The sequence below is a fragment of the Lampris incognitus genome, chromosome 14, assembly GCF_029633865.1.
Source record: "Lampris incognitus isolate fLamInc1 chromosome 14, fLamInc1.hap2, whole genome shotgun sequence".
NCBI classification, from domain to species: Eukaryota; Metazoa; Chordata; class Actinopteri; order Lampriformes; family Lampridae; genus Lampris; species Lampris incognitus.
Window position 1 is genome coordinate 38963294 of NC_079224.1, and position 71608 is coordinate 39034901.

At 45.3% G+C, this 71608-nt stretch overlaps 3 protein-coding genes across 4 annotated transcripts; 2 read left to right on the forward strand and 1 right to left on the reverse strand.

The window, feature by feature from the left end:
* Positions 1 to 7208: 7208 nt before the first annotated feature.
* Positions 7209 to 19831, reverse strand: mau2 (MAU2 sister chromatid cohesion factor). The gene is made up of 19 exons (XM_056293472.1): positions 19479 to 19831; positions 12156 to 12173; positions 11920 to 11985; positions 11646 to 11741; positions 11450 to 11544; positions 11305 to 11332; positions 11030 to 11185; positions 9839 to 9985; positions 9586 to 9676; positions 9399 to 9502; positions 9161 to 9238; positions 8941 to 9006; positions 8751 to 8834; positions 8614 to 8663; positions 8440 to 8517; positions 8213 to 8324; positions 8022 to 8112; positions 7755 to 7882; positions 7209 to 7646 (listed from the first exon to the last, which is right to left on the reverse strand). The coding sequence occupies exons 1-19, from the start codon at positions 19710 to 19712 to the stop codon at positions 7572 to 7574; spliced, it is 1797 nt and encodes a 598-aa protein (XP_056149447.1). The 5' UTR covers positions 19713 to 19831; the 3' UTR covers positions 7209 to 7571.
* Positions 19832 to 20423: 592 nt separating this feature from the next.
* Positions 20424 to 23929, forward strand: armc6 (armadillo repeat containing 6). The gene is made up of 8 exons (XM_056293433.1): positions 20424 to 20475; positions 20797 to 20933; positions 21279 to 21364; positions 21465 to 22041; positions 22190 to 22335; positions 22446 to 22577; positions 22735 to 22872; positions 22978 to 23929. Exons 2-8 carry the CDS (start codon positions 20813 to 20815, stop codon positions 23188 to 23190), a joined length of 1413 nt encoding a protein of 470 aa, XP_056149408.1. The 5' UTR covers positions 20424 to 20475; positions 20797 to 20812; the 3' UTR covers positions 23191 to 23929.
* Positions 23930 to 24711: 782 nt separating this feature from the next.
* Positions 24712 to 38946, forward strand: slc25a42 (solute carrier family 25 member 42). 2 transcript variants are annotated; one of them, XM_056292917.1, is made up of 9 exons: positions 24712 to 25018; positions 27675 to 27699; positions 28372 to 28526; positions 29467 to 29578; positions 29809 to 29834; positions 30089 to 30255; positions 30497 to 30613; positions 33433 to 33584; positions 33697 to 38946. In XM_056292917.1, exons 3-9 carry the CDS (start codon positions 28446 to 28448, stop codon positions 34020 to 34022), a joined length of 981 nt encoding a protein of 326 aa, XP_056148892.1. In that variant the 5' UTR covers positions 24712 to 25018; positions 27675 to 27699; positions 28372 to 28445; the 3' UTR covers positions 34023 to 38946. The 2 variants fall into 2 exon arrangements, with proteins under 2 accessions (XP_056148892.1, XP_056148891.1); XM_056292916.1 differs by lacking the exon at positions 27675 to 27699.
* The last annotated feature ends 32662 nt before the right edge of the window (positions 38947 to 71608 follow it).

The following is a 71608-nucleotide window of genomic DNA, read 5'->3' on the forward strand; positions in this document are numbered from 1 at the left end:
TCACTCAGTTTGTTCAAGAGTCGACTCACTGCAGTGGTAACACCCTTGATTTGGTTTTATCTAAAGGGATAGCTGTTTCTGATCTGAGTGTCTTGCCAGCCACATCTGCTGTGTCAGATAATTTTCTCATCAAATTTGAAGCATTATTGACTTGTCCTGTTAATGTCAGAACAGATGTAATTGCCACTCGCCACATTGGTCCGTCCACTGTAGCTGCATTTGGCCAGCAGCTGCCTGAAGTCTCGGCTCCTTTCACTGTAGAGACTCACTCTGTTGAAAGCTTCACTAGTGACTTAAATGTGGCCTCTCTCGTCTACTCAATTCAGTTGCACCTCTCATTAGCAGAGCTAGGCGACCACAGAGGCCTACACCCTGGTTTAATGATGAGAAACGTGCTCTTAAGTGGGCCTACAGGAGACTGGAACGTAAATGGCGAAAATCAAAATGGGAATTTTTTTTTACCTATCTTGTCATGAGTGTTTATTGAAATACAAGCGGGCTTTATCTGCTGCAAAAACAGCATATCTCTCCCGCTTAATCAATATTAATAAACATAACCCCAGTTTTCCATTTGACACTGTATCAAAACTTACTAAAAAGCAGCCGTCTATTAGCTGCTCACCATTCACGGTCCATGAGTTTCTAGACTTTTTCTGCAATAAGGTTGATAAGCTCATAAACAAAATTAGTTCTTCAACTCCAGCTACTCCTGCAGATTCTGTCTTACCAAAGTCATATCTATACAGTGAGTCCACTGATAGTCCCTGTTATTACAGCTTTTGAGACTATCTCTCTTGATACTTTGACTAAGCGCATGTCAGCTTCTAAACCAACTACCTGCCTACTTGACCCTTTGCCAGCAAACGTTTTTAAAGACCTCTGGCCTTTCCTGGGACCTACAATGCTGAACATTGTCAATTTATCACTTACTACTGGCACTGTTCCCTACAGTTTAAGACAGCTGTGGTCAAACCTCTACTTAAGGAACTGCACCTCGATCCACGGTCTCTTAATAACTATCGACCAGTCTCTAATCTTCCATTCTTTTCTAAAGTACTAGAGAGAGTTATGCATCACCAACTTTCAACCCATATAGAAGAAAACTACCTATATCAGACATGGGCAACTCATGGCCCGCGGGCTGCATTCGGCCCCTGTCCTCACTCAGTATGGCCTGTGGGTCAATTTCCAAATAGCAATAAACTGCTGTTTTCACAGGCGTTGGAAGCAAGCGGGCCATTTGACTGCCATTGAACCGGATCACAATTGTAATTATACTGTCCACTGATAGAGGGCGCTCACTCGAAACACAAGAGGCCTGTAGCCAAGCAACTGCTTGCACATGGTCTTGGTCTCGGCGGGCCTCTTCTGCAACGACACAAGACGAGGAGGGACATGAGCAACAAAAAAAGAAAACCTGACCTAAAGAACCGTGTCTTCCGTGCAAGATAGGAAACAGAACATGTTTTTACGGACTTCAAAGGTAAACCCTATGTGTTTAATGTGCCTGGAAACAGAATCAGCCATGAATGATTTCAACTTCGAGTCGCCACTACAATACCGTACACAAAGACAAATATGGCATGTACACCGGAGGTGCCAGAGCCGCCATCATCAGTGGCGCCATAAGTGGGTATAATGTTATGAAGATTCTAAGGGCGCCAGACTACAGGGGGCGCCACAACGGTGCTCAATTATTTATTTTTTTTAGAAATTTATTTCAAATTTTCCCCCTTATCCCACCCGATTACCCAATGGCATATGGCCAGATCTTGTCGAAGACCTCTCTGATTCGCTATCCACAGGAAGGCGAGATCCACAGGTTCAATCTGGGCTATGGCGGTATCACATTCCTTTTTGTTAAGAGCATTTTATTTGTAAATTTGTCAAACTAAGAAGATGGGTCCCTTATTGGAGAAGCTGTTGATGAGGGGATTGTTGGGCAAGCGGTAGCATGGGATGAAGGTAGAGGAAGGGGTTTAATGTTTAGAGAAGTCAGGAAAATAATAAAATAATAATTTGATTAATAAAAGAAATAAAGGGCGCTCAGCCATATTCTTTATAGGGGCTCAAAATCCCTGGCGGCGCCCCTGGCGATCATCACTGACCTCAAAGGAAAAATACACTGACAGCAAGAGCCTTTTTACCAAAGCCACATCTACAGAGGAGTCCTCTCTCAAGGCATCTTATGCCGTTTCCCTTGAGCTCGCTCAAGCAAAGAAGCCCTTAGCAGATGGCGAAACAGTGAAGCTATATGCAGTAGAGATGGACAAAGCTTTTGGAGATGATAACAGGGCTAAGAACTTTGAAAACAGTCTCTCTGTCCCATCACGAAGAATTTTTGACATTCAAAATCACGTCGAGGGAAAGCTAAAACGAGTCATGCATGACTGCAAGTACTTCTCCTTAGCGTTGGATGAGAGTACAGATGCGATGGATGTTAGCCAGCTTCTCATTTACACAAGAGCCATTGATGGTTCATTTGAAGTGCACGAGGAGTTGTTGAAATTGGTGTCTTTGTATGACACTACCAAGGGCAAGGATGTTTTCAGTGCCGTTAAAATTAAAAGTGTTGTAAGTGAGCATGGGGGCTTTGACAAGCTTTCAGCTATTGTTACCGAGGGCGCACCATCAATGTGAGGTAGACGCTCTGGATCCGCCAGGCTTCTCCAACAGAGCAGCACTGACTGTCTTTTCTTTGTGAGAATTTTTATCATAGGCTAAACTCTACTTCATTTTGATCTTACAGGAGGCCCTCTGTGCCAAGACAATGAACTTCAGCCATGTCATGGATTGAGTTACCAAGGTTACCAATCACATTCGAGGGGGGAACAGGTCTCTCAATCATAGGACGTTTGTAGCCTTTTTGGATGAAGTGAGTGCTGCTTCTGGGGATTTACAGATGCACACTGAGAGCAGGTGGATGAGCTGCGGGAAGTGCTTGGAGGTTTTTTGCCCGCGCACTGAAATCCCAGTGTTCTTGGAGGAAAGCATTCGATGTGATACAAGTGCTTACTGCAGTAAACTCAGGGATACAGATTTTCTCTGCGACATGGCCTTCCTTGCAGATATTACCTTGCATCTTAATCACCTTAATATGCAGTTGTAGGGAAGAGGCCAAACTGTGTCGGCTCTCTATGCACACATGAACGCATTTAAGCGTAAATTAGCCCTGTTCAAAGAAAACTTTCTATCTAACCATCCAAATCTGGCACTTTCCCGCTTGTGAAGAGATGCACAAAGATGTCCCCGAATGTGAGAAAACATTTCTCAAGTACAGAGCAGACATAGAAACACTGCAGCAGCAGTTCAAGGATGTTTTCAAGATTTCCACGCCATGCAGTCACGAACTGCGTTATTCACTGACCCCCTCTCTGCTGCTGTCAGTGATCAACCCCCAGAGTTGCCGCTTGAACTTTGCGAATTACAGCCCGACCCCTTCTTCCAAGCAAAGTACAATGAGAGAGGAATTTAATTTTGGAGACTACTACCCGAGTCCCGCTTTCCACTCCTCAGGGATTTTGCACTCTCAATGGCCAGCATGTTTGGGAGCACTTACATCTGCGAGAGCAGTTTCTCAACAATGAAGCACATAAAGTCAAAAGAGAGAAACAGGCTGACAGATCAAACTCTTTTCCAGTTCATGCAGATTGGATGCACAAACATTGACATTTTGTCTATTGTCTGCTTGCAGGAGAGGCCACAAGTATCTCATTAAGACAGAACTCTATACTAATCCACCTGTGGGTCAGTTTCAATGGCTTCATCAGTGTATGAATGTGTGTGTGAATGAGTGAATGTGAGTCATACATTGTAAAAAAAGCACTTTGAGCGGTCGGTAGACTAGAAAAGCACTATATACATTTTACCTGAGCTAAATGCATGTTTATTTGAAACATGTCATGGAATGGGAAGGCAGAGTAGAAATGCACTACAAACATAAATATTAGTTGTTGCACTTCGTGTGAATGTTAACTTGTGTACCATTATTGAATGATTTTTGAGACCCCATTGCACTGAAATAATAGTATATCGCTCAGGAATGTGGACGTTTTTGTTTCTGTGTTAAGCTCATTAAATAGAAATGCGAGTATAATAAACTTTGATTACCAGTATATATTTTATTCTTTTCATTAAATTAGTTGCTATAATTGGTTAATTGAGTGATGGGGTTACAGTAGCCCATTGGTGGAAGTGCACAGTTATAATTTGGCCCTCTGGTAGTGAGGACAAAGTTTTTGTGGTCCTCTCTTATTATCAAAGTTGCCCATCCCTGATCTATATGAACCTTTTCAATTGGCTTTCAGGGCCGGTCACTCCACTGAAAATGCTCTGACGATCTTCTACTTGCTATGGACTCTGATTCCACCTCTGTGCTTCTACTACTGGACCTTGTCATTCAAATGAACACTGTCAAATAAATCCAACCATTTTGCATATACTGTACTGTACATTGTACGTATACCGGTACACTCTGTCATGTCCATCTACCTCAGGCATGTATGCAAGTAACCTGCTAACATTTAATTCTGATATAGTCTCTGCACCATTGCACTTTATCACTTCTTATTTCGCCTGTATATACTCAATCCTTGTGTATATATCTGAAGATTGTTGGTTGTTGTTCTGTGTTAATTACACCGAGAGAGCCATGAAACCAGAGTCAAATTTCATGTATGTGCAAACCTACATGGCCAATAAACTTGATTCTGACCTCAGTGCAGCCTTTGACACCATTGATTACTGTGTACTATTAGACAGAATAAATTTGTAATTTTTATGTCTTTGGCTTAGCACTCTTGGCTTAAATCCTACTTATCTGGAAGAACAGTGTGTCTGCTATAATAACATTAAAACGAAATTCTCTGATGTTAAATATGGTGTACCTCGGGGCTGTTCTTGGCCCTCTACTTTTCTCTCTTTATATTTCACCTCTTGGCTAAATTATACGCAGTCATGGAATAAACTTCCACTGCTATGCTGATGATACTCAGCTGTATGTGTCTGTAAGGGCTGATGATCATACTCAAATGACTAATTTAGAGGCCTGCTTGGCTGCTGTGGAAAAATTGGATGTGACTAAATTTCTTGCTTTTAAATTTGGATAATGATGCTGGTCATTAGCCCTGCTACACACAGACACCAATTTGATCAAGTAACAATAACAATTGACAACTCTGATTTCACAGAGTGGCTGCCAGAAAGCTTGTTTTGTTTGATCCCAGCCTTTCCTTTGATAAGCACATTAAAGAAATCACCAAGACTGCCCTTTTTCACTTGTGTAACATAGCTAAAATTCCTGTCTTTTCTCTCCATGGCTGATGCAGAGACTCTAATACATGCATTTGTTTCATCCAGAGTTGATTACTGTAATGCTGTTTTCAGGTCTGCCACATGCTAGTACTAAAAGTCTTCAGATGGTTCAGAATGCCGCTGCTAGAATCCTAACTAAATCTAGAAAATTTGACCATATTACAGCAATTCTTGCCTCCCTTCATTGGCTTCCTATCCATGTTAGATCAGACTTCAGGGTGCTTCTGCTGACTTATAAAATCCTAAATGGGCTTGCCCTATCTTATCTGTCGGATCCCCTTAAATCGTACATTTCATCTCAAAACTCTCCGCTCTCAAAATACAGGGCTCCTGTGTGTACCCAAAGTTAAAAAGATGTCAGCTGGTGGCCAGGCCTTTTCCTATCAGGCCCCGTTTTTGTGGAATAAACTGCCTGCTGCCGTCAGACAATCAGTCTTTTGAATCCAAACTTAAATCTGATCTTTTTGTCTTAACCTACAATTAGTTGCGCTTAAATTAAGCACTTCACGACTTGTGCGGCATGGCATGCCGGTTTCTGTCTCAATGAATTTACCAAGCACTATTCGGCTGACAAGATTATAGAGTATAGATAGACTATTGCCAACTGTTCTCTTCTCTCATGTATTTTCTCTCTCTCTGAATGATGTCTTCTCCTTTCTCTTCTCCTGTGTATGTGAATGGTGTGACCTGAATCTCCCTTGTGTGCACATGTAGTCTGTCTTCCTCCCAGGTCTCCATAGTGACGGTGGTTGCCACCTGGACACTGCTTGGCATCCTCCTCATCACATTTTTATCTGTCTTATAAATCCATATAATTTTGTTATTCTGTTTCAATGTTTTTGTTTGGATTTTCTCCCCCTTTTTCTCCCCAATTGTACTTGGCCAATTACCCTATTTTCCGAGCCATCCCGGTCACTGCGTCACACCCTCTGCCGACCCAGGGAGGGCTGCAGACTACTACATGCTTCCTCCAATACATGTGGAGTCACCAGCCGCTTCTTTTCACCTGACAGTGAGGCGTTTCACCAGGGGGATGTAGCACGTGGGAGGATCACGCTATTCCCCCCAGTTCCCCCTCCCCCCTAAACAGGCACCTCGACCGACCAGAGGAGGTGCTAGTGCAGCGACCACGACACATACCCACATCTGGCTTCCCACCCGCAGACACAGCCGTCTGTAGGGACGCCCGACCAAGCCGGAGGTAACACAGGAATTTGAACCGGCGATCCCCGTGTTGGTAGGCAACAGAATAGACCACCACGTTACTCAATGTTATATCCTTCTCTCACTCTGATGTATGACGAATGTTTTTTCCTTGTCTCTTCTCCCGTGTATGTGAATAGTGTGATGTGTGTCTCCCCTGTGTACATGGGTAGTCTGTCCTCCTGTCAGGTCTACATGGTGATGGTGGTCGAGTGGCTCGGGTCCTAGACTGTTCCAGTGGCATCTGGACACTACTTGGAATCTATCTCATCATATTCTTCATATATCTTATAATTCCATTATAATTCTGTTATCCTCTTTCAATGTTGTATTCTGTAAACTGTATTTTACTCTGTACACACAACATCCATTGCACATCTGTCCATCTTGGGAGAGAGATCCCTCCTCTGTTGCTCTCCCTGAGGTTTATTTTTTTTCTCCCTGCTGAAGGTTTTTTTTTTAGGGAATTGTTTTTTATCCGATACGAGGGTCTAAGGACAGGATGTTGTGTTGCTGTAAAGCCCACTGAGGCAAATTTGTTATCTGTGATATTGGGCTACACAAATAAAATGGACTTTGACTTTTGAGATAGGAAAGGGCAAAGACATCCAGCAATGTGCTTACTGGTTTTACTACTTTCAACCAAAACCAAAAATTCAGTGTCAAGTTAAAACTGGAGGCTCGGTGGTGGTGGTCTTGCAAGCTTAGAATGACCTTGCTATAGCGCCCTCATGGGGAATAGTAAAGCACAGATGTAGGGAGATGAGGTGAGAAGGGTGGTAAGCCAATTTAATTTCAGTTTCACCCACTTGGTTGAGTCAGACTAGCATAAACATCGCTAAAGTTATTGAATCCTGTTTAAGAAAATCTGCTACGCCCAATTTGGTTGCTCCAGCGCCATTATCGATAAAAAAGCAAGCACCAACTGTATCTGCTCAATAAACCTTGATGAATATGAGCTCACCCAACGTTACAGTCCTGCACCCCACTCAGTTAACAATTCCCTTAACCTGTTTCATGCTTTTCCTTCTTATCTTTTCCCTCTCTTTCTGTTCTCAGAGGAGACTACCCAGGCTGGTTGTAGGTCCATTTTGAGGCTGGAGCTGCACCGGGGGAAGGCCGTCTGTCCACTGAAATACAATACGTAATATTAATAACACAGTGTTTCACACTACAACCAGAGTAGATTAACTGGTCGAAGGTTAAAGGGTATACTGGCCGAGGTGTGCTGTGCTTACACTAATGAGGTTGTGTTCAGGGAGGCTGCAGGCAGCGATGTGGTCCTGCAGAAGTTGCTGGGAAAAGTTCTGGTGCATTTGGGCGGCCTCATGGGCCTCTATATTGTTACCACATGCCTTGCTCAGATCTGCAGGAACAACATTATTAGTGGTGAGAAACCCGCTGTCAGTCCCATGTTTATGATTTTGGATCTTAAGACAAAACTAGTACAACACCCCCCATTGACTTCAGTGTCTAGCAAGGCTGAGTGCCAAATGTAGTCTTACCTTTGAGAAGGGCAGAGGACCAGAGCTGGACGGACATGTCTGGGATTTTGCTGGCCAGTTGCATGGCAGGAACCACCATATTGTTACTTTCCTGGAGGAAACATGGAGCCAAAGCATGGGTCGAAGTCTGAGAGGATCCCGAATTACTATGTGGTCAAACTGATATACTAACAGGCGAGTTGTGTCCTTACCCTGTGGTTACCCAGGACAAAGAAGATATGGCCCAGTAAAACGAGAGAACAGGCGGTCAGCCTATTCAAATCTTCTGCATTCGACATTTTCAGGGTCTCCCTGAGAAACCTTCTGTTGATAAAGATTCAAAAGCATGTCTCTACTTAATGTTATGCACACAAGCGCAGAACATCAATAATTAAATCTCGCTGAACAAATGTCAAAAATAAATGGCAGCTATCCTTACTTGGCCTCATTGTAACGTCCCTGGAAGAAAGAAGAGAGCCCTCTGATATAGAAAGCTGCGGCTCGCAGACAATGGGAGCTGAGGGAAGCAACATATATCATGTTCATAAAAGAACTTTACATGTGTTAAAAAGGTATGTTTTTATTGTGTCTTTTGGGGTAAAGGTCTAGTTACCTAACAGGAAAGTTTTGATCGGGGTTGATCCTCTCCAGAAGGCTATACAGCTGTTAGTGCAGAGGGAGAGTTAGAAGTCAAGCACGGAAACTAAAAATAATAAGATTATATCATCCGGGATGAAGTGGCTCTCTGACCTCATGCTGTCTGTTGCCTTCCCGGATGTATACACTTGCAAGGTTGGTCACAATAAAAGTCCAAAGCTCCTGGTGCGTTGTCATCTTTTTTTGGAGGGGGGAGACCAGAGTAACACATGCATTGCATTGAACAGCAGTTTTATCATCTTTAGTCTTTGGAAAGGACAGAAATAATGTGCATGTAACTCACTTGAAGAGCAGCGGTGAACTGTGCTTCAGCATTATCCATGCAGTTCACCGAGATGCAATAGAGTCCCTGCAGCAGAACAGAAATTGCAGTGGGGACTGATTTAATAATTCCATATTATTTGCCCCAAATCTGTCACATCTAATTGTTCATCTTTGTGCATTCCTGCACGTACATGTGTGTATGCGTAATTCGGCTGGGAAGGAGCGCTTCAAAGATTTACCAGTAGGGTGTGAAGCTGGGCAGCGTGGTTGGTGAACAACCTGGGGGACTGTTGGCAAAGCTGACATACCTGGGAAATCTTAACACATCCAGGAATTTTATTATTATAATCATCATCATCATCTCTACAATCAAATATCAGTGAAAAAAGCCCAAAGAGTAGACAGGGACATATAAAATCTATTTATTTCCATTTCCTTTGCAGTCAGAAACACGAGTGATTATGGCTGGTTACTCACCTCTTGCAAGGCTGTGGCCTTGTGCCCTGTGACGAGGCGGCACATGATTATATGCTCCAGCAGAATGACTTGGAAAGTGGACAGGATGGTACTGCTGTCCAGCACTTGAACAGAGAACGACACATTATACTTGACTCAAAAACAAACAGACTGGAAACAAGCAGTGATGGGATTCAAACAAACTTACTTTTCAGCTTCTCCAACTGCATGAGTGCTTTGTCTGTGTATTTCTGCGCTTTCTCCAAGTAGCCTGCTTGCATGGAGTGCATCACAGTCACCTTGAGGATAAGAAATATATACAAACTGGATGACTTGTTTCTGTTACACTGGCAAATCCCATGTAGACCTCTTTTTTGGGGAGGGGGGGGGGTGTATTTTAAGTAAATAGGAACAATCTCTGAATGTGTGTGTGTGTGTGTGTGTGCGCACAGTGATCTTACCAGGTACACAAGCACACACATGTGTTCCTTGGGCAGCCAGTGAAAGAGATCAGCTGGGTTGCTGGGTAGGATCTCATCATCATGGAGAGTAGAGATGGTTTGGATACACTGCTGCAGCTGCTTCAGACATGGCTTCACACTTTTTACCTATTTGAAACATTAGGAGCACTGCATGAGCAAAATCAACACACAAATGAAAAACCTCATCAAAAATGTTGAGAAATTATTCAAACAAATGAATAAAAAAGAGATTAGTGCATTGGTTAGCTGATGGCGACCTTCTCTGAACGAGGGGGGGGGCTAAGAGTACATCTGCTGCCATCTTACAATCCTGTGAATCATACACATTGGAACTCTAGTTAATGCTCACGGCAATTTGCATATGAAACTGATTTTTTTTCCCTCCGCTTTCAGCCGTTATGTCACTGTAAAGTAAAGCCCAGCTCACTGACCTTTATAACAGGAAGGTGTTCAAAAAGGCTACTTCCCTTCTGGAGTGCCAAGGTCACCCCCTTCGGCCAGAGTTTGAGCTGTTACCCTCAGGTCGTCGGTTGAGGATGCCCTGTATTAGGACTAAGAGATACAGGGCTTCCTTTGTCCCCACTGCCACCCAGTTGTTAAATGGTAGATAGTATTCGTCTGTTGACTGCAGATCGCTTGTTTCCTTGCTCTGTATATTTGAACTCCCTTGGTTCTCCTTGCCCACTATGTCCTGTTGTCAATTCTGCCCTGGTGTTTGTATGTTTCGTTTTGTGTGAGAGTTTTCATTATACTGGCTGCAAACTAATTTCCCTGTAAGGGACAATAAAGATACTTTGACTTTGTATTGCTTATAAGGGTGGGGATATCTGCACTCAGTCGAGACTAAAGAGGTCACTTAGATGAGTGATGAAACGTTTCTCTCTCAATAAACGTTGTGTCCAGATGAACTGATTCAACTTTCTGTGATCGCCATGTAACACTGTTGAAATCTTTGACCGGGCAGGACTAACACTGGTGCAGCAGTAAACATGTTCCTATTCAAGCTAGGAAAATTAACTGCAACATACAACTCTGATACTCAACATTTTCCGTGTATTTCTCGACACTAGATCTGGGGGATTACCCAGTGCTAGGACCTTTTAAGCCTTACACCGGTCTGATAATTAGGACACCCGTACTGGAGCATCGCTCTTATGGATTCCGCTGTACCTGTCCGGCATCCAGGTAGTGTGTAACCTGCAGCACCAGGAAGAAGACCTTGAGAGACTCTTTCTGGATAGGGTTCCCCTGCCAATTCTCCACAATGGTCCCGCACAGTGTCAGCAAAGCATGAACCTCACTAAGCTTCTGCTCCATCAGCAGCAGCTGCAGAGCCACAGACATAAAAGCACACCTAGTGAGTGGCTGAAATGTGATTAAAAAAAAAACACAGTAGGCAAATAAGCAATGTGAGCTTTGTCCAGTTGAAAATGAGTTTTACTCACCAGTCCTTTACTTAATAAAAACAGAGCTCTGCAGGTGAGGAATGAAAACACCAAACTTTAATTATGACAACATGAGCATTACAAAGTTGAGGAAATATGTCATCTTTCACTTTAAGCGTGCTGTAACACAAAACTGATCCAATACCTGGTGTATTCTGATCCTACGACCCTAGCGTATTCTGCTCCCACCCCTAGGAGGTCACACGCAGAGACCAGATCTTTCTCTAGTGTGTGTAGTTGCTGAAAGAGAGACGGTTCCATGAATGAAGTGAAATTCAAACCGCTAGAATAAAAGGCAGCATGAGACTTGAATTAGTGTCCGACATTAGGTTTTTTTTTACCGCCAGCTGAAACAGTAGTCTGCAATGCCAGTAGGGAGTTTGCTGAGAGATCTGAATGGCCTTCCGCAGCAGTGGCTTTGCCGAGTCCACCAAGTCCTTTAAATAAAGTCACAGAGAAGTTAAGGTATGGCAGAGCAAAATAACAAGTGAAGGCAAAAGACAGTATTTATTTGCTGTAAGAGGAGAGGACGTTTCTAGAGCAGTCCATGACGCAAAAGTGTTTCTCATCAAAACTTAACCAAGCTAAGCTTATCGCACCCAAGACATCACCTACCTGTTGGCAGTAGAGTTCTGACAGAAGACTTGCTGCTTCAAATTTGACATCCTCAAATTGGGGTATCTGGTGTAATTCATGAAGGAAATCAATTATTCCATTACAATACGTTCATCATCAAGACAAATTCTGAATTTCATCTTGCTCCCACTGATTCTGAAGTTAACACGGGCTGTATATGCCCGTCCGGTGTCAATTTGCCAGCAGCCTGACTTCTGTGACCCAGAAAAGGATACTTGTTGAGAGATGAACCACTGTAGAGGAAAAGAAAAGTAAACATTAGTTTCAGCATCTTGTACAAGGTGGAATTTCATATTGTCATTGGCCTCATGGGGTGGTACTAGTTTATGTTGGCATCGTGAGCAATTTTGATTTTTATTTCCCTGTCATATTAGGGATTCAGATTTGGTCAAGTGTGTTTCCACATGCAGGGACGCCGTCTCAGTTTGGCTCACACGGATCAACAGCAGACAATACACAATTCACAATAACAGCGAAAAGGTTTGGGGAAAGGCAAGTACAATGGTAATAAGGCTTGTCAGGGATTAGGGAATACTTTCAATAAACAAGCACCATGAGGTTGCAGATTAATGGACTGACGTTTAGGTCAACCTAAATATTACATTAGAGCACACACACAAACACACTTTGCTACGGGTATGGAAACAGACACTGTAGCGACCGGGGAAGACGGTTGCTGGACTGACGACGGCTAGGCGCTGGGGAAGCACAAGGGATTATCGGACTGTTATGGTCATGTTCAGATCATGATTTTATTAATGTTGTGTTCATGTTTTGATTATTGTTGTATTGTTTTTTTGGCTGTTTGACTCGGACTCGGTAGACGACCATTTTACGGACTGACTGACTGTAGGACTCCTCTGTTCATCCTCTGTTCAGTTTCTTTTTGATGGACAATAAATTGATCTTGCCACTTTGCTACTGTAAGACCATGTCAGTGTACGCAATAATGCCCAACCAGCAGGGTGGTGCAGTGGTTAGCGCTGTCGCCTCACAGCAAGAAGGTCCTGGGTTCGATTCCCAGCTGGCCAGCCTGGGTCCTTTCTTTTTTTTATTTTTCCCTCTTTTTCTCCCCAATTGTACTTGGCCCATATCCCCACTCTTCCGAGCCGTCCCGGCTGCTGCTCCACCCCCCCTGCCCATCCGGGTAGGGCTGCAGACTACCACATGTTTTCTCTGATACTTGTGGAGTCGCCAGCCGCTTCTTTTCACCTGACAACGAGCAGTTTCACCAGGGGGACATAGCGCGTGGGCAGATCACGCTATTCCTGTTCCCCCTCCCCCCTGAACAGACGCCCCAACTGACCAGAGGAGGCACTAGTGGAGCAACCAGGACACATACCCACATCCAGCTTCCCACCCACAGACATGGCCAATTGTGTCTGTAGGGATGCCCGACCAAGCCGGAGGTAACACAGGGATTCGAACCGATGATCCCTGTGTTGGAAGGCAATGGAATAGACCGCTACGCTAGCCGGATGCCCCGCCAGGGTCCTTTCGGTGTGGAGAGTCCATGTTCTCCCCATGTCTGTGCGGGTTTCCACTATGAGCGCCGGTCTGCTCCCCCAGTCCAAAGACATGCAAGTCAGGTGAATCTGAGTGACTAAATTGCCCCTAGGTGTGAATGTGTGTCTGCCCTGCAATGGACTGGCGACCTGTCCAGGGTGTTTCCCCGCCTTCCGCCCAGTGAGCACTGGGATAGGCTCAAGCACCCCATGACCCTAATTAGGATAAGCAGCTTGAAAAATGAATGAATGAATGAATGACTGTAGGACCATGACTAAGACTGGTGTGTTCACTCGTGACCTCGTTATGGGAAGCCATTGTTTGGCAGCCATTGGGGAAGGGCAGGATAAAGGAGCACTCCTGGGGTTGTGCAGTGTATGGGACACAGGAGCTGCCATTCAAACTAAATCCTTGCCTCTTGCCTCCTCCTTTCCCGTCAATTCTGTTCGGCTCTGATGGTGTGTTTAAATTAAACAGCACTACCGGGGTCGTGCAGTGTTTTGGGACATGGGAGTTGTCTCTGATCTATTCTCAACGCAAACTCACCCCATTAGTATCAGAAGTGGGATTGAGCTAAAAAAATGGAGAGGGAGATCCAGAGACAGCCAGGCCAGTAGAACCGCCCCCGTAGGCAGTGGAGGGTCTTGGCATTCCCGTAGTGCCCTGCCCCCACAGAGCCATGGGCCACCTGGAGAACCTGGAGGCGGAGCACACGGGGCACTAATGGCTGTAAGAGGTCACTCCCTTGTCTGGGAGCTTGCCACCTTAAGTACGCCAACCTGTCATAGAGCTTGAAGTTGCCCCGCTGTGAGTGGTAGGCCTGGGTAGGCCCAGAAACTTAGTCTCTCTTCAGCAGGTGACACTTGACAGGGTTTAGAAGCAGCCCGGCCCGACGGATGGCAGCGAGGACCCCACACAAGTTGGACAAGGCTCCGTTGAAGTTGCTGGCGTGTACTAGGAGGACATGGAGCTCCACGTACACAGGGCTCCAGGCCAAAAATAAATAAATAAATATTGAGGAGCCTATGGCTCCTAAACCCAAAATATTTAGGAGCCAAATCAAATTTTTAAGAGCCAAAATATTATGATGTCATACGCTACATTGTTAAAGGGCTGCCTCACACTGCCTTTTCTTTCCCCTCTGTACTGTCAGCCTTTGTTTGCTCTGCCTTCCATAGTCTACACCATCGTTTTCCAAACCTCTCCGAAGGACCACTTGTCCTGCATGTTTTAGATCTCTCCCTACACAGATGATTTAAATGCGCAGTTTGTTATTAAGCAGCTTCAGGAGTTCATAACAGTTGATCATTTGAATCAGCTGTGTTGGAGCAGGGATAGATTTAAAACAAGTGGTCCTCCTGGAGAGGTTTGGAAAACGCTGGTTCTTTACATACACAATATGTGCAATGTTCAATATACTGCAATCATATAACCATAAATACTTAAATGTCCAGTCTTCTTTTATTTATTTTTTTCACTTTGTTATTCAACTATGTACAATTAGTCGTTTCCTGCTTATTCAAGCTCAGAGTCCGTATCTCCCACCACCACCATGTCAGTGTCACTTGGCCAGCCGGTGTAGTCAGGTCTGCACCTTCTTTTGCTTGCAGACAGCCAGCACTTCACACTGGGCTCTGGGTCAAACTGCTAAAGTGAGGGGCCCTCAGTACTGAGCCTCACCAAGTCTTCCAGTGTTGTAACACTTAGGGAACTGCACACTTCTGACTTGAGTCTATTGTGCTGAGAATCCTCTTTCACACTGAGCTGCACTATGGGAAGCAGCAGCATAATTTCAACTAAGTGAAGAATGTTCTTAAAATCTGTGCAGAATGGCTCCTTCCTTAGCATCACTTTCCATAACTCAGTGTATGTCCTATCCATGAACTGACCTGTCACTAATGTGTTCAGCATTTCTCCATTACCTTTGGACAGCTGTAACATCACATCCACCATCTGTCAACAGCTCTCTGTACCAATGTCAATCTGCTCCTCGCCATAGGTAACAACATCTTCTGGCCATGCATCATGACAGAACACTCAAAAGGACCTGATGACCTATGATCCCTTTGAATGTCCTTTCTCTATAACATTCATCAGCATGTTTCCAAATATTCTCTCTAGTTCTTTAACAGTAATATCAATGGTTTCAGACTGTGATTAATGGCAAGTTCGACATTTTGGAAAGTTATGACGATGGGGTTACTTGCAGCTCTCCACCTCTTGCTTACTGGCAGAACTTCCTGCTTCTCTGTACCTTCAGAATATTTCCCTATGTGCTGTAAGAATTCCTGGAGTGTCCCTTCTCTCAGTGGCTTTACCTTCCAACTTTTTAACCGTCTCCAGACAACTCTCAACAGCTACAACCGCTTGTTGGAGGATCAGAGAATTTCTCTGAAGTGTGGGGCTGAGTTTTGAGACCTCTGAAAAAAGATCATGCAAAAAGTGACAGAAGGCAACAAAAAACAGGCTTTCCATTTGTAGCACAATATGCTTGGCCCTTGCCTTTATGTCAGTGTTTTTGGATGTGGCTGCAAGGTGCTCCATGTGATGATGCATAGCAGTATAGCCTCTGCCCTGTTTCATAATTTGACTGAAGGAAAACCGAAAGTGCCCGATAAATGTGTGGCAGCCAGTGCTGAGTTTTAACAGCCGGAGGATTTCGTACTGTACAGCCCAATTCTGCACCTATTGCCTTCAGTTCTCACTTGCTTTTAGGACTGAAGTGATATGTTTTCCACACAAGCTGCAAAAGGTCAGACTTTCTCAATCATTGGCACTGACCTTTGAGTGCTTAGTATCGCCAGTCCCAGACGATGAGGTAGACAGTGGAAGGACAGGACATGTTCAACTATATCGCCACTGAAACGTGCCTATTCCCCCGTTGCACCCGTGTTAACGCTTGCACCATCCGCTCCAAAACCACTCATTTTGCATACCCACCAGTTTGGATTGGGTGGATCTGCATTTTCAAGCTGCGACTTGACAGTATTTAGGGTTCCTTCTGCATGACTGTGATCAAGTTCGGCCAACCCTATTAGACGAGTCACAGCTGTTCCATCAGATAAGTGCCTAGATTATACAATAACGTTCTTGTCCTGAGACAACTGTTCCACAATCAGTTATAACACAGATGTAATTTGCCTTTAAAGCCTCCTCCAACACACTGCTTTTCAATTCATCTGCAATGCAACCTACAAACTCTGCACATGCTGTATCATTATCATATGTCTTTGACACATCCATGTCATTCTTTTTCATCAATAGAAACTGAGAGCTAAACTTTGTGAATGGTATTTCGTCCACTGCAATCATGTAGGCTGCTTTGAATTTTATTTTCAATTCCCTCATCTCTTTTTCTGCAACTTTATCACTAGCACGTTGCACTGCTTTCACTATTGGAGTGGCACGAGGGGCAGAGCGAGTAATGACACAATCCCTGGCATTCTTATGTTTTTTACTGTCACCATGCTTCTTCGCGTGTTTCTTTCTTAAAATGACTTGAACCGGTAATGAACTGTTTTACAAGCAATCTCTTGTCCTACTTGAGCACAAAATGTGCAGTACATTTTCACCTTGTCATAACGTAACCAGGCGAACTCTTGTAGCCAAGCTGATTTAAACTGTCTTGTAGGGATAGGAGCCGCAGGGACGGGAGTGGAAGACTCCACTCGCTGCACTTGGTTATCATCATCTGTGAAGGACTGCACACTGATTGAATCTGGCTGGGATGACTCAAATTTCATTTGAGAACTTTCACTGGTCGGGTTGGTCTTGACATTGTCAGCATCTAATGTAGAGGAGGCTGGGTTTGGATGGGCAGGTAGTGAGGAAAAAGTCTGATATTTTTCGTTTGTGCATTTCATTTTCTTGGCAGCTGGCTAACGTCACGTTAACTATGCAGTTAGCTACTACATCTAACTTCAAAATTCAATCTCCATTGAACTATTCTACATCGAACTAAATTTAACACTGTTCATAAACTTAACACTTCAAATTTTTAACCCGATAAACGTGACGTTAAACTATCTTCAACCATTGTTTCTGTTCATCTGTACAGCCAACGCTTCAACCACCACAGGACAGGAGTGCAGAGAAGTTTATGTATTGGAAACCGTACAGGAGTTCATGCGATAGGTCAGGTAGACACAGGCGCAAGAAGAGGTGAGAGTTCAGTACACAAACAAAACGTATGGCCATTTCCTTTTTTTTATTTTGCTTGTGGGTAATGGCGGCCACTGGCGACTGGCAGAAAAAGAAAGGTCGCAAAATTAAAAAGCATTGGTGACCATTTTAGTCGTCATCTGGAGCCCTGGTACACTGCTGCAACTCCTGCACCACCCAGAAGGGACCCATCCAGCACGCCTATACTCCACTGCAGCAATACTTGGTGGGGGCCCCAATGGAGCAGGTAGGGGTGGACATTCTTGGGCCTTTCCCTGTCACCAACTCTGGCAACTGCTACGTCCTCGTGACTATGGATTACTTCACGAAGTGGCCAGAGGCGTATGTGGTGCCTGATCAGAGTGCCACCACGACAGAGGAGAGGCTGGTGGAAGAGATATTTGCCTGCTTTGGAGTTCAAGTCAAGTCAAGTCAATTCTATTTGTATGGCCCAGTATCACAAATTACAAATTTGCCTCAGTGGGCTTTGCAGCAACACAACATCCTGTCCTTAGACCCTCTCATCGGATAAGGAATAACTCCCTAAAAACAGCCACCTGCCTGTGGTCCTGTGGTCCTACCGGACTGCTGTCCAGGAGTCTAGCCAGTGCACACCCGTTGCTCTCATGTTTGGGCGGGAACGCCAGACACCGGTGGACTTGGTGTTTGGGACCCTGCCTGAGCCTGAGATTGCCGGGGGAAAAGAGATGGACCACCTCCGGAGACTGAGGAGCCTGCAAGTGGTCCACAACGACACCTGCTGGATCCAGGTCAACTGCAGGGTACAGCAGAAGGGGGCCTATGACACCAGGTGCCTTGGGCAGGCCTTCGTGCGAGGGGACAAGGTATGGGTGTATTGTCCTGTTCGCAATAAGGGGATTTCCCCCTAGCTTTGCAGCCACTGGCAGGGGCCCAGAGAGGTCATGCGCTGGCTGTTTGAGGTGGTGCACTGGGTGCGCATACCCGGCCAGGGGAGCATGTTGGTGCTGCACCAGGACAGACTCTCCATACCACCCCCTTGCTCCGCCTGTTGTTGGGGCCATGTGTGACAGTAGCACCCCATGCGCCAATCAATGTGCTTCTCCTCCAGTTGTGCTTCCTGTAAGCCCTGGGCGGCATGTTCGTCAACGATGGCCCCCTGGAAATTTGAGGGACTATGTCTTGGGTGATGGGGTCGTCGAGGACAACTAACCCCTCAGGTGGGGGCTATGTAGCGACCGGGGTAGGCAGTCGCTGGACTGAAGACGGCTATGCGCTGGGGAAGCGCAAGGGATTATGGGACTGTTATTCATGTTCAGATCATCGTTTTATTAATGCTGTGTTCATATTTTGATTATTGTTGTTTGGATGTTTGACCCGGACTGGGTAGATGACCATTTGACGGACTGACTGACTGCAGGAGCATGACTAAGACTGGTGTGTTTAATAGTGACCTCGTTACGGGAAGCCATTATTCTGCAACCATTGGAGAGGGGCAAGAATAAAGGAGCGTTCCTGGGGTCGTGCGTGTATGGGACACAGGATTTGCCATTCAAACTAAACCTTTGCCTCTTGCCTCCTCCTTTCCCGTCACTTCTGTTCGGTTCTGGCGGTGCGTTTGAATTAAACAGCACCCCCGGGGTCGTGCGGTATATGGGACACGGGAGTTGCGATGGAAAGAGAGCTGTCTCCTTCTCCACGCAAACTCGCCACAATACTAACGTAGTACAGATAAAGACAATTATAGTGTAATTGACCAGTAGCGTATAGTGCAGGAAGTAATAATGATGTTAATATGGCGTTGGTAAGCACAGAAATACGATCACAGGATAGTAATTACGAGGTTATTCTACGAGGGTATTCATTTAGTCCAATCTACGAACTCTGCTCACCGCTTTCTCCAAGTGGCTCCGGGCCAGCTGGGTGTTCTTGGTGTGGTGGTACAGAACCGAGCCGAGCTGCAGATGAGTCCGGGCCTCTGTGCTCTGAGGAGGCTTGAACTGAAACACAGCCTCCAGACAATGGACGCACAGTCGGATCCTCGGCGGACTTGACGTGCGAAAATGCTCCGCAAAGCCAAGAAGGGCCAGGTACCACGACTCCGGGGCATCTGTACCTGATGCCATTATTGTCACACGGGGAAAAAAAACCCAAAAACAAACAATCAACAACCCCAAAAAGCAAACCAACAACTAACTTATGACCAACATCCACCCACTTCGCCACTCAGTTGTTCCAAATCTACTTCAACGTTCATATCGCGGTTCACAGCCGCATCCGGTCTGCTGTTTTCAAGATAAAAGCGCGTGTTACATACCCGGAAACTCCGGATGAAGCAGCGGATTACAAATGTTTTATGGGAGTTTTTTTTTTTACCCCGTTATGAATTAAATGCATTTTACATCATTAATTATTTTCGACGATGGCCCAGTTGAGGTTTAAACAGTTATTGTACAATGTGTAACTCAAAAACTATTAAAACGAATATTACATTATTGCATTACATATAGGGCTGTATAATGTTATTAGCAAAATGCGTCAGCGTATTAATAGCATAGCGTGTTAGCATACTAATTTAGTATAACATGTAATGATATTGATATATTAATATATTTAAATTGTACCGCTATAGTATAGTTATAGTTTACATACAATACTTGCAATTGTACAATTAATTTGCATACCTCAAACTGAATGGATCTCTTTTATTCTATTCTGTTTATTACGCGGAACAAGTATTTTTCGTTCAGCCGAACAGATTTATGAGTGGGACCCTTGTACGCAACAGAACTATTCAGTAACACAACATACGCAAACTGCGTAAATCCAGCGGGCGGTGGTTCAATGCATTAATAGCAGCGTTACAGCAGTCACTGGGCGGTGGTAACAGTTAAGTGATGTAACCTCGTTAATTTAACTTCTGGTGTAACTCAGTCATACTTAAGTGATATTATTAATTTTAGAAAAAAATAGCTGAGGTTGTTTGGCTTTTACTTTAACCAAATGAAACGTACAACAGGCGCAGAATTCCATTAGCCAGTTCATTGTGATTAAGCTACCTAGCTTATTCAGCTACATTACTGTTGTCAGCTAGCCAGGCTAACTACGAGGTACTCGTTTTACTAGACAGATACTTAGCCTGGCTACAGCATGTGGTCACACGTCTGCGTTTTTGCCGGCCTCGAACATCACAATTACATTGTCTTTCAGAGAGGGACGTGGCAAAATGGCGAGACGGAGGATCACACAGGACACCTTTGATGCTGTCGTTAAAGAAAACATCGAGGAATTTGAGATGGATGCTGATGAGGCTCTTAGAGAAGCTGTGGAGCAGTTTGAGTCTCAAGGTATTCCTGATAACAAGGACCTCTTATTCCGTTCTCTTAATCCAAATGAGGTTTTCTACACGTGCGTTCACCCAAAATAACAAGGGAAAATACAGTCGTTTTCAATTTTTTTTTATATAAAATACATATATTAAATTCGAGGGTCCATCGCTCAGACAACAACAGTACAACACAGTAGAGCATGTTGATTCTTTACAATAGCAAAATTATTTCCAATGAATAAACTGAAGAGAAAACTATAGATGAAAGCTATGCAAGAGTCGTCATTTTGACAACACAATGGCGACATAATATTTTGCTTTGAGTTACACCATTAATCCTAAAGTTATGTCTTTATTGGCCTAGGTGTGGACCTCAGTTGTATAGTTAAAGTTGTACCGAATATATTATCAGATGAAAAACAAGAGGAGCAAACTCATGAAGTCTTGCAGGTGGGTCTTAAATTTAAAAAGATAAAATGCAAAATCACACTACCTGACAAAATGTGCGCTTATATTATCTTATTCCATTCAATTTACATCCCAATTATAGGCCTTGGATTCTCTTCGAGTCAGAAATGACTCTTCCAGCTCCACTGAAAGGGATATGATGGTCAACCTCAAATGCTTTACTCAGCAATGCTCCCTTGGATTTGCCCAGAGATACCTGGCTGCCCAAAAAGATGCCTACGCCACCATTCTCTCATGCTGCAAAAACAGTGTGGAGGAACGGGAAGCTCTACTGGCCTCCTTATCTGCTCTTGCTGCACTGACTGATGGACAACCAGACCTGTTAGACCCAGAGGGCAAGGACCTACTTTTGCTTATCCTAAACAAGTACCAGACAGATGACTCTGTGATGTGTGTAGGGGTTCGCACAGTACACCACTGTTGTTTGAAGCATGAGCAGAACAGGCAGGATTTGGTAAAAGCTGGAGTCCTGCCACTTCTTACTGGAGCCCTGGCACAGCGCAGTGGATGTGCCGAGCTGGTCAAAGAGGCCTGTGCTGCCCTCAGGGTCATGACCTTTGATGATGATGTCAGAGTCCCATTTGGGCATGCTCATGAACATGCCAAGATGATAGTTCTGGAACACAATGGCCTGAAAGTTATTATTGAGGCTGCGAAAGGTAAGTAGCAAAAAAATTAGTAATTACTTATCATTTATTGTAATAGTTTTCAGCTACAGTGTGTTTGATGGAGTTGAATTCAGATCACTCATGTGTTTTGGATTTAATTAATGCATTATGTTACTATTTTACCTTGTCTCCCTTACAGCTCACAAGGATAATATTTCCATCCTTAGTGAGCTATGTGCAACATTGTCTCGTCTGGCTGTAAGGAATGAGTTCTGTCAAGACATCTGTGACCTGGGAGGATTAAAATTCATGATGACTCTGCTTGCAGACAGCTTTGAATCACAGGTTTGTAACAGCGTTGAAGGATTCTGATGCAAGGTTAAAAAAGATAAGACGTTTCAGTCTACCTGCATTTCAAATCAGTGATGTTAATGAGATGTCATTGTCCCTTGCAGGATTTAGTTCGCCAGGTGTTGAGTGCTATACGGGCTGTCGCAGGAAATGATGATGTAAAAGATGCTGTTGTGAATGCAGGCGGAGTCCAGCTCATTATCATTGCCATGAACAGGCATATGAGCAACGCTCATGTGAGTTAAGCACCGTGCGTTGCTGGAAACGACTGTTTATGTTTTTGCTCTTGTTATTGATTCAGTATATAAATATTTTTTATTAGTTAGTTGTTGGGGGCAAAAAAAGAAATTCCACAAAAGCCTTTGCTAATATTGTGTGGTCGTTCTCCTGTAGGTGTGTGAACAGGGCTGTGCTTGTCTCTGTGTACTTGCTCTGCGTAAACCCAACAACTGCAAAGTCATCATGGAGACCGGTGGTGCCTTGGCTGCCATGCAGGCTATGAAGGCACATCCCAATGATTTCAATTTACAGGTAATATAAATACATCAGTTGTGCGCTATGGTCTTGAAGGAAAGCTAAGGCCTTTGACAGTTGGAAAACTGTTGAAATGGTTTTATCACCTCTGCTTCTTAACAGAAACAGGCGTGTATGCTGTTGAGAAACCTAGTGTCTCGCATGCGTAACTTCAGCCAACCTATCTTGGAAATGGGAGCAGAGGCCCTGATAACCCAGGCACTTCAAACCCATCAAGACTGTGGGGATGTGGGTAGGGCAGCCCTTAGAGACCTTGGCTGTCAAGTTGAACTACGCGAGCTGTGGACAGGGAAAAAGGGCAGTCTCAGCAACTGAGTGCAGACCACCATAATAATGGAGTATGCTGCTGAAGAGCATACTTGTTTGTCTTGCTCCAAATCAATAGGGGTTTGGACAGAATGAAACGTCTTAAATTGTAATTTATGATGTTCATATGTGTATTTATGTGGAGAAAATGTGATGTTTTCATTTGATATGCTGCATATTTTGAAATTTGCCTTCGTCCTTTCATAAGGATGGTTGAATAAGATCTACTGTTGTTGTGCTAAACATCCAAGGTTTTAAAGAAATATTGCATGCACACGGCTACTGAGCCCTAACCACCACCCATGGAAACGCTTAAGTGGCATGAACCCCACCCAGTAAGCTTGGTGGTTTTAGTGTACCTTAAAACCAATTGAATGAGGTCATTCAATTGGTTTTAAGGGGCAGCACGGTGTCCCAGTGGTTAGCACTGTTGCATCACAGCAAGAAGGTCCTGGGTTCGAACCCCAGGCTGTCCCAGATCCTTTCTGTGTGGAGTTTGCATGTTCTCCCCATGTCTATGTGAGTTTACTCCGGGTGCCCTGGTTTCCTCCCACCATCAAAAAAACGTTCATCCATCCAGCCATTCGTGTTAGGGGTACTACTCCTGTCTGTGCCCCTGACCAAGGCAATGGAAAGAAGAGCTGGAGTTGCTGCAGACGCTCACGCACTGCTCCTATACAACAGGATGCAGAAAACATTCATTGTAACAATACAGTTCGTTGTAAGAACACTATGACAAAATAAAGTGGCTCCCTTTGTAATTTTCGTTCTTCTAGCACGTTCAAACGAGGTAATCCTAGCCCTGGTAGATATCAGTGGTCTGCTTACTTTATATTATTTGTATTTATTCATTTATTTTTTTTGTGTGTTCACATTTTGCAGCATATTTGCGTTTGACAAACCTTAAATAGAAAGACACGATTTTTATAGAGCGGCTAAACTGAAGCGAACTGTACAATTTGGTTTTTTCATTATAGTTTTGTGCAAACCAGCGCAACTAATTTCTGTAAACTACTAGTAAGACACGTTAGCCCGTATTTAACGGGTTTGAGCCCTTAGCCGAGCGGTTAGTGATGTCGCCTTGTGGTGCAATACACTTCGTATCGAATCCCGCACCGGGCAAAAAAATAACCGGTTATATTAATATTATCCTAGCGTCGCGTTTCTCTCTTTCTGTTTCGTCTGGGCGCCTCACGCCGTGACGTTTTCCATTATGAGAACTAAAACTCGTTTTTGGTGCCTCCGCCTCGCTACGGTAACACACCAGTTGTCGCAGTAAGACAGTGTGGCGGTATTTGTTGCGTTTAATTTTGTGTGGGAGAATGTTAAAAAAAACAACAACAACCCCCAGTTAAAACCACAGTAGTACGCCATCGAATCCCGTCTCCCGCTCACGCCCCCTCTGACTGACCTATCCCACCGCGCCCACCCGGACACGGACTCCATTTCCCACAATGCACTCCTGCTCGCCCTTGTCGGGTTAGCGACCGCAGCCTCGGTGACAGCGGGCTGGTTACGACACATAGATAACGGCGTGGACGTTACGACTCACCCGAAGTCGCTGCCGGGGCAGTGAATCCGAGAAGTGTGCGGGAGACGGGGGTTCTCCGGTTCGAGAGGAACCGGTAATGACATTTAAATGTGCCGCTAGTTGTTTCGGGAGCCACAACGCGATATCAGCGAAGAGATACAAGCGCCCTGCCGTTAGCTAACCTGGTCGGCTCGGCAGCAGGGGTCCGTTAGCCTCGCTAGCGACTCCAGATAACACCCAGTCAGAGAGACGCTATTCAAACTGTTAAGTGGTTGAAATCGGCGAGTGGTGTCAGAAATCTCCAAGGTAAGGGATCGGGGGGGAGGGGGTTACTTTTCTTCCAGGTTTAATTGGAATATTGTAGTATGCCATGTTATGGTAACCAGAGGACTAGAAGCCAGTGAGTTTAAAAAAAAAAAGAAAAAAGAAGGCGAAATTTAAGGGGGGGGGGGGAGAGGGGGGGAAACAGATCTAAAACTGAAAGGCTTGTTTGGTCGATTGGTGTTGACACAAGGGTCATGTTAAGACTTGATGTTGCAAGGATGTGACTAAATCCTGGCTATGGTCATATGTACACTGCTCAAAAAAATAAAGGGAACACATAAGCAATGCAATGTAGCTCCAAGTCAATCACACTTTTTAGATATCAACCTGTCCAGTTAGGAAGCAACACTGATTTGTGAATCAATTTCACCTGTTGGCAAATTGTCTAATTTCCACCTGGTGGAAATTAGCCAATTTGCAAGACAACCCCTATAAAAGGAATGGATTTGCAGGTGGTGGCCACAGACCATTTGCCTGTCCTCATCTTTTCTGGCCGATCTTTGGTTAGTTTTTCATTTTGCTAGTGCCCTCACCACTAGAGGTGGCATGAGGCGGTATCTGCAACCTACAGAAGTTGCTCAGGTAGTGCAGCTCATCCAGGATGGCACATCAGTGCGTGCTGTGGCAAGAAGATTTGATGTGTCTCCCAGCACAGTGTCCAGAGCATGGAGGAGGTACCAGGAGACAGGCCAGTACACCAGGAGACGTGGAGGGGGCCGCAGGAGGGCAACAACCCCGCAGCAGGACCGTTATCTGGTCCTTTGTGCAAGGAGGAACAGGAGGAGCACTGCCGGAGCCCTACAAAACGACCTTCAACAGGCCACTAATGTGCAGGTTTCTGCTCAAACAGTGAGAAACAGAATGCATGAGGATGGTATGAGGGCCCGACGTCCACAATTGGGGCCTGTGCTCACAGCCCAACACCGTGCAGCCCGATTGACCTTTGCCAGAGAACATCTTGGTTGGCAGATTCGCCATTGGCGCCCTGTGCTCTTCACAGATGAGAGCAGGTTCACACTGAACACATGTGACAGACGTGAGAGAGTCTGGAGACGCTGTGGAGAACGTTCTGCTGCCTGCAACATCCTCCAGCATGACCGGTTTGGCGGTGGGTCAGTGATGGTCTGGGGAGGCATATCCTTGGAGGGCCGCACAGACCTCTACGTGCTCGCCAGAGGTACCATGACTGCCATTAGGTACCGGGATGAGATCCTCAGACCCATTGTCAGACCATATGCTGGTGCAGTGGGCCCTGGGTTCCTGCTCATGCATGACAATGCTCGTCCTCATGTGGTCAGAGTGTGTCAGCAGTTCCTGTATGTCGAGGGTATTGATGCTATGGACTGGCCTGCACGTTCCCCAGACCTGAATCCAATCAAGCACCTCTGGGACATCATGTCTCGTACCATCCGCCAACGCGATGTCGCACCACAGACTGTCCAGGAGTTGACCGATGCCCTGATCCAGGTCTGGGAGGAGATCCCTCAGGAGACCATCCGTCGTCTCATCAGGAGCATGCCCAGACGTTGTAGGGAGTGCATACAGGCACATGGAGGCCACACACACTGCTGAGCCTCATTTTGAATCGTCTTGAAGAATTTCCACAGAAGTTGGGTCAGCCTATGTTCTCATTTTCCACTTTGATTTTGAGTATGATTCTTAATCCAGACCTTAATGGACTAATGATTTTGATTTCCATTGATCATTCTTAGGTTATTTTGTTCTAAACACATTCCTCTGTCTAATAAATAAAGATTTTCAGCTGAAATATTTCCTTCATCGAGGTCTATATTGTGTTTCTAGGTGTTCCCTTTATTTTTTTGAGCAGTGTATATTATTGTAAACCAATCCTCCTAAATAATTACGCCAACATGACTTTGAAAATAGTAGGTCAGACCACCCAGGCTGATTTGGTGCACTGCATTTTTAGCAGTAGTAACTAATAATGTATTTATTGACATCATGTACTAGGCGATGCCACAAAGAGAAGAAAGAAGAAGAAAAAAAACAAAAAAACAATTCAGACATCTCTGATGAAAGGCAGTACTAAGTCGAGTCATTTTTCATGGCAGGAGCTGATCAGGCGATCTTTTGTGCCATCACAACTAATATATATTGACTGGTCTATTTTTACAATGCTTTGTGTGAAGTGGACACATGATACTGACGTGACGCTGTGGTAATTACAAATGAGGTGAATCTTCATTTGGTCCCCAACTGAAATCCATGGGCACCAAAGGAGCTTAATGACAAAGATCAAGAACTGTAAAAGGATAGGCATGCGGGGGGAGGTTCGGTGGAAAGTGTTGAAAGGAGTGAAGAGAGCTGTGAGTGAAGAGGCGGGCTGAAATAAGGGCAGAGGAGCTCGAGTGTTAAGTTTTTTTGTTCCACTACCTGGCTCGGATCCCTGTTGAAGGGATGCCAGATTTAGTTGCCCATGACTACCCAGCTTTTCAGAAGCCCCTCTGTTTGCACCCTTGTCTCATCACACTCTATCTAGCTTTACGTTTCGCCTCACTGTAAGAAAAGGTACTTCGACCTGGTGTTTAAGAATAGGTGATTCTGGATAATAATGATTAGCTCACGGAAAAACATCCTTGTTGCAAGTGAGATGTCTGCTCAAGATCCTCTCACACAGATATCACCGAGTCTTTACTGATTGGGTAAGTAGGCTTTCCTGGTTTTTCAAAGTTGTTATTAATATTTTAGAGTTTTCTGTGCTGGTTTGCGTGTGTGAGTACATTTGAGATGGAGAGACACGTTATGGAAATGAAAGGATAAAGCATAAAGAATTTTGTGCTTGGGATTTTCCTGACTGCTTGGACAGACACCCTTCACCCAGAAGTCTCCATCTTTGTCAGCTTAGGGATAGATATGCTGTGGGTAACATAGCTCCACTTTGCTCAGTGCCTTTTTATAGCCTTGACGGGTGTGCCATTTGCACAGGAGTCACTAGACTATCTAGAAAACCACTTGTCCTAAGTTTTATGTTTTTATTGAACATTTTCTTCATAAAAAACAATACACCATTGCTGTCAGTTTTATGCTTTCAAGTGCTTCCTGTCAGGACACACTTGGACCCAACGCAGAATGGAAACCATTGTTTAAGTGGAAAGTTTCCCTCGTTGCTAATCACAGGGATCGACTCAGATGGTTATACACTGTAAATTACATGGCTTCCTCTGAATTCAAACTAAGTCATCTTTATTTATTGACATTTTTTAGATGCCAATTTGGCAACATTTTTCATCCAGTCATATTTTTCATCTAATACGAGGCAACTAATCCTGCTCTGCACGCTTTATCCTTTTACCTCCTTATTCTTAAACTCACAGCACCTGACGTTGTTGCCTCCTCGTGGCTGGACTACATGAGCAGCATCGGCGGCACCTGTGTGTAGACCTCGGGAATGGGGAATGGAGTCCAGCAGCACCAGGCAGCACTCGCACAGAGAGAAGTGCAGCCTAGGGCCTCCTCCGGTGAATCAGAGGTAAATAGCCAAGCCAGAGCCGATCGATATAATCCCCCTTTTCCTCCCACTCTTACGTGTCGAGCTGCTTAACACACTTACAATTTTCAGGAAGCCCTCATTTAGATTTCGACGGTATATTGACTAGCCTAACTGCTGCCCTGTAATTTTGCGTTGAACATGCAAATGGGAAGTTGTGTCCTCTTGGAAATTGAAGAGCTCATGCAATGGCTGCAATTTTGTCTTTAACGTTTTCCTTCTTGTGGAGTTCAATGCATCAGCCCTCATTATCAAGGCATCCCCATCCTCTAATGGTGGGTCTGTGCTGTAAAGAGGAGTTGTTTGATGATGTCTTGCTCTTGCCCCCTGTAGATGTTTCCATCAGTGGGCTATTGTTACCAGCACTGTATGCGTTATTCCGGCAAACTGGTCGCTTTGTGAGACATCCTAAGACAGGGACAGGGACAGTGTGCGTGTGGCTATTTGTATGCATTAGAGAGAGGAAATGTGTCGTGCTAGACCGCTTCACAGCTTCCTCTGTGTCGCTTGTCTGCTGTTACCTAAACAGTCTCAGTCAGGAATGACCCCTGAGTCGCTGGTTGCTGCAATCATTTCTGGGCCCATTTCTGAGTTATTCTGCCTGAGTTGGTTGGGCAGATGCCATCCATTTGTCTTATGTGGCCTAGTTTAATGATCAACTGTAACTCAAACACAGCTGGGGTCATGAAAGGCACCAGCGGATCATGGCAATCTTTAAGGTTAGCGGTTCATTGGGTATTTTTTTACTTTTTTTTTTTGTAGTGTCAGGGTTGTTTTGAATCTGGTATACGGGTTTAGTATACCAGATTCAGATTCAGTATACTGTTGTTTAACTTAATGATGTCCCTGGGTTATGCTTTTTTTGTTGTTGATTACCAGTTACCAGTTGGTTCAGAATGCCCTTGTCTCTCTCTGTGTGCAGGGCCTAAAACAGACCCGGTCGGTTCTCAACTCACTCCTCTCTGGGGCTTTAGCAGGAGCTGTGGCAAAGACAGCTGTAGCCCCATTGGATAGAACCAAAATCATATTCCAAGGCAAGTGACAAAAGAGTGACACAGGATCCTTTATATTTTAGTTCCCCTGTAAGGGCAGTAAATCTTGGCATAGCCTGCACAGTCTGAATATTTGGAGGCTTAGCTGATTGTAGTACAAAAACAGAACTTGCAAACATGAGTCAATAGTTGCTGAGTAGCACATTATTGTTTGGAACACTCTGTTTTGTTGCCCTTTGACCTCATTGTTTTTATTGGGTTTTTATTTTCAGTGTCCTCAGCGAGATTCTCTGCCAAGGTAGGTTTGCTCTGATAGACATTACACATTTCTCAAGGGTTGTTTGGTGATAAAATCACCTCTACAGGGGTGTGGGAGTTGTCTGTTAGAAGCATAAGCAAAAAATGTGTAAATGTTTTCCCAACCAAATTTAAAACCAGTGAATCAACTATTGGATTATGTATTCAGTTTAATGCTTAAGAGGGAGATTTCTCATTGTGTGTGTGTGTGCGTGTGTGCGTGCGTGTGTGCCCTTGCAAATACTGCATGTCCAGGAGGCCTACAGGTTGATCTACCGTACCTACCTAAAGGATGGCTTCTTCAGCTTGTGGAGGGGAAACTCTGCTACCATGGTTCGAGTCATTCCCTATGCTGCTATTCAGTTCTGTGCCCATGAGCAATACAAGAGACTGCTAGGAGGCTACTATGGCTTCCAGGGGAAGTGAGTAGCTGTTGGTTTTATTACTTACCACTGGTTAAGAGTAATGTCCTGAGGTTTCATTCAAAATCCTCCTTCAAAAGCGGCGCCTTAAGTGTCCTTTATGATTGGGTTAACGATTTACAGACCAATATGGTTCAAAAAACGTTTACTATAATTCCAAGATGTCCTTGACACGGAGCAATTAAAATATACAAGATAAATTAGGTGAAGAAGCTCTTTGTGTCCTTGCCTTTTGCCGCAGAGCCCTGCCTCCGTTTCCAAGGTTACTGGCCGGCTCCATGGCTGGTACCACGGCAGCCATGCTGACCTACCCTCTGGACATGGTGCGGGCGAGAATGGCCGTCACACCCAAGGAGATGTAAGATGATCCTCTTGTGTTTATACACGACCACTGATGATTATTAGTTCAAACTCAGACCAGGACAATCACGGACTGAGAATAATCATTTTAAGATACCGACTCCTAAAGTTACTGAAATGATGGTTGCCCGTAGTGTGAAAATTGAAGTGTCAAACTGCAGAAAATAAAGTAAAAATTCTAAGTTTGTGATTGAAGTCAGGTTCTGCACATGGTTTTTGCTTTTGTAGTTTCACAGTTGGGCCCCTCTGGTGCTTCAGCAGCTTATAGTTTAAGCACCGCTCATGTCATAAGCAACCTTTTTGCATTGTTGAAAGCAAAATAACCAGTGACCACTTTGGCAGCAAGAAAGGTCAAAGAATTTAAACCTACAACCCTGAAGACTGTTGTTTAACTTACTGACCCGGCACCTATGGTAGTATTGACTGAGTCTGTACTTGACCCCTCTAAATCCCCGGTATCCATTTGAAATTAAACAGAGTTGTCGGTACTGTTGTGCCAGCACCTTTACTCTATTTTTAGTTATTGATGTTGAATTATAGGGTGGGACGATATGAAAATTTCATGTCACGATTATCCTGGTCAAAATAATTGCGATTCACGATATTATCCCAATAATCATCAAAATATGCTTAAAGCTTTTTAAAATAGCACTAAAACATACTGGAATCAACTTACCTGACATTTTGTTAATAAACAAGTATTTTTATTGCATCACAGACAGGACACATCTTTTTGGCCAGACCGGCCAGCAGGGCCAGCCCTACAAACGCATATGTTCCTGACTAACAGACTTGAGTGACTGTAGTTAGAGTGACTGAGTGATCAGTTTGACACGATTGGGCTGCTGAATCAGGTGACCAACGATGGTTCCAGCCAGCGGCGACCAATGATGTCACTGAAGTTACGCAATTGGTTGGCCGATCAACGACGTGGCTAATTAACGCGGAAGTGGGAGTTTCCCTGTTGGCCGTGAACCAGCGCAGCGGTACGCACACTAGCTAGCGAGCGTAATGTATTGCTGCTTGTGGATACTGCTGAGACGTCTCACTGCAAAAAAGTCCAATTGACCTTTCGCAAAGTCCCGCCCCCCTTAGTTACTGTTGCTATGCCCGTCAAGCTTTTCAGAACTATCCAGGAAGTAGCCGGAAAACACCAAAACATGAAGGAAGAAATCAGCGCATTGTGTGGGTAAAAGTAACAGTAATAATACGTTAGCTGTATTAGCTATCAATAATAGCTAGTAGCAAGCTTAGCTCGGAGCAGACAGGTATTTTTGTTGATTTTGGATGGATTAAGCTAGCCATGGGGTCTGCTATACTGCCAAATCTATTGCCGACATTGCGCTTCTTGCGTTCTGAGTTTCTGGAAGGGAAAGAAAATTACACCCCCTCCAAACTTTTCAGATATCTAGTATCCGATTTGCAGATCCCATAGGCACACCGTTTCAGCATTTTGCTGTGTGTTTGAAAGCTTGACGGACCGTTGCTAAGGTAGGATTGGACAAGCACCGTTCTGGGGCGGTACTTTGCGAAAGGTCAATTCACAAACGCCAGCGCTAATAGCCACACGCAGTTAGAGTGGAATGATTAGCATCTTCAGAGGGTTGGTGGTAGCTGAAGTGCATTTATAAGGCGCGTCACACCCAGACTTTCCAGTGATCATGGCAGCAGTGATTGTAACCAGGTAATTATGTCATATAAAAAATAAACAAATTGGCATTATTTAACTGTATAAATAATCAGGGTTTGAAAGCTGCTGTCCAGTACAGCTGCTGTTCACGGAACCGATGTCCAAACAACGGTCCAAACAACCGTTTTCTAAAGGTAGTCGTGAGGTCCAGCCTTATACTGGGTTTTAACGAACGTCCTTTTTTAAGTGGAAAAACTAAACAAGGACCGAAGACTCTCGCCAACACCCATCAGGTAATCACAATCACAACTTGCTCTCCTATGGCCAGCAAAACCTCTTCCACCGCCACGCTGGGGTCCAGTGGGACGATCCGGATCCCATAATGGATGGACGTGAAGTAGCGTCTCGGAGGAAGCCATTCCTTTGCAAAACAACCAGCAAAAAAAAAAAAAAAAACGGCAGGACAGTCACCCATCAGCCAACAAACAGAAGAAACACCTGCTCATGCAGGAAGGACAGATGGAGAAAAGGGAGGAAAAATAACACCGAAGTTAGAAATACTGCACCGTCCAAACTCCGCGGCACATACCCGATCTGTCAGCGCATGTGTGAGCGTAAATTGTTTACGGTACGTAACTCCCAGCATGCCGAGCAGAGAGACAGCGAAGCTAGACAGCTTTTCCAAGTCACTCGTGGGGATATTTACCATTATCCCGATAATGGAAATTCACCACGATACACTTCGCGAGTGTTTTTTAACCGCGATCCACGATAAAATCATGTTTTGTCCCATCCCTATAGGTAAAGGTCTACTGTGAGCTTGGTCTGGTCAACAGCTTCACTTCTTCAAGCTAGCCACTGCTTACCTTATTCATCTGCGCTTGACTGTGATGGTGAAGATGTAGAACGATATGCGCCATTTCATATTTCTCTGGAAAGTCTCATCTGACAGTAACCATTGAAATGAGCTGCTAAATAAGTGTTCCTAATTTAAATATCTGCGGTAGAAAGTATTAAAGTATTGAAAAGGACATTTGTTTGCAGGTAGGTCTTCAGGTTTGTAGCCTTAAGACATGTCAGGTTTATGCTACGTGTTAAGAGTTATTGATTTTTGTTCTTGTGCAACAATATAAATGACCAATACCTCATTCACACTCCTCTTTTTTCCTGGTCTCCGTTCTGTCCAGGTACAGTAACATCCTGCATGTGTTTGTACGGATCTCTCGAGAAGAGGGCTTGAAGACTTTGTATCGAGGGTTCACCCCCACCATCCTGGGTGTTATGCCCTACGCTGGTCTCAGCTTCTTCACCTATGAAACACTGAAAAAGCTGCATGCAGGTATTGCTCTAGTAGCCTCTAAGTTCAGCTTCGTCCTGTCCAGTCATTTGTCCCTTCATATTCCACATGCAAACATACCATGATTGCTGAATTTACTCCTTCTTCCTCCTAGAGCGAAGTGGTCGTCCACAGCCCTACTCATATGAGCGCCTGGCCTTTGGAGCCTGTGCCGGCCTCCTTGGCCAATCGGCCTCATACCCTCTGGACGTGGTACGGCGCCGCATGCAAACCGCGGGGGTCACAGGTCACACATATGGCACCATCTTTGGCACCATGCGGGAAATCATGGCTGAGGAGGGAGTGATCCGCGGACTTTACAAAGGTCTCAGTATGAACTGGGTCAAGGGGCCCATTGCGGTGGGAATAAGCTTCACAACCTTTGACCTCACTCAGATCCTGCTGAGGAAGCTGCAGCAGATGGGCTATGCAGTTCGATAACAACCAGAGAGAGACGAGGGAGAGCAGGACATCAGCGACAAGCTTCATGGGTCCTCCGAGAAAGTAAAAGGATTGAGGGTGCAACGCGAGCATAGCCAAGGAGCTGAAAGCCAAGTGTGTTACCACTTGGCTTCTGTGTGTTGGCTCAGGATGCGTGGGCAGTGTTAATGTACACCGATCAGCCAAAACATTAAAACCCTCTGCCTAATATCATGCAGGTCCCCCTCGAGCCACCAAAACAGCTTTGACCTGTCGACGCATGGGCTCCACAAGACCTCTGAAGGTGTCCTCTGGTATCTGGCACCAAAACGTTAGCAGCAGATCCTTTAAGTCCTGTAAGTTGCAAGGTGGGACCTTCATGGATTGGACTTTTTTCCAGCACATCCCATAGGTGCTCGATTGGATTGAGATCTGGGGAATTTGGAGGCCAAGGCAACACCGTGAACTCTTTGTCTTGTTCCTCAAACCATTCCTGAAAAATGTTTGAAGTGTGGCAGGGCGCATTATCCTGCTGAAAGAGACCACTGCCATCCGTTGCCATGAAGGGGTGTACTTAGACTGCAACACTGTTTAGATAGGTGGTACATGTCAAAGTAACATCCATATGAATGCCAGGACCCAAGGTATCGCAGCAGAACATTAACCAGAGCATCACACTGGCTCTGCCGGCTTGCCTTCTTCCCATAGTGCATCCTGGTGGCATCTCTTCCCCAGGTAAACAACGCACACGCACCTGGTCATCTACATGGTGTAAAAGAAAACATGATTCATCAGACCAGGCCACCTGCTTCCATTGCTCCATGGTCCAGTTCTGACACTCATGAGCACTCTGACATCATGGGCACCAGTCTGCGGCTATGTAGCCCCATACGCAGCAAGCTGTGATGCACAGTGTGCTCTGACACCTGTTGATCATTGCCAGCATGAACTTTTTCAGGAGTTTGAGCTACAGTAGCTTTTCTGTGGGATCAGAACTAGCTTTCGATCCCCACACGCGTCGATGAGCCTTGGGCGCCCATGACCCTGTCGCCGATTCACCGGTTGTCCTTCCTTGGATCACTTTTGGTAGTTACTGACCACTGCATACCAGGAACACCCCACAAGACCTGCTGTTTTGGAGATGTTCTGACCCAGTCGTCTAGCCATCACAATTTCACCCTTGTCAAAGTCACGCAGATCCTTACACTTGCCTACTTTTCCTGCTTCCAACACATCAACTTCAGGAATTGACTGAGAAAGATACTTTATTGATCCCCATAGGGAAATTCTGCTCTGCATTTAACCCATCCTAGCTGTGTAGCTTAGAGCAGTGGGCAGCTGCTGTGCAGCACCTGGGGACCAACTCCAGTTTGTCTTGCCATGCCTCTGTCAGGGGCACAGACAGGAGCACTTACCCTAACATGTGTGTATCTTTTTGATGGTGGGGGAAACCGGAGCACCCAGAGAAAACCCACCGCAGACATAGGAGAACATGCAAACTCTGCACAGAGGACGACCTGGGACGACCCCCAAGGTTGGACTGTTCACTTGCTGCCTAATATATCCCACCCCTTGACGGGTGCCATTGTAACGAGATAACCAACGTTATTCTCTTCACCTGTCAGCGGTTTTAATGTTTTTTGGCTGATCGGTGTAATTTCCTGCGTAATGTTTGTGTGTGGGGCCACACAGACCCGGTGTACCTGAGTTGTGGCGGATGGTACAAAATACCCTGTACACACTGTCCTCATGTACAGTCAAGTGCAATATGCTCAGTGAGTTGATGTGTGTGTTTGCTTGTATGTTGTTTGCACATAAAGGACAACGAAGCTGCCGCTGTGTACCCCAAGACCTGTACGGTTGGAGGTTCACACGGGACTCCCCTTTGCCTTTAGGGGGTCTGCCCAAAGCAGACACTTTACCCACTCAGCATAGATTGCCAATCTCCTATTGACTTCTAACATGCGTTTGATGTGGTTTGTCAGACTGAAATATGTCCCTTTGATATATAATTCTGTGTTTGATTTTGTTTTAAGGAATTATACCAAAGGATGTCTAGATGTGTATTTGTAGAAAGATTACCTTGGCAAAGCTGATAATATGACTTGTGATGGTGTTTTTACAACCACACAAGTTCTTCGAGTAATGACATTATGGCAAAAATCCAACCCAAAGCAGAATTAGTGCAATTCCTGTGATATTCGACAATTTAATTGATATCTGTGATTTAAAAAAAAGTTCCTAAAATCAAAGAATCAAAGCCTTACCATGAGACTAAACTGCTAGCTGCTGCAGTGTCTGCGAATTAGACTCCCTTAGTGGACTCATTCAGTGTTGTTGATATGGACCGTTTTTTTGGAGGGATTTTTCCCCCCTGTTAACCTCCAGTGCCAACAGAAATGAAGTGTAATGCGTGCCCACATTACCTTGAATGACCCCTGGCTACCATCCCATCCTTTTGTCCATCAGTTTGGTCTCACGTGTACTGCCAATCTGAGAAATTAGAATAGAGCTTTATTTGTCATTTTACAATTATAACGACATTTGAAATTTGGGCATTTTCTCTTTTGATGGCTCCATTGCAAAGTCATACCTCTTCTGTTTCTAGTTTTGTGAGAGACCTGTTGATGTACAGATTTTGACTGGTCATGATTGCAGGACTAACCTGTTCAACCTGCTCTGTTCCTTGTGGATTTTCCCTTTTTGGATATCCACAAAGAGACTCTGTAGCAGTAATGAGACTAACAGACTAACCTGACTGAAGATGTGCACTCATCCACTGATGGTCAACGCCAGTACTTGGCGTGCCATCATTCAACATGCTTAAATGTTGTTTCTCAATATCTCTGTTTAGTTCCGCACTTAATCACAACGTCTATAGAACTCTCACGTTGACATCTATGCATGGTATGACGGGGTGTCAGGTCCCATTTAGCGGTGTGGGGCAGATAGTGCGGCAACATGTCTGCTTTGACTGATGAGGGCCAGTGGCCTTGAATGACGTCCGCGGTGTCCATATTTAGACCACCACTTACTCAGGCTGGAAGGGTGCTGCACAGCCATGTGCAGTAGGGGGTAGTAGAGGTTCAGCACTGTCCCCATTCAGCCAGGCCATGTGGGTGACTTTGGTCCCAAATCAAACACAGGTACTGCCAGGGAGTTTTGCCCATTTGAAAAAAAGGGCGTTTCAGACTTGTCCGGCCCCGAGAGTCGAGCCTATGAGAGCTGATATGCCACTCTTTTATTTGCAGATGGCATTATTTTATTTATGTATTTTTTGACCTGTAATGTTTTCAGGTTCCGCTCAGCATTTTTAGAAACACTTTACGCCGATTTAGCTGTCCCCAACCTGCCTCTCTGACGTCATCGTTCTCCCATCCACCCCATGTCCACTTTGTGATGTCGTGATTGTATTCCTCCAACGTCCAGTGAAACAGGGTCAGTGTAGCGTTCTGATGACGCACACCCGAATGTTTTCTTTTTCAGGGCCATACTCATCCTCAGCGCAAGGTGTTTTAGTATGATGTACCTGTCCCTCGACAGCCAGCATATAGGGATCCCCACCCTCCACCACCCAACCCAACCCATCCCCCGTTGCTTTGCAGACTGCATCAACTCATGATGCTGTGGTACAGTCACACGGCTGAAGGTTTACACGAACCCCTGTCTGATTCAGGTTCATCTTGGTGTCCCGGTTCACCGTCCGTTTCTCATCCTTCACGCTTCCTTTTACCGGAAGGAAGGAAATATTTAGCTGATGTTGGATCAGTGTTTTAGTAGCTATTTGATGATGAACCTGTAGTGGTTTTGTGCAGCATGTTGGTCAGTGATGAATTGTATTTCAGCTTGACTGACTCTTAAGTGCCTAGTGAGCAAGAGTAATGCTTTTACTGTGAAATACTGTCACTAAACCTCTTGCAGGTTGCTGTTGTTGTGTCGCTCTTCACATATTCAAGAACGGTACATGACGGGTTCAAAGTTTGTTTTGACCTCTTATTGAATGTATTACTTCAGGTCCTGTACTCGTATGTGAATATTACACAGTTTCTTATCATACTGCCTTGCAAGTCGTCGGAGGTCCTCTCCAGGGTTGGATGACGGCGTGCGCGGCGGTTTCTGTCCGACCCCCGCCCGGCCGATCCCCCTGAGCCCCTCTTGGGGGATTCCACCGAAGACGACGCGTGCATATTCCTGAGCAGCATCGGCCGCAGCATGTAACGTGGCTCGCATACCGACGTGGATACCAGATGTGAGAATTACGACCACTGCCCAGTTGAAAACGTCTCCCGCTCCCATCCCCGTGTATTGCCCTCCTATAAGGTCAGAGAGGAGTTGGTGTGACACTTTAAAGGAACATTCTGAAGAATATTTACTCTTGGACGTTTGTTCACATAAGCGGGAACGTTGATATCTAGTCAGTCGTGAAGTGCACTAAGGTTCTTCAAGAAAAGTCACCTTTTAATACTACTGCTGTGAACAGTTTAACCGAGAACCGGAAAACCCAGACAATCAATACATGCCAATGTGCAAATCTTCCCCCCCCCCCTTGGGAAGGGTTTTTATTTGATTTGATTTTTTCTTTTTAAGTGAGGCTCTTTTTTTTGTGTGTGTCTAAAACCTTAAAGTGGATGAATTGGAAAGAATGCTTAAGACGATTCAATTGAAGCGATGCAAGTTCCAAAAAAAAACCTTTTTAAAATCCCTATTGTTCAGTTATTCTACAGATTTGCAGACACACTATTAATGTATTTGCATGTTTTAACAGAAAATTAATTTTTTTTTGCTGTGGTCTCAACACATTAACGGAAAAATACTTTTTCTAAAATTCTATTGATTTGTGCCAACAGAATGTGTACCTGCTAACACTACTATCTGTGTACAGTCTTTAGTGACGATGGTGTGTCATTAAGAGAGGAATCACCTGTTGTTGCATAAAGCTTGGTGTTGAAATTCATTCTGGCACCCCTGTTGTTATTTCACTTTCGCAGATGTCCCTGTCTGCATGTGTGGAGGTTTTCCTCATCTGAAGGATGGAGGTTGTCGTACATTGCACACATTGTATTTTCACGTTTTGGAAAGCGTAATGTGATTGTGAAGCTGCCTGACTTGAGTTGCGGTTTAGGGACATACACATATATTCTGACTTGACTGTGTCTTCTCGTGGAGCTACTGGCTATCTGGTATCGCATCTGTAATATCATTCATAAGCTGTAGGAATGACTGGTTATCCTCACCCAGGTTTCTGGCCTTAAAATACTTGTATGTGTCTGACTGAAATCATAAAAGGTCACTTGCACGACAACGTGCAGTACGTCAAGACGTCACAAGAGGGCGCAACATTACCAGAAACCCAGAGAACGCGCTCTTTCCTCCAACGGGTCGGTGGAAGAAACCTGCAGTCTGGTGCTCGGGTACCACCGTGCTGCCGGTTTTCTGTTCTGCCAGGCAGGTCATTACATTCACCTGCTGGGCTGTTGCTCCAGCCTCCAATCAGGGAGGTGTCAGACCTGCGACAACGGGCGAATGTAAGTGACAGCCTGGTAGAACAGAAACCCAGCAGTAGAACCACCAGTAGAACAGAATAGGATCACTTTATTCTTCCAAAGGGAACTTCATGTATAGTAGCCATTTCGAAGCATATAAACAAAATATGACCATGAATTATACTACTACTAATGTACCACTACTATTATAACTGCTAATATTACTACTACCACCGATATTGATATTACTACTACTGATAATATTGATAGTAATAATAATAATAATAATGTCCTCTTGTGCCAAGTGTGTGAAATTGTTCAGTTGGTGGGGATCTGTGTCAAACCCCCAAATTATCAGCACATGAGATTCAACGTCACTTCCTGTGTGTCACTGAATGTACCAATGCTAATTGCTAATATGTCAGTACTATCTCTGGTAGTGGCCCTCTTATAGTGTATTAGTAGTAATACAGACGGCCTGCAGGGGGCACTGCACCCTGCCACTGCAGCGAGGCTGGAGTTGGCTTGTGTCAACCTGTCATTAACATACAGTTTGAACGTGACCTTGACGGACCAGCTCAGACTCTCCGAAGTCCACAACGCAGCGGACCAGTCAAATCCGCCCACGGTCACAACAAAACTAAGTGGGGAAAATAGAACAAAGCGAATGGAGTGATTTTATTTTATTTTTTTAAACAAACAAACAGAAAAGAAAAAAAAACCGAACGTATTTTTGACCGCATTATTCTTTATACAGAAACAATATTTCGTTTTTTTTATTTTGAAACGGGTCCAACTTGGAACTGACTCGGTCTGCCGGTCTGCTGGAAATTAAAAAGAGTGAAGCGAGAGACCGGAAGAGGGACGGGTAAATCAACCGATCAGTCAATCAAACTTTATTCACGCGGCGCATTTCGCGCATTAAAACGCAACAATGCGACGCGCTGAGTGGCGGCGCACAGATTAAAAACGGAAGGTAATGGCAAAAGCAGACAGAGAACAAATGAACAAATAAAGAAACGCTGAACGAATGAGTATAACGGGTGAAGACGAGGCGTCAGAAAACGCGGTTGCTATAGATACTTGGCACGATGCCAGGTAGGGGGAAACGCCGATTTGCATTTATTGAAATGATGTCGCGCGCGCGCGCGCACACTGTGTGAAGCCACGACGCCCGAGCGTTTCTTCATAGAGCGGAGCTAAACGTGTTGCTACGCTAACAGGCTGAGCCCTCATACTGTAGTACAGGAGCCGATGAACTACCAGCGTCACTTTATCTCCACCTCCAGCCGACCGAGATGAGTTGCTGCTTCATCCCATTAGCGAGTAAAACAGATGGGGATGTTTGCTGTGGACGCATCCGATGAAAAAGCCCACGCCAAAATGATAAGTGGCCTGTTTAGCCGATTGACAGCTGCTGGAAAAGCTAGCTAAATCAGGCTGAACTGAAAATAAATAAATCTATACAGTCTTAATAAGATTAGGATTTTGGCGAAGCCATAAAGGCTTAACTTTGCATATGGGGAGGGGAGGAAATGTTCTCCTGATGTAAGCTTTCTGATATCTGCACAGAAAAAGGGAGGGATAAACAACAGAAAATAGAAGCGCAGTTCCTCAGAGTCGCTGACCGGCCTCCTGAGCACTTCCACCGAAAACTCGTCAACAGCCTGTAAATTAATTGTTCACCTGGGTTTGGTTGTGTGTGTGTGTGTGTGTGTGTGTGTGTGTGTGTGTGTGTGTGTGTGTGTGTGTGTGTGTGTGTGTGTGTGTGTGTGTGTGTGTGTGTGTGTGTGTGAATCTGTTTTGAGCAAATCTCCACGTTTGGTTTACATGGAACGTGTTTTATGAAGAGTTTGAATTTGAGGCAAATTGTTACGCTACAAATGAGGACTGTTGCAGACGTTTTGCACATTCAACATAATGAAAGTAAAGGGTTCATAAAGGTCAACTGTGTGTTATTTTAACATTAATTAGCCTGTATAAACTGACGGTGTCTATGGCCAGTTTTCTCTTTTATTCTGTTCAAATCTCGGGATAAAACTAAGTGGGCTGTGAAAACATCAAACCTACAAAAGGCCTGCTACCTGAAAAAGCTGGGGGGGGGGGGGGACTATCACAACTAGTGTTGCGTCCAAGAAATCTATCCGGACAAACGTGTGTGTGTGTGTGTGTGGATGTTTTCTTTATTTATCAAATAGCCTGGATTTTTTTTAGACATCTGACTATAGTATTTTGTTGATTTTAGTGGAAATGTTCATTCTGAAAGTCATCAAATGGACGGCAGGTGTAACCAGTAGACACCAACACACAGACCACAATGTAAATGTTCAGACTCACAATTTGACACAATTCACAGAAAACTTTCACTATTCATAGCTGAACGTGTTTGGAGTGACATGAATAAATTCACATACCGGTTCACAAGAGCAAATTCAAAACCAGCATCATCTTTATTGTAGATATTGTTATATATTGTATGAAGCAGGTAAAATACATTTTTAAAGTCATACTCCCAGTAGAGAGCACATAAATTCATCCTAATATCTCATTTTAGTGCAAAAAGAGTTTATTTAGTACCCTGCACAATGTGGGGAGATAGTTTTGACTGTCAACCGACAAAGGAAACACTCTTCTTCTAAGACGTGACATATGAAGTATGAAATACTATACACAATGTCCTTACCAGTCTTGCAGAATCACTACAGAGTTTTGTAGCAAAAACACACAACAGGAATAATCTGCCAACAGTAAAACTGAAATAACAGCAATGACAAACCAAATCAGTCTTGTAATTTACATAAAAGACACACTATAAAACAACAAAAACAAATTTGAATCACTGAACACTGATGATAATATCAATAATAATAATATCAATAATAATAATAAGAGATCATTTGCATTTTGAACCTATTATGAAAATAATAGGCTGTTAGATTACTGAAAGAAAACTATCTCATTTATAAGGCTGCACGGTGGAACAAAAACAAAGCAAAGCCACAACATTGAAAATAAGATTTCGACATGTTGTGGGTTATCACACCCCCCCCACTCTCTCTCATGTCACTCTTTCTATAATGGTCATCTTACACACTTCCAACAGTACATGTTGTTCTACAGTATTTCCCCAAAGGAAAAAAAAAGCATGGTGTGAACAGGATGAAGCCAGAAGTGTCTCTATCCAGTGGAAACCAGCGGACTCGATGCCGCGGCCTCCGGCCCAGCTGGTCCCATGCAGTCTGAATTCTCCGTCCTCAAAGGCTGAGGTGTCAGTCAGGCTACAATGATCCTGTAAAGAAAGAAAGAAAACGAGGGATGAGGGAGCGGCCTCTGTTTAACAGGCAGACAACAAACAGACAGGTGAGACAAAAATGGCCTTTACCATTTTCACAACGATAAAGATGATGACAGCTGAGCAAAAACATGTTGGAAATGGACTCGCAAATGAGTCACAGGCTATACTCTGTTCACCTTTATGTAAGAATATTTGTGTGTGTGTGTGTGTGTGTGTGTGTGTGTGTGTGTGTGTGTGTGTGTGTGTGTGTGTGTGTGTGTGTGTGTGTGTGTGTGTGTGTGTGTGATGGTGCAATGTCATTGGACTGACGCAGCAGTTTTGGTCTGTGAAAGCACAGGTAGAGATGGAGTAGGAGAAAAATGAGAAGAGCAAAATGGTAGACTACAGGGGCTTCCTCCAGGGGTGGATCTTATAACTGCCGGCGTGTATGTGCGTGTGTGTGTGTGTGTGTGTGCGTGTGTGTGTGTCTGTGTGTGTGTGTGTGTGTGAGCGAGTGAGTCTACATTCATCCACCCCTGACCTCTAGGTCTGGGGTGAGTGTTGAGGGAAAGCACAGTCAGTGGAGACCCTCAAAAGTTATACTGCAGGACACATACACACACACACACACACACACACACACACACACACACACACACACACACACACACACGGACAAAGACACACACACACACACACACACACACACACACAGACACACACACACACACACACACACACACACACACACACACACACACACACACACACGTGTCCCAGACACGTTTCTGCTGTCTGGTTTTGCAGCATCATGACTGATGAAGATAAGGGTCCCATCAGGAAAGCGCCTCAAATGAGGTGGTGGTGGTGGAGGGAGGGGATGAGGGGGGGGGGTCTTCTTCGTTTTTCTACCCTTCTAAGCCAAAAGGGTGGTGTCTTTCTGGAGCTCAAGATTTTGATTTTCATGTGAAAGGAAGGAGTAACAGTGGAAGAAAAAAAAAGCAACGAAGAAAAAAAAAGCAAGCCAGCGAGCCATGGGGAAGTATTGTCAGCTTGCAAGACACACCCTTACTCAGCAGTGTTGTTCCCTATAGAGAGGCCAGGGGGAGTTCATATATATATATATATATATATATATATATATATATATATATATATATATATAGTATATAATTTTTTTTTTGGCTACCACAAAATATAACAAGTTACCCTCTTTTCTTCTTCATTTTATCATTTGACTTATTTTCATAAGAGGTATCGCGGTTATTTCTTTAGCACCTAATGGCCCCGCTGTGTGAAGTCATGGAAAACCAGTCCAGGGTCTGGCGGGGGTCTCCTGCTACCCAGAGATCAGCGCCAGACTACAACCCCCGGATAAATGCAGCGTTTCAGACATGGGGCAATTATGAGGGGCCTTCCCCAACCTCTTGGGTGCTGCCCACGCTGACTCCAAAATAGGGTAATCTATTCAGAGGAGGGGGGTCAACATGATCATGTCTGGTGACCCCCCCCCTGCCCCCCCCCACACACACACTCATATATTCAGCTAAGCTGCTCAGTGGATACTCTTATCTTTAACAAGTTACAATGTGTAGATCTCAGAAGCAGCCGAGAGCGAGGCGTGTGAGAGGTCACACACAGTGTGGACAATGTTACAACATTACAACAACCCCGGAATAACCACGCTGGACACAAGGGCAAGAAGAACAACAAGACCACGAATAAGATACATACAGGATTATATACTATGTTATACTGTAGAGACCAACATATACAGGCACACACACACACACACACAATAACACACACGCGCACACACACAGTAACACACACACAGTAACACACAATAACACACATACACAATAACACACATACACAATAACACACACACACACATACACACACACAATAACACGCATACACATGCACACTCATACACACACATACACACATGAACACAAAGGCACATACACAGGCACACATGAACACACACACACAGGCGTACACACACACATACAGGCACACATGAACACACACACACACATACAGGGGCGCGCGCACACACACACACACACGAACAAACACACACACAAAGGCACACAAACGAACACACACACACACACACACAGACGACAACTTGCTCAGGAGCGGGGTAAATAAACGCTTACTTATGCTCATCACATGTGCTGAGTGTAGTCAGGCTGTGTGTGAGTAACATCGTTACATGACGTTACTTTGTGTTACTGCGACTATCAGTTTGACTTGGATTCTGACTTGTGACTCCGTGCTGTCAGCCAGTTACATCACGTACATGACTGATGCCTCACTTCCTGTTGTACAACGCACTGGGAGTGTGGCGTGGCTCTGCTGCTCACCGTGTGCAACATGCATGAAGTTGTGCGTTCACGTTCACGTATTTCTCTTAGTGGGTCGTTTCTCCTCTTTGTCAAACCACAACACGTGTTGTCCTCTAACTTTCTAAGAGTGTCGCACAAAGACGTGAGAAACACAATGCCAGCTCACTCCACTCTGTTGTGTAGTCGCTCTTTCACTCAACAGGGTCGGTGTCAGATGAGACTCTCGTGCTAATGGAGACTTTCTTCTTCTACTGCTCGAGGAGGCCGGACTGAGTGTGGCTGTGTGTGTGTGTGTGTGTGTGTGTGTGTGTGTCTGTGTCTGTGTGTGTGTGTCTGTGTGTGTGTGTGTGTGTGTGTGTGTCTGTGTGTCTGTGTGAGAAAGACAGAGAGGGAGAGCGATGCAAGACTAACTGAATACCCACCCATGAGAGGGATCTCCCCTACTCTCCCCACTCCCCACCCCTCCCTCTCGTATGCCCCCTCTCCCCGTTTTACACCCTCTTCACTGTCTCTCATTCCCTCGGCCCTCATCCTGACATTGTGTCTGTCCAACAAAGATGTCCCGCAGCCCCTCATTATAAATACATGTCATCGGATCACAGCTCATCTGAATCCCTGAGTCCGCTGTGCTCTAAGTGGCCGTGACTGAGCCCTGAATGGGTGGCCGAGCAACAGCTATACCAGCGGAGAGCACAGTGAGAGAGAGAGAGAGAGAGAGAGAGAGAGAGAGAGAGAGAGAGAGAGAGAGAGAGAGAGAGAGAGAGAGAGAGAGAGAGAGAGAGAGAGAGAGAGAGAGAGAGGAGTAGACTACAACCCCCAGCCTATGGGAACGAGAGCTTCACAGCAGGATAAGGTCAGGGGTCAGGCTGTCTGTTAGATGCAAGCACACACGTGTGTGTGGTCATACAATATTGTGCCTCCACACACACACACACACAGAAACAAATTCAATTCACAAACTTTACTTGACAGTTGCACAAAGATGTAGTGAAATGAAATGACTCTAAATAACTGGAAGTATGTGAGATCCGGTAACAGTGAACTTCTACATGAGTGAGATGGGTCTGGTAACAGTTAACTGCGACATGAGTGAGATGAGTCTGGTAACAGTGAACTGCTACATGAGTGAGATGGATCTGGTAACAGTGAACTGCTACATGAGTGAGATGGATCTGGTAACAGTGAACTGCTACATGAGTGAGATGGATCTGGTAACAGTTAACTGCGACATGAGTGAGATGAGTCTGGTAACAGTGAACTGCTACATGAGTGAGATGAGTCTGGTAACAGTGAACTGCTACATGAGTGAGATGGGTCTGGTAACAGTGAACTGCTACATGAGTGAGATGGGTCTGGTAACAGTGAACTGCTACATGAGTGAGATGAGTCTGGTAACAGTGACTACTGCTACATGAGTGCGATAGGTCTGGTAACAGTGAACTGCTACATGAGTGAGATGAGTCTGGTAACAGTGAACTGCTACATGAGTGAGATGGGTCTGGTAACAGTGACTACTGCTACATGAGTGAGATGGGTCTGGTAACAGTGAACTGCTACATGAGTGAGATGAGTCTGGTAACAGTGAACTGCTACATGAGTGAGATGGGCCTGGTAACAGTGAACTGCTACATGAGTGAGATGGGTCTGGTAACGGTGAACTGCTACATGAGTGAGATGGTCTGGTAACAGTGAACTGCTACATGAGTGAGATGGGTCTGGTAACGGTGAACTGCTACATGAGTGAGATGAGTCTGGTAACAGTGACTACTGCTACATGAGTGAGATGAGTCTGGTAACGGTGAACTGCTACATGAGTGAGATGGGTCTGGTAACAGTGACTACTGCTACATGAGTGAGATGGGTCTGGTAACAGTGAACTGCTACATGAGTGAGATGAGTCTGGTAACAGTGAACTGCTACATGAGTGAGATGGGTCTGGTAACAGTGACTACTGCTAAATGAGTGAGATGGGTCTGGTAACAGTGAACTGCTACATGAGTGAGATGGGTCTGGTAACGGTGAACTGCTACATGAGTGAGATGGTCTGGTAACAGTGAACTGCTACATGAGTGAGATGGGTCTGGTAACGGTGAACTGCTACATGAGTGAGATGAGTCTGGTAACAGTGACTACTGCTACATGAGTGAGATGAGTCTGGTAACGGTGAACTGCTACATGAGTGAGATGGTCTGGTAACAGTGAACTGCTACATGAGTGAGATGGGTCTGGTAACGGTGAACTGCTACATGAGTGAGATGGTCTGGTAACAGTGAACTGCTACATGAGTGAGATGAGTCTGGTAACAGTGAACTGCTACATGAGTAAGATGGGTCTGGTAACGGTGAACTGCTACATGAGTGAGACTGGGTCTGGTAACAGTGAACTGCTACATGAGTGAGACTGGGTCTGGTAACAGTGAACTGCTACATGAGTGAGATGGTCTGGTAACAGTGAACTGTTACATGAGTGAGAGAGTTCTGCTTTAAATCTGGGGCACAAAGTTTTCTGCTGTTTCAACTACAGGCATGTGAATCTTCTCCTGGCTCACTTAGATGAAGGTGTCTGTGGCTGTCTGTGGCTGTGTGTGTGTGTGTGTGTGTGTGTGTGTGTGTGTGTGTGTGTGTGTGTGTGTGTGTGTGTGTGTGTGTGTGTGTGTGTGTGAAAATGGCTCATCCTGTCTCATTTTGCAGAGAAAATGCGAACGTGTCTCTGTCCCCCTGGAACCTTAAACCAGGCCACATCAGTGTACTCTCTTATCGTTCTTGTTCCCTCTCTCTCTCTTTCTTTCCTCCCTTCCTACGACTAAACATCGGGACTGCTATTTCTGCGTAAAGGCTCCTATATCTCCCTGGGTAGAATGAAGGGATTAACTTTTCCAACACTCCACTTTCACTCAAGTTTAGAAGCGCAGAGTTAGTCATAATAACTTGAACTAGACTAGGAGTCTGTTAGAATGACTGCTACCCCCCCCCATTTTGACTGCTCCCCCCAATTTTATAACAAAAAGAATTATGAACGTCACACTGGTGAGTGGCCTGACCAAAGGAATGAACTTGATCACTTTTGAGATGAAAAGAGTCGAATCATGACTCGGATTATTAGGTATACATGAGCCATGCAGTGCACTGCACCGCTGTTTGTATGTTAACAAGCTGGTTGTTCTGCAAATGCATGCATCGGTTGTGCATACGTAGCACATGCGATCGTGCACCAGTCTGGTAGTGTATCTACATATATGTGTGTGTGTGTGTGACGGTTTTGTGTCTTCTTGAGATGGTCTGATGCACACACGCCTGATTAATTCAGCAGCGTTGTAACAATGAGCAGAGCCTGGGACGGCGGCCGGCCATGCTAATCATCTCAGCTAGCCCGCCATCACCCAGCACCCTTGACTTCACGTGCCTCCTCCCCTTACCACGCAAGGACCCCCACATAGCTGCCGCAGCCAGAGCCTGACAGTAAAGCTCGGGCTCTCTGACGAGGCTTGCGGTGGGTTTGGTAAGCACGGCGATCCCGTCCTTTCCTTCCCCTTCTCTCTGTTTCTCAATTTTATGCTCTCTTTTAAATGATAATGGATCGAACAGCGGCTAACCTTTGCTCGCCGATGACGCGTTTCCGCCTGTAGACCGTGTGAAACGTGGACGATTGTGTTGCTGCCGAAGGGGAAGCGCCAGCCTCGCGTGCACGGTGCCCTGCAGCGTAACCACGTTTTTGCTGAATTTGATCCACGGAGAAATACACGTGTTGTACTCAGACACGACAGGTAGCAGTAACCTTGACAGCGTGGTGTCCGTGGAGGTAATCGACGACTTTAGAAAAGGGTGGGTACTTAAACCCGCTTCAGCCGCGCGGGTTAAACTGGGTTGCTTTGTGGTGGTTAAGAACCACCGGCAGAGCCAGAGAGGTGCAGATATCACCGAGGGTTCGCCGTATTATGAGTAATGGTCCCTCGGAAGAGGAAGACGTTGTGATGATAGACTTGAGTAGAGGAAGACGTTGTGACGATAGACTTGAGTAGAGGAAGACGTTGTGATGATAGACTTGAGTAGAGGAAGACGTTGTGATGATAGACTTGAGTAGAGGAAGACGTTGTGACGATAGACTTGAGTAGAGGAAGACGTTGTGATGATAGACTTGAGTAGAGGAAGACGTTGTGACGATAGACTTGAGTAGAGGAAGACGTTGTGACGATAGACTTGAGTAGAGGAAGACGTTGTGATGATAGACTTGAGTAGAGGAAGACGTTGTGATATAGACTTGAGTAGAGGAAGACGATGTGATGATAGACTTGAGTAGAGGAAGACGTTGTGATGATAGACTTGAGTAGAGGAAGACGATGTGATGATAGACTTGAGTAGAGGAAGACGTTGTGATGATAGACTTGAGTAGAGGAAGACGATGTGATGATAGACTTGAGTAGAGGAAGACGTTGTGTGTGATGATAGACTTGAGTAGAGGAAGACGATGTGATGATAGACTTGAGTAGAGGAAGACGTTGTGATGATAGACTTGAGTAGAGGAAGACGTTGTGATGATAGACTTGAGTAGAGGAAGACGTTGTGATGATAGACTTGAGTAGAGGAAGACGTTGTGATGATAGACTTGAGTAGAGGAAGACGTTGTGATGATAGACTTGAGTAGAGGAAGACGTTGTGATGATAGACGAGTAGAGAAAGACGTTGTGACGATAGACTTGAGTAGAGGAAGACGTGACGATAGACTTGAGTAGAGGAAGATGTTGTGATGATAGACTTGAGTCGAGGAAGACGTTGTAATGATAGACGAGTAGAGGAAGACGTTGTGATGATAGACTTGAGTAGAGGAAGACGTTGTGATGATAGACTTGAGTAGAGGAAGACGTTGTGATGATAGACTTGAGTAGAGGAAGACGTGATGATAGACTTGAGTAGAGGAAGACGTTGTGATGATAGACTTGAGTAGAGGAAGACGTTGTGATGATAGACTTGAGTAGAGGAAGACGTTGTGATGATAGACTTGAGTAGAGGAAGACGTTGTGATGATAGACTTGAGTAGAGGAAGACGTTGTGATGATAGACTTGAGTAGAGGAAGACGTTGTGATGATCGACTTGAGTAGAGGAAGACGTTGTGATGATAGACTTGAGTAGAGGAAGACGTTGTGATGATAGACTTGAGTAGAGGAAGACGTTGTGATGATAGACTTGAGTAGAGGAAGACGTTGTGACGATAGACTTGAGTAGAGGAAGACGTTGTGATGATAGACGAGTAGAGGAAGACGTTCTGATATAGACTTGAGTAGAGGAAGACGTTGTGACGATAGACTTGAGTAGAGGAAGACGTTGTGACGATAGACTTGAGTAGAGGAAGACGTTGTGACGATAGACTTGAGTAGAGGAAGACGTTGTGACGATAGACTTGAGTAGAGGAAGACGTTGTGACGATAGACTTGGGTAGAGGAAGACGATGTGACGATAGACTTGAGTAGAGGAAGACGTTGTGACGATAGACTTGAGTAGAGGAAGACGTTGTGATGATAGACTTGAGTAGAGGAAGACGATGTGATGATAGACTTGAGTAGAGGAAGACGTTGTGATGATAGACTTGAGTAGAGGAAGACGTTGTGATGATAGACTTGAGTAGAGGAAGACGTTGTGATGATAGACTTGAGTAGAGGAAGACGTTGTGATGATAGACTTGAGTAGAGGAAGACGTTGTGATGATAGACTTGAGTAGAGGAAGACGTTGTGATGATAGACTTGAGTAGAGGAAGACGTTGTGATGATAGACTTGAGTAGAGGAAGACGTTGTGATGATAGACTTGAGTAGAGGAAGACGTTGTGATGATAGACTTGAGTAGAGGAAGACGTTGTGTGTGATGATAGACTTGAGTTGAGGAAGACGTTGTGATGATAGACGAGTAGAGGAAGACGTTGTGATGATAGACTTGAGTATTATTTTGGATGTAGTTGGCGCCATGAAAACAACGTATTATTTTCCACAACGAGGAAGCTATGAACCACCCATAAGTATCACACAGATGAGGAAACTCTCCTGTTAAGAGTCACCACTACATCCACTTGTGGGGGCCACCGAGCTACTCGGTCTGACAAAATTCAAAATCCCTTGCCAGCTATGAGAGACTCGCGCTTCATATTATCATACGGCAAGTTACTGGAAGTCCAGTTCCATAAGAGGTCCTGAGACAGAGGGAAAGAAGGAGACTGAAAGAGCAACACAATAAAAGAAACGATGAAAGGGAGAATAATGAAAAGTATGTGAGTGAGAAGGAGAGAAGAAGGAGACAAAGAGGGTTAGAGAGAGATGTGTGTGCGTCAAAAAGGTGTCAATGCCAAGTTTCCTTTCGGCATGAGTGAGAGACTATGAGGCCCGGTGGTTTGTGAATAGTTTTTTTTTTTGTAACACACACACACACACACACAGCCTTCCCATGGAGCCCAAGCCTGTGCCAGTGAGACTGGTCTATGGGTCTATTGAGGGGACTGGGAGAGAGCCGTCCCTTTCTGCAGAGCTAATGAAGCCTACACCCACAGGCATAAAGGGCTGGAGAGAGAGACTCGCATCCGCGCTCCTTCAGCCATTCACTCACTTCCTTCCTTCACACATCTCCTGATGAGGTAATGCTTTCTCTCTTAAAGGGACACCATGAAGGATAACGCAGCTTTACAGATGCCGCACATGAACAACCGAACACCGGAAAAACACACGAGAGAGAAAAACCCACATGTGCTGCGTGGTACTATTAGGGCATGAACATGGCGGTCTCTCAAAGTGAGGAAGAGCAAAACTGAATTTAGTTATGACACATCACACTTAGTACAAAAGGTATTTTGGACCAGATTGATTTCAACCAAAAAAAAATACATAATTTTTTTTTTTAAATCCTTTTTGGCGTTGCTGAATATGAGCATAGAAAAAAAATCAAAAGACCCGAAGCTGCAGTTTCTTTCCTGAGTGCTGTAGATGTAGCTCGACTGCTACTCCTCCGCCTCAGAAATGTAAGTAAGTAAAAAAAAAAAAATTTGCTGGCAAACTAGAATGAAACAAAGACAGCCGCCACGCTGGAGAGCCTGAAACCAAGGTGTCATTCAGAGATGAAATGTCACATGGAGCAGATTTGTGGGGAGAAAGGGCTTCCAGGCAGCACAATCGCACTTTCAGCGAGGGAGGTCTGACTTTAGACGGCCTGTCTATCTGCCTGTCTTTTACTTCTGTGTCTGCAGATGATGAAGGAGCTCTTGTCCAAAGCTACACCCAGTCTAGTCCTCTCTGAGCAACCAGACTGAGCTCCCAGTGCAAACAATAGACAGCGCCGCTAATCAAACAGTCTGGCAACTTCATTAGCATCCTACAAGACCCAGACAGCCCGAGTGGCCCAAAGCACACAGACACACACACACACACACACACACACGCACATGGTTCAGCCAGCCCCTTCACTGGCCTTGACCCATGAACTCTAAGGTCCTCTTTCACCTGCTGCAACAGCATTCATACTGGCGAGGCTGTCTAGCCAGTGCCGGGCTACTCTGCATATGTCCCCCTGACATTCCCACGCTCTAAATCCAGAGCCACAACACCAGACCAGACTGCCGAGCTCACCACACAGCCGTGCTGACATGGGGACATTATGGAGAGCTGAGCTGTCTGACTTGTGGTTGCCCCTTATGAGAAGCCCATCGTCAAACTCTTGCCCCTTTTCGGTGTAAGGGAGAAGCTAGTCCCCTTTGTTCCTACTGAAATCGTTTTGGACCTGATGCCGAACACGCTGGGTTACATGTCACGATCTAACTCGAAACCCAACAACTGGACTTTGTGATATGGCCATGTCCTAGACCCCCCCCCCCCCAGTGTTTTAATAGGACACGTGCACGCTCTCAAGGAAGACATGCCAAAGGTTTTCCTATGAAGGACTAGATTGTCCGGGTGCTACAGAAAGAAACTTCTTTTCTGCTATGTATTTTGGTTATGTATCGAATATTCATCCTGGCCCCGTTTCATATACCCCAGCATCCCACGGCCCTATATTATAACCAGAAAGCCCTGCCCGCTCCAGTTTACAGTAACGTCGCCAGCACCCCTCCCTGCTGCTCCTCCTTCCCTCGGCGCCCCCTTCTTTCTCCTGCGGCTCGCCATGGAGGCTTGTTGTGTTGTTGGTTTCAGCCCCCCCCCCCCCCCCCCGGCACATCAAGGGTAAACTCGTGACTCTTTCCATCCCACCTTCCTCTTCCTGGTCCTTCACCTGTTCCCATTGGTCGAAAGCATCTCCGTGCGCCCTTATTGGACGGCGTATTGCAGGGTGTCGGTGGTGTGTGTTCAGCGTGGAGCATTGGTCCAGTACCGTCACTGAACTGTTGTTGTCAGAAACAGAGAAATGCAGCTTCTTGGACCACTTATGGAGGATGTATCTCCCCCCCCCCCTTTTTCTTTTCCAGAGATAATGCGATGTGGTTTTCCAGTTGGTTGGGTGGCGTTGTTGGCGAATGCGAAGGCGTGCGAGCTCATCAAAAGACTGCAACTACATTTCCCTCATCACAGTAACTATGCAAATGACCAAGATGCACACACACACATACACACACATGTTCACAGACAAACTACCCCCCATTTCCCAACCACCCCCACTCTCAAATCCCCAGCCTATCCCCCCCCCAACCCCCCCACCCCACCCCACTCCGTCCCACATTACCGCTTAGTCCCTCATTAATAGTTCCTGCTCAAACCAGACGGCCCCTACTCCAAATAATAACCCCTCAACTAGATGGGGGTGTAACAACCCCCCCCTCCCCATCTCATCCCATCTTTCTCCCTCTGAACAACCCCCACGCAATAGTCTAGACTCCACAACCCTCTCGCTCAAACCAGACACCCCAAAATTTCACCCCCCCCCCCCAACCCAACCGTTCCCGTTGCCCCTCTCCCCTCATCACTCACACGACCAGCAGACGGACCCTACGATTCGCGTGACCGCCATTTTGCTGCCCACAGTAGCCCTAACTGTACGGCAACGCAGCTGCCTTGATAGGCGAATGCAAATACAAACGCTGCATTGTTACCGAGCGGCTCAGGCGATCCGCATTCAGTGAATTAGAGCCGAAAACAAGAGCCGCTCAATCAAACCCGGCCAGTAAACGGCAGAATTTAAGAGCTAGATTTCTATTCCATTCCATTTCTGGTCCATTCAATAAACACATTCATGTTGTCCCTACGATGCTGTGAGAATAAAACAGCTGCCGAGGGTCTGCTATTGTGTCTCGCCACGAGGACGGAGAAATTGTGATTTAATTGCGACAGGCTTCGCGAGTTGTTATTCGAGGAGTCGCGTAGGGGTGAATAAAAAGTAGGCGCCTTCTATTTTACCCTGTCTGGTACACATTTTGAAAGTAAAGGTGGTGGGATATTTCGAACCCCAGCTTCGTATGTTCTCCTAACAGTAATTTCCACGATACTGTCTTTTCATGTGCTTCATGTAGAAATATATTAGTATATATATATATATATATATATATACTAATATATTAGTCACCCTGTAATTTGGTCAGAGCCATGTATCCGGCGACCCATGTGCATGATAATGAGACTATTATGGGCTGTCTGTCTGGAGTTCGTTGGGCCTGTGGATCCCTGCTTAATTAGAGTCTGTTCTCTATTTGCTTAGTGTTTTCATCTTTGTGCGTGCCTCTTTGGAAAAAAAAATATGCGACTGTGCGTGCATGACAGAGTGGAACACAACTAAAGAGCATCAGTTTAATCTATTGTTCGGTAATAGATTTGCGTACAAGGAAATCAACCACACACACGTACACAGCCCATATGGCACAGTAGGCTCCATCTCTTGATCTCTCACACACACACACACACACACACACACTACATGCCTATGACATGCATTTCAGGTTGTGAGTACATACAGCCCAAGGGAGAGACAAACAGGACATCAAACATGTGAAATTATGAATACGGTGCTGTTTGCTCGCCTCCGCGCCGCGTTCGCGGGAGCAATTAGCTGCGTCAGCACACGCCAGCAAAATGAAGCGGTTATGCAAATGCAATTAGCCGAGCTGCGCCTTCAACAACAACCACCAGCGGACGCACAGATGGCAGACAACGGAGACGCGCCCCGCCATCTTTGGCAGAGGGGAAGACTGGCAGCCATTTTGTCTGAAGCTGTGCCCATCTGGATGTCAACAGCCATGCTGCATCACGGTGACGACGGCAACACTTTTGGCACCGGGGCATGAGATCACACTGCAGCTACAAGCTGGCAAACGCACATAGGCCATTCACAGACACACACACACACACACACACACACACACACAAACACACAAATTTTTTCTCTTGTGTATGATGTGTGCTAGCCACCAAAATTGCTTAGATATTCCAGAATTAATTGATATAGTGTTATGATGTGGTAAGAAAAAAGTTTCAGATATTCTGAAAATGTAAGCTACGCCTGATCTGGGCAGTATTTAACACCCCGACCCTTCTTCAGCGCTAAACAACTCTTCTTCAGTGCTAAACAACTCTTCTTCAGGGCTAAACAGAGTGACAAGGTGCAAGTCATGATGCTGCATCTGAAAATGAAAGCGTCGTCAGTGTTTGTCATAGGGTGTAAGAAAAAAAAAGATGTGATGTAAAAAGAGAGGTACTCGCCATGTTCCCATCCACACTCGGGAGAGGAGCTGGGTCTGGTGCGGCGTTCGGTTGGTCGGCGTCTCTGCTCTCTTTGTTATTCAGTTGGGTTGTTCGGACATAGTTTTGAATGAAACAGGAGGCATTTCAGGGGAGAAAGATAGTCGTACCATCTTGCGGCAGCTTTCTGTTTTGAAACACATGCGTGGTTTTGTAGCTCACTGTGACATGAGCACACCGCGCGATGGAGAAGATAAAGATCTTACTGTCTCTTTGTCAAATCTAAAAACTGGTCGGGGAATAAACAATGCTCAATTGGAGGATGGAGAATGAGTCAAAAGCGGGAGTCCCAAACTGCTTTTTCAATAGCCAGAGGCAAAAGGTACACACTTGTGTGTGTGTGTGTGTGTGTGTGTGTAGGTGTGCAGGTGTGTGGGTGTGTTTGTGAGTCTGTGAGGGTGGTGGTGTTGGTAGGGGGTACTGTATGTCAGTCAGTCTTATGAAGGGGAAAAAAAACAATCCACAGAAAGGGATATCCCTCTTGGCGCTCTTTCAACATTCGGGGCATGGAGCGTTGGTTGAGGAGAGACCCCCTTCAGCAAAACCACACACAGCCAGTGGATCTTTGGACGTGGATCCGGTCCCGAGAAGTTTGGGCTGCAGCTGAATGGGGCAAAAAGGGCCTGTCCTTTGGAGGTCTGCAGGCCCCAAAGCCATGCGCTAACATGGGAAACCCCACTCGGAGATGCGGAGGCTCTCCTCTCCGTATTGATTTCTCCTGCATGCCGGAAGCTCCAGAGGTGCTGGCAGCCATGAGGGACCTTCTTCATCCTCCCCAGCCCACTCACTCGTTCTCTGCCCGGGCTTCACCGGCTCTGCAAGACCCCCGGATGGAAGTACGGGCCACAGGAGGAGAGGAGAAAGACAGGAGCCCGTGGCAATGATGATGAGTTGCGCTAGGTCTCTAAGTTCAGTCATCTACCCGCCTTTATCCATCCTTCCACCCACCCACTCTTTCCTGGGTTTAATCTGAGGAAGGGAGAAAAAAAAACAGAGTGTTTTCAAAATCTCACCTTTGGCATTCAGCATCCCTCTGCTCAATGCAAATGCAAATATAAACACTAACACTTTGATTAAAAATATGTGGGAAGAAAACGCCAACATGCTCTTTTGTAACCCGCCCCACGGCGCTCGCTGCTATTCAGAAACAAATAAAAATGCTCACCAAACTGCATTAAACACAGACACACTCATCCCTACACTCATCTTCACATCATGTAATGTTTACTAATGGGCACAATGACTATTCAGGTCAGCACATGCAAACTACACAATTAAAAAAAAGATTATTCGTATGTTATGGGTTTTGGTTAGACCATATTTTGCTTTTACGTGAGACAATGTTCGACTGTCAACGCAAAAGAAGTGATTGGCGTTGGAACCGAACGCACACCAGATGAATAGTTTGTTGACAAACAATGGTGCGTTAACGCTGCCTGTCTCTGTCCATCAACCGCTGGACATTGTGTGTTGAAATATCCTGAGTCCCGTTATCATGTTAATAGGAGACAGTCCTTTATGTGGACTTTTGTTCTCTTCTAAACTATGAAGGGAAGGGAGAGTAGGGGCCTCCCTCTAGAACTATACAACCAGTGGCCCCCATTCTATCAAAACCAGGGGCCTTGACATACATAGCTCAGTCTGGTAAAGAACCCTAAGCTACGGATACACACCACTGCTACACAAGCAACGAGTACCAGGTGTAAAATCAATAAGGTGAGCTGGTGGAGAGTTCCCTTGTTAATGAGTTTGAGTTTTGTGGGTTTGTGCATGTTTCCTCTAAGTAACAGGGGTGTAGTCGGTGGGGTGAGAGAGCAACAGGAGCAGCTCCATATCTTGGTGTATGCGGGGGTGGGGGGGTGGCTGACGTGGGGTGAGATGGGGTGAGCTGGAGGAAAATTCAGATACAATGTGCCCATTGAGAGGACTCAGACATGGGTGTTAACTCCCCATTTCTCCACAAACAATAGGGCCGCCCACAAGAGCCAGCCTAGGGGACAATGTTGGTTCAAGGCAGTCTTCCACCCAGCGAGGAAGAAAAGAGACGCATTATAAAGACGGGGAGAGAGGGAAAGATGGAGGGAGGGCCGAAGGGAGGGAGGCAAAATGAAAGACAGAGGGGTATGTTTGTGTATGAGGCGGGAGGCGGGGGGTAATGGTGGTGGTGGGGGGGGGGCAGTGCCGGTTTGTCAGGACCAAGGGGAGGAGAGGAGCTCGGCGACCCTTGGCTTTGGACTTGAGATATGGGTAGAGACAGAATCTGACTTCTGGGGGTCCTCAGACCTGACCAAGTGTGGGAAGAGTATATTTGGAGGGTTGGAAAGTAAAGTCAGTTCTGGTAATGTATGTCTGCAACACACTTCAACATCTGATTAACTGATTAGATTGAAAAAGGGAAGTTTTTTTATTTGTCACTTGTTTCAAATGGACTCCCCAAGCAGACTGACCCACTCATCATATAATTACACGTACCATCATTAAAACCCGTCATAGACCACATGCTTTACTTCCTGACCTGAGATGCTCATTTTAATTACTGGTGTTAGTTTTCCTTCATCCGTGTTTAATGAGCGGCTCTGTCTTTCTAAGGTGTGTGTCGCAGGCCACATCGTGAGATTTAATCAAACCTATACGTTGCCTGATATCATGCGAATTTCATTTAAATACAAGAACACACTCGTGGGAGGTGGGGGAAAATGTAAAGCTTGGGAGTAGAAATGTGTAGTTCAATTTCCACTATCATAATTATACAACTGGTATTTCCTCACATTAATTACAACCTGCTCAGTTAACAGACAAGACCTTTGCAATATTATTTTCTCAAGTGATATGCAGCGTGACAAAGTTTGATAACACAGAGGACCTAAGGTATCCATGTTATATTAAAATATTGCCTAGATGACACCAATATTATGGGATGCTTAGAAATTAAATCCAGGAAAGCGGCTGTGATGTAATTAGTTGAGGAAGCCTATGGCTCTGGCATATACAAGTATAATTAACAAATACTATATACATATCAGCATATTATATATAAATATGAATCAAAGATACCATATATATATATATATATATATATATGGTTTGAGTGTAACATTTGCATTGATGGGGCATCCGGGTGGCGTGGCGGTCTATTCCATTGCCTACCAACACGGGGATCGCCGGTTTGAATCCCTGTGTTACCTCCGGCTTGGTCTGGTGTCCCTACAGACACAATTGGCCGTGTCTGCGGGTGGGAAGCCGGATGTGGGTGTGTGTCCTGGTCGCTGCACTAGCGCCTCCTCTGGTCGGCCGTGGCACCTGTTCAAGTGGTAGGGGGAGCTGGGGGGAATAGCGTGATCCTCCCACGTGCTATGTCCCCCTGGTGAAACTCCTCAATGTCAGGTGAAAAGAAGCAGCTGGCGACTCCACATGTATTGGAGGAGGCATGTGGTAGTCTGCAGCCCTCCCCGGATTGGTAGAGGGAGTGGAGCAGCGACTGGGATGGCTCGGAAGAGTGGGGTAATTGGCAATTGGCCGGATACAATTGGGGAGAAAAAAGGGGGAAATTCAAAATAAAAAAAATTCAGGGGGTGGAGCAGTGACTGGGATGGCTCGGAAGGGTGGGGTTATTGGCCAAGTGCAATCGGGGAGAAAAACGGGGGGGGGGATTGCACTGATACTGTAACAAAGGATGACTGAAATAAATAGCGTCACTCCATTACGTTAAAGGCTAAACTTGCAGGTTATTCGAACACATCCCTGAGGTACTATCTACACTTTACATTTAAGGTTGTGCAGGTCAACCTGATTCATGTCAACCGTTTCCACAGAATGTGGAAAATGTTTGACGGGGGTTCATGGTTGGCAGCTGAAACCAAGGAATGGCAGGCCTTAGCCCAGATTAACAAATAAACTTTGAAATAGTTCTACCTTCTCTTAAAAGCCTCTGGTAGAGTTACGCAAAGCCCTCCGTCTGAACATTGTAAAGAAAACTATCATTTTGTCTGCGTTCGAGGTCTGGCCAGGAGACCGCATGGGTGGCGATGTGGGGGGAACAGAGGTGACTCGTAAATGGTTTATGGAGACCATGTTTCTCACTGGGAGCCTAATAGAGTCCTGTGGCTTGAAGGGGGAGCAGCATTGTCCTGGTGTAAAGGATTACACTGGTAAAACAGGGGAAAGAGCCCAAACACTCTCTGCCTCCTATGGAGAGGCAACGAACCATTGAACAATGAGAGGGGAGCGTAAACTGCAAACGGACTTGCTTAATCAACGGAAAACAGGAGGGACAGTTGTGGAGGAGCCATGAGATGGCGACACGGATAGGAAAACAGATTGGCGAGCATGCATGCATGTTCACGTGTGCACAAACCCGAACAAATAGAGTGAAAAATGAAAAGAGAGTAGAAGGTAGAGGAGGAGTGTGTGTGTGTGTGTGTGTATGTGGGGGGGGGGGGTAAATTATGTCTGTCTTGCATTTCAGACCGCATTCCGAATGACCGTTTACAATCTCTGAGGCAGCAGGCAGGCCCAGCACGCTAGCTCTTTAGCTCCGCACAATTCCCCTTTTCCCACTGTGTACGTCACTCCTCTCTTCGATATTTCCCATCGCCTCCATCTCTTATCTGTTCCTCACCATCGCTAATCTCCCTCGTTTCTCTGCTGCCCTTCTGCTCTTAGTTTTGTCCCCCCCCCCATTCTTCCTCCCAGGCCTCACTCTTCACCGACAAGCAGATATACACCTTCTCACCCCGAGTTTAGACCTGGCTGCCTCTTACCACTTTCCTTCAATCACATTTCAGAAGGAGACGGGCAGACAAATCATTTCCATTCAGCGGCTTGAACGTGCGGTGAGTAATCTGGAGAAAAGGCCTCATAGACATTTTATCGTAAAGCTAATGTCGATTTTTGTTACATCCGCTGATTGTTTTCAAGGTTTCTTTTGTGGAAATATTGGATTTCAACGTAAGAATTCCCGCTGTTATCTCCACTACCAAGTGTTATCCACATCTCGGGTCACCTCCCGTATCTCATAGCTCCTGCCCAAAAGTAATGAGACTCGCTCCAACAATCAAGTCTCCATATTGAAAAAAAATCCCTTGTGGCTGGCTTTTCCAAAAGTTTCATAGCATTAGCACATCGTCTCCTCCACTGTGAGACAGAAGAGCGGGTGGATGAATTTTTAGCTAAGATGCCTTTGAAATTTGGAATTTGCCTCCCATTCATCCAACCCCAATGCTTCACCAGTTGTAGAGACAGAATCCTCATAAAGGATTATCGTCGCCGCCGCAAATATTTGAGGAAATGAAAATCCCCAACTCATGATAAGCATGATGACCCAGCGTATTACTCACACCTGTCACGGACAACATGCAGCCGAGCATTATTCTGCTCTCATCGGCGGTTCAAATACAAACCACGCTGAGCATAATGCTACATAATCTGCATTTTTTTACTCGCCATCCTGAAAGACTCGTCTCTCCTGCTCGCTCTCCTCATCTCCGTTCCTTCAAAGGCTGCCGAGGACGTATTCAAACAGCAGGATATATACTCTTCTAACAAGCCTCATTAAAGGCTCATACATACTTTATCAATGCTAACACTAGCTGTCACACATCCGCACTCAATATGCACACTGGTGGCCACACTGACCGCCACAAAGCATCTTTACAGAGCTAATTAGAAGGGTCCCCCGCTCTATTCGAAACTCATCTGAATGGGAGGGAAGATGAGAACGAGGAAGGGCGCGCGAGAGAGAGGGAGGAGAATTGAGGGGATGAGAAGAAAGGAGGAACGGCAAAACAGGAGTCAAAAAGAGAGAGAGGGGATGGAAACAGATAGGGAGGAGAGCTGTTGGGAGGGGTTTGATGGAGAGGGGAGGATGCGAGCGCGCACGTCTTTCATGTTGTGGAATTAAAGCAGGGAGCCAAAGCAGGCAGGGGGATCTGAATTAGTGTGACACAGCCCTGCGTTGCGCGTGGAGAAAGGGTGGGGGGGAGCGAATTGAGTGCTACACTCACGTGAGACTGATGAACCAGCATCTAGAAAGAGCAGGAAGGAGGGAAAAGCATGGGTGTGTGACACAAGCGCGGGTAAAGCGTTAAAAAGAGCGGGGCGGTGAAAATGGCACCGATACCCATATCCGAAAGCCTCGGGATATACTCTGCTCCGATACCTCAGTGCTTCTATATCAACAATTTAATGAAAATAAACAGAGCCAGCCTGTGAAGCAAATATAGAATATAAAAGCTTTTTTTTTAACTTTGGTTTTTGAGTTCAGTGAAGCGACAAAACTCTTGCGTGAATCCGTTTGAATTCGGCCCGCTTTCTCTGGTGCTGAATACTAACACCACATCATTCTCCCTCAGCTCCTTGCACCCTTTATTTAGAAAGGGAGCGAAGGTCATACCAAGAGTTCAACTGCAAAACATTCCTCCATAGTTGCCATATCTTCCTCCACCCCCCCTTCTTGTTTAAATTTGCTTTCTTTTGTGTTTTCCCGAGGCAGCAGACTCTCTTTCTTGTGTGTGTGTGTGTGTGTGTGTGTGTGTGTGTGTGTGTGTGTGTGTGTGTGTGTGTGTGTGTGTGTGTGTGGACTGAGTACAAGGCCAAGTTTGCCTCCAGAGAAGGAGAGAGTGGACAGATCATCTCTAAGGAATAGCAATACTATGCAAAACGACAAAGCGGCAGCATCCGCCCATCACCTGCCCCTTTTGCTCCAACACACTACTTTCATAAACAGGTCAAAACTAAGTAAAAATGCAGGATTTGCATTTGTAGAGTTTAAATGTTACTAAATTAGACAAAATAAAATATTTCCTTCATAACAATGCATAGCAACAGCAATGCGGGAACTAACTGAATATTTTAAAATCTGAATCCAAGGTATTTTTGATTCACAAAAGAAATTTAAGTTCAAGTTGTGGTTATATGACCTAATTGTTGTCCAATCGAACCCAGTGGCACTGACGAGAGAGCAAGGCATTCTGGGAGAATAGCAGGTGTCCCAATGTCACAGAGCCTCCCAGACAGCTCATTAATTTGCACAACTTTTACACACGCACACATTTCCCTCAATAAGCGTGTGTGCATGTGTGTGCGTGTGTGTATGCATGTGTGTATATATTAGCCATGGGACTTGACCCTAGTGGGCTGTAGCACTGTTTCACGTCTTGCCGGGCGTGGGAAAAAGACGAGACCCCTTTTCACAGCTGCTTTGGCCGATGGCTGGACTGCTGGGGGCCCCTGTACCCCCCTGTATCCCTGATTCCCCCTCGTCTGACTCCCCCCCTCCTCTTTCTCTCCCATTCAGACTCTAACCTACTGCCTTTCAAAAGCAGGACCCCCTCCCCACCCCTTCATAAATACATCTCATTATTCAAGTCCTAGTTTGCATAGGGGTCTAAAGAGATCCCCGCTCTGCTCGTGGGGCCTGCTGCCCCTCAGCCTTTTGGACCGCACAAGTGCACATTTCGACTCAATAATCCCCTTGTGTTAATATTTGTTTTAAAATGCTTATATACACACTAGCAAATTCATTTTCTTAATCATCTAATTTTTCTCAAAATATTTGCAGAAAATTCAGAGGATAAACCAGCGAGAAAAGGAGTTTATCACACAATGAGTTGGTGCTTTTCTGCTTGGCATTCCATCTGCCATGTGTTAGAGTACAGTAAACACACACACACACACACACACACACACACACACACACACACACACACACACACACACACACACACACACACACACACACACACACACACACATCTTCGGCCCGCCATACATGCCTCACTCACTGCAATGCATTAATGCAGAGATTTATCTGCTATCAGGCTGTATAATACTGAGGTTATAATTTACATCCACTTTAGAAAACAGCAGCACAGGCCGGCCCTTGCATATGCTAATATAAAGCTTGGGAAAATCTGGGCGACTCAAAGAGCTCCTCGCCAAATTTGAATAACTGAGCTTGCTATTGAGCGTCAAGGTTGCAGAACCCCGAAGATTTGACCTTGCTAACAATCTGCACTCGGTAATTCCTAATGTTGAGCTATTTGAGATAAAACGGGGCTGAGCATAACCGCTAAGTTGCTGTATTTGATTTCTTGACAACAACCCTGAAGCTGCCAAAATATGCTCACAAAAGCGTGCCGAAATCACTCCGGTTAGCTAAAGTACTCATTTTTGGATGCCCAAGTAGCTGCATTTTTAATTTTCACTTAATGGAGAAACCCACGTGGCTTGAACACGTGTTAGTCAGTCATGCAACAGAAAAGCCTCCCTTGTGATGTACAATATGTTAAAAAGAATGTCTCGGGTTAGCGCCTCCATTGTTGCATTATGCATGCGCTACACCTACACGAAAAACAATACTTCGCCTACAATAATCGAAATAGAAATCTGTAAGGCCAGGGAAGGAGAGAGAGAGAGAGAGGTGGGTGGGGGGGGGGGGGCGAGCTGGGCGAGGGGAGGGGAGGGGAGGGAGGCCGGTCGTGGAATTAGCGGCAAAAGGGACAGAGCCACCCAGACACTCTTTCCACATGAGCGGGCCCAAACCCCGCCGGGCGAGCCCTGTCCCTGCGCTGTGCTAACGGGATAAAGAACAGCAGCAAGATTACACAGCCGGCACCCCTGCACCTACCACACACTTTACCTGACAAATAGGATCACAGCATTTAAAGGGATAAAAAGCTGTGTGTTTGAGAGAGTGGGATTGAAAGAGAGAAAGGAGGGAGCGTGTTAAAAATGCTAATACTTCAAAAGGAGAGAGGAATTCAACATTTACCGGTTGTTGTGAGCCGCAAACTTATGCTTCTTTATAAAGACACAGATAAAAGCTGTCAAGCTGACGTTCACTGTGAGTATAAATAGAAATTTCACCACAAGTCCTTCTTAATGTCTATTTTCAACTGCAGGCTGAGGATGAAGGACTGCTACACTGCACTCTTTTGAAACCGGTGTCCAAATGTGTTTCATCAACCCCAAAAAATACACAACATTTTAAGCGCCTCAGAAATCCTGAGCTCTCATGCTCACGCACCCGGTTCCTGTCACACACAAACGCACACACGCACAAACAAACTTAACCGACCGCATTCGAAAAGCCCACGCCTCTAAAAACGCACAACAGTCACCACCAAACAACACAACCCTGTTAACTCAGCGCGTGATGATGTGTAGATATAAGCATCCTTAACTTTATATCAAAAATACAGCAGAGGAGGTGAGTGCTGCTCGTGCACTTGGCAGTGTCATGGGATGGTAGCTTGTTTTCTCCGATAATAACATGCAAAGAGCACTTGAAGCCGGTCCACTTGTGCGTACACTTGGCCTCGACTTTTGGAAAACATACCTGCGGCCTGGCTGTTGTCCTCCTCGCCTCTGCCAGTGGTTTGACTTCATTGTGAGTTGAATCAGCCTTTAGGTGAGATGACGGTGGCTTTCTCCTCTAAATACAAAAGAGATCACAGTCAGCACATGTAAGTCGTGAACTGCAATGTGGTGTTGTCTAACGAGCAGAGTTGGGGACTGAATATGCAGCACAGTGGAGGGAAATGTAACGGAGAGAGGAACATCAGTTTGATATTGTTGATCCAACGTAAATGTTACGACTGACGGAAACGCGCTTCACTTATTCCGTGTCTTTACAACGGCATTTTCTCCTCAACATTCATTAATTGTTTTGAATTCTGCAGTGTTGGTGAAAGGGAGATGTAGGCTTATCCACTGTTGGGTTTTAGGTAAATGAAATGAGCTTTGGCTTTAAATGGAATTTGAATATCGGACGAATGACAAATCAGATGGCGTCATCAGAAGTACTGCTACAATATACAGACACAGTACAGACAAATCATTTAGGTATTATGCTGGTTGCTAAGCCACCGAAACACAGATTTAGCTAAGAATAATCTTCAGTGCACCCATGCAAAACGATAATGGTATTGAATCTCAAAGAAGGAGTGATATGAACTGTGAAACCAGTTAGAACAGAGATGGTATTATCATAGAATATTTCACTTTTTGATTATGTTTCTGGCTTGCATCCTGTGGAGAATCCACCGCTCCAAGATGGAGGACGCTTAGGTCAAAATCTATAGCTGCTCTCCTGTATGCAAATAAGGCATGTACACTCCCTCCATGTTTCAGAACACAGCACACATCATGCAGTGCTAACCATAATCCACATAGATCACACTGTGACGTAAGGGATGGAAAACAGCATCCACTCACTCCCAGTACAAGCTGACCCTGTTCGGAGAACAGGTCAAGCCCAAATACATCCTATTTTGTTCTTTTGTAGCAAAAATTAATTAAACACACACACACACACACACACATAGAGGAAGTCATCCAAATTAGACAAAATGTTCTATCTTTATCTCAAACTGAATAGGAAAGTTTAAGGTGATGAAAGCACGACCAATTTTGAACGAGGGCTAGGCTGAGGACTCTCATGTATAAAATCCATAACCTTTCTATCGCTGTAGAAACCATTGTCATGCTAAGGGGGAGCTTTTTGACTGTACAAGATCTTAAAGGGAAGCAAATAACCTTAACCAAGCAAAATCTGCCGTGACATCGTCTTAATGCTGGCACACAGCAGACAGTATGGGCCTATTCAGCTTGCACCGGACAAAATAAGCCTGTACCCTTCCACGTATCCATCCTTCTTACATATCCTGAAGTATGTCAGGTTCATCACAAGCGAGGCAAGCAATCAGTCTTTGCCATAGCTGGGAGGAACATGTACTTAAGCAATATTAAGAGAGATAGAAAACCCATATAGGCAAGTGAGTGACAATTAATGCAACTGCCCCTCATTTGCGCAAGTCACTCAGTAGGTCATTTGCATACGGAGCTTTCCGCCGAGAGAGACGTGAAGCTCCACGTGTGTTATGGCAGGATGAGAACGGTCTTAACCAGTGTCTCAGATCTGAGAAAGCGATCTGACGCTGCTGCTGCCAGCGGAGTCACGTGACTCCAAGATTGACCAATCGCACGAATTTGGCATTTTAACTATTTCTGCCTTTTCTCTGGCTCTCCGCCGTTATAACGCACACATTGTAATAACATCCACGCAGTAACGCGATTTCCCGGACACCGCTCGTGCCTCGGTGCCTAAAGTTGAACGGCCATCACCTCAACTGAATCTAAATATAGCCCCAAGCACAATCGCGACGATCAAACGCTGAACCCCACCAGCAAAATATTATATACCCTTCCAAGAAGGAGGCGGAACATGTCCTCTCGACATGTCTGCGAAATATCCAGGGCAGAGATTCCTGGTCCCGCGTAGTCGCGTGCGTGTTGAAATCCATCTCGTCGGTGTTCTGGAGCGGCACGCGGCATCCTGGCGCAGCATCCAGCGGGTCGGCGCCTTCTCTCCGCCCCGGCATCTCCTCCGTACCGGAGCCCGCTGTGCCCCTCGAAGTCCGCGGAATTAGTTTATACTTTCGGTTCTCTAGCTTTATGAAATTAAAACTCATACAGCTAGATAACCAAAGAGACAAACTAACCCGTCGTCTCTGGAAGGCGCCGCTTCGCCGGGATCCCGCTTGTGCGTGGTCACACTGAGCAGAGAGGCTCCCACGACCATCCAGCGCGCTGCACGGCCTAGGCAACAATGTACAAGCTCCTGGCCATTTATTTATTTATTTATTTATCTATTTATCCATCCCTTTATTTATTTATTTATTTATTTATTTGTTTGTCTTATGTAGAGTAGACGGAACTGAGATACCACAACTGGTTAGACTATCGCAAACACGCGCGCGCGCGCGCGCACACTCCAACTCCTCCCTCGCGCTCTCTCTATCTCCCTTTCTCTTACACACACACACACACACACACACACATATATATGTACTCGCGCGCACATATACAAACACTTAGACGTCAAGTTCATCGGCCATCGACTAAATGAGCCCCGCTACTTAACGCACACAAATTTGACTAAATGGCCAACACGAGTTTTCTGTTTAAGCGTCACTTTTTACGCAGCAGTGACCCAACGCTGCAGGCGCGGACTTCCTTTTGTCAACCCGGCCTACGGACTCTGTAATTTCACAGCACTGTAGGATTTGAAGTAGCACCGTTAGCCCATTACACGGCCTGTACGCGTGAAACCTCACAAAATTGTTAACTTCCTTCCTGCCAATCAGCTTTCAATTAGTTGAGGTCGGAGTCATTGTGACCGCGTTAGCTTAAACTGCTGGGTCAACAAAACCAAAAAAAAGTCCAACGGGACCGCAACAGTCCAAAATAATGAAAATATAGCTCTAAGAAAGCCCGGCATTCACGCCATATGCATCCATAAATACGTGCAAGCAGGTTATCTATCCAGTCATCGAAGCGTGCATACTCCACTTACTTGCATATTGCGCTCGACTCCTTTGACTTGTAAAGAGGCTACGCTCTCAACCGTGTCTACCTACTGGTCCGCTGAGAAAATGAGGGAAATAATAATATGACGAGGCGTGTTGCTATCCACTGCCTTCTAGCCACGACAAGGTGTCCTCTCCTTCACATGCACGCTGCAACTGACAAGCTTAAAGAGACCACAATCAGCTCAGCGGTTAACTCCCCCGCGTTTAGCCACCAATCCCTAACCGCCTGGAGAGAGAGCGAGAGAGAGAGAGAGAGAGAGAGAGAGAGAGAGAGAGAGAGAGAGAGAGAGAGAGAGAGAGAGAGAGAGAGAGAGAGAGAGAGCGAGGGAGAGAGAGAGAGAGAGAGCGAGAGAGAGAGAGAGAGAGAGAGAGAGGCGGGAATATGAATTTAAAGGGTGAACGAGCTGGTCCGCATTCCACCACAAATACGCGAGTATCTCACTTATAATCACGATACCGCCACCACAAGGCTTCCTGTTAGAGGACCTATTACGCGTTTCGGAACAGGAAGGAAGAATATCTCAAAATGTCTCAAACCTGATTGGGTCTTTTTTTTTGTCTCGTGACAAACACAGTATAGGTCAAACCAGTAATTTCGACAGCCTGGCTGATTTGTGAAATTTGAATGCGCTGTTTGACTTTTCGCCATTTCTTTTCCGGTTTGAAAGCTGCTGTCGTTTAATTTGCGTGGGATTATTTCCCCTAAAGTGAAATCCTCACGGTCCTCAGATTATCCGGCGACATCCAGGTTAACGAGGCTCAAAAGCTTTCGTCTGAGATTTTGCTTAACATTATTTCTGTATATGAAAATAATATGACTGTTGGTTTTATTTAAAGGGCATATGGTGGAATGAGAATCGACACTGGCTCACCACAAAGGATAAAAAAAAGGGCCCTACAGAAAAAAAGATGGTTTTGAGTATTAAAATAAGGAAACGACGTTGAGATTTATCCACCTAATTCCAAAATGGTATCTCCACCATTCACTTATGTCCGGTCATCTTTCTTCACTTGAATTGTCCGCAAGCAATAAGTAACCCATTTGGTAAGCTTTGTATTATATAATTAGATCAAATAGCAAACCACTCTTCTCTCTCTCTCTCTCTCCCTGTCATTTTAAGATCTTTACAATGGCTCTGTTATTATTATCATCCCCATTACTATAATCGCCTCGTCCCCCCTATGTTTGTCCCCAGCTGTTATTCTGCACTGTATTCTCGTCGTGGGAGTCTAACAGGGTGCATGCATTATGTCTCCAGGTCGGTATTTATAATGAACAGATTACTCCGGCTCGGAGAAGAAGAAGGAGGGAAAGTGTTGCACGTGCGCCTTCTATAATTTCATGCCTGGCGACTCTGCATGCGGGCGTTTGAAAAGCCAGATAAGCGGAGGAGGAAATCCCCGTCCGACGCTCGGCTCCTGTCCGTGGTGCTGAAAAGGCCAGCGCATTAGCCAGCCTCCCTCGCGTACGCCGCTTCCTGATGGCCATACGCCGAGGAGCACGCTCAGCCCGCGCGCAGCGTTATCGGGTATGATTTGACTGATATTTGGGCTGAGGAGATGAGATAGTGTGCGCGATAAACCCCCCCCCCCAAAACAAAACGCATCATTTGATAAAAGAAGCCAATGGCGGAGACAATATCGAATATCTCCTCAGAGTTGGAAGGCATATTTAAAAAGGTGGTGAAATATGTTTGTTTGTTTGTGTATGTGTGTGTGTGTGTGCGTGCGTGCGCGCGCATGCGTGTGTGTGTAGGTAACCCAATATGGGGGGGGGGGAGAAGTAGAGCCTGTGTTTTCCAAACGAAGCCTGCATCAGATAGCGCTGTATCTGCGAGTTATTGCGCATGAGCAATCTGTTCGTATCGTGAAGGTGCACCTTGGCTGACGGAGCGCAGCGGGGATCTTGGCTCTTCTGGATACGTACACCACCGAATACCATACATCTCCAAGCAGATCTTAACCATTTAACAATGTTGTTATTGTATTGCCGCTGAACCTGGGCCGCAGTGGTGCTGAAACGGCCCAGAAAGGCTGTGCCGGTTTAAAAATAAATAAAAAATGTTGATGTATTCCTGCATGAGTCACGTTTTTATTGGACGAACAAGCCTCTGAGGTACTGTAAACACGCCGTGAAAGACACCGGCCTAATAAACAGGTATCCTCATCGCGTTTAATTAAAGAAAACTATTCCTATATCGCTTTATATATAGATATATATAAATTGTACTCCTGTTCTCAGTATAAGATCATTGCGTGTTTTAGACAGGCCTAACTTATCTAAAACATTTACATCATCTCACCCATTTGTCACTTATCTTATCAGAGTGGAGACTATTTTAGGGGGGGGGAAACGGGTGGCTTGCATTTAACATTGCTTTGAACATTTATGACAATAAAAGGGGCAATCCAGCAACTTAACTGCTGTCTTCTGACAGGTCACGTGAAAAGTGAAAATATTACACAGTGCTCATGTAGAAAGCTGCTAAATATAGATGCCCGAGTTATACAGATAAAAATATTCTGTGCTAAATTAAAATATTCTATGTCTAGCTCCACATATTGGATTTAGTCCATTTCTAATATTGCACTGAGCTCATATCTTAACATTTATCCCATTTATACAGACAGACTTGGAGAGGGGGGGGCTTGTGGTGTTGTAAGCTTTTGGGATAATTTCTTCATTTTGCTATTTTGAGGCAACACACGCAGCCCGTCTCTCGCCCTGTGCAGCGGACCCATAGAGAAGATTTTCCCACAAACAAGTGACCGAGAAAAATTAGTCCCAAAGAAAGAAGTCAACATCAAGTTCAACAACGTGGAGGAGAGCATTTGCATAACAATAACGTCTGGGATCCCCGAGGTCCCCTGAACAACAGAGTCTAGCGCCAGCACGTCACTCCTCAAGCCCCGCTACACTTTCCCAGGCTCAGAACAATATCCCGCCTCAACTCTGCAGAGCAGGGGCCTCTTCAACAATATGTATGAATACTTCTGACATGAGCACATGGCTGTAAGGGCCATCATAAAATATTTTGGATTTTCTTTTGTGACTTGCTGCAAAATGCACGCTATACTGGCATTCATAGGCCCGTAAGTAAATTCAGACTAAGACCCCCCCCCCAAATGATCATTACAATGTTACTGTTATGTTAACACATAACTAGCTCTTCTCTTTCTTAATACAAACATTAGATAAGCGGGAAAACACAGCAAAAAATAAATAAGAATAAAAAAATCCTTGAGGCTAAACTAAAAAGCACAAAAATCACATTCAGACACCATAGGTGTTTAAAAAACCCCATTTCAGATCAAGAAACTGCTCAAGACAGATCTATAATTATCGTTTGCACAAATGCGCCCCTTTCTCTCTTCTCTCGTTCCACATCCAGTAAATCCAAATAAATCTATCTTGAAATGTAGTTGATA

What these genes read in the sequence shown, in the direction of transcription:
- mau2 (XM_056293472.1), bottom strand. Translation starts at nt 19,712, where the DNA reads ATGGCATCAGGTACAGATGCCCCGGAGTCGTGGTACCTGGCCCTTCTT. An exon ending in CAGAACTCTACTGCCAACAG is followed by an intron (nt 11,742 to 11,919) that starts GTAGGTGATGTC and finishes CTTTATTTAAAG; the next exon opens with GACTTGGTGGACTCGGCAAA. An exon ending in GGACGTTACAATGAGGCCAA is followed by an intron (nt 8,325 to 8,439) that starts GTAAGGATAGCT and finishes CTTTATCAACAG; the next exon opens with AAGGTTTCTCAGGGAGACCC.
- armc6 (XM_056293433.1), top strand. Translation starts at nt 20,813, where the DNA reads ATGGCGAGACGGAGGATCACACAGGACACCTTTGATGCTGTCGTTAAA. An exon ending in TATTATTGAGGCTGCGAAAG is followed by an intron (nt 22,042 to 22,189) that starts GTAAGTAGCAAA and finishes TCTCCCTTACAG; the next exon opens with CTCACAAGGATAATATTTCC. An exon ending in GGCATATGAGCAACGCTCAT is followed by an intron (nt 22,578 to 22,734) that starts GTGAGTTAAGCA and finishes GTTCTCCTGTAG; the next exon opens with GTGTGTGAACAGGGCTGTGC.
- slc25a42 (XM_056292917.1), top strand. Translation starts at nt 28,446, where the DNA reads ATGGGGAATGGAGTCCAGCAGCACCAGGCAGCACTCGCACAGAGAGAA. An exon ending in AACCAAAATCATATTCCAAG is followed by an intron (nt 29,579 to 29,808) that starts GCAAGTGACAAA and finishes TTTTATTTTCAG; the next exon opens with TGTCCTCAGCGAGATTCTCT. An exon ending in ACTGAAAAAGCTGCATGCAG is followed by an intron (nt 33,585 to 33,696) that starts GTATTGCTCTAG and finishes TCTTCCTCCTAG; the next exon opens with AGCGAAGTGGTCGTCCACAG.